This window comes from Schistocerca serialis, chromosome 3 (assembly GCF_023864345.2).
Source record: "Schistocerca serialis cubense isolate TAMUIC-IGC-003099 chromosome 3, iqSchSeri2.2, whole genome shotgun sequence".
In the NCBI taxonomy this organism is placed as follows: Eukaryota; Metazoa; Arthropoda; class Insecta; order Orthoptera; family Acrididae; genus Schistocerca; species Schistocerca serialis.
In genome coordinates, this window is record NC_064640.1 from 443,502,681 (window position 1) to 443,574,769 (window position 72,089).

The window sequence follows — 72,089 nt, forward strand, 5'->3', positions numbered from 1 at the left end:
GTGAAATATGGCCCACATTGACTGGGGGCACCATTGAAACGGGCGCCAGTCCGTCGGCCAACGCACCCGAGATACTGCGAAATTGATCGCGCCACTGTCGAGAAACCATACTGACAAATAAAGCCTGTGCCTTTTCATATACGTTCACCAGACCAAGTCCACCCTCTCCAGATGGTAGCGTAAGCGTTGTGTGTTGAATTTGAAACAGGTGTCCCACACTCACGTAAGTTCCGAAAGTTGCTTGTATCCGTGTTGCCATTGTGCACGTTAAAGGCAGGACATGTGCTGTGTGAGTGAGTCTCGGTGCTAGGTTCACGTTAACATATGCCACCCTCTGAATCATATCCAACGCTCTTAATTTCTGTAACGGCACCATTGTCAGCATCAACTTCAATATTCGTCGGTAGTTATTCGCTGCTGTCCGCTGCACATCTGAGTGGAACGTGACATCTAAACATTTTATGGTGTTAACTAACATGAGCGGGCCTTCCTCCATTGGTCGTAATCTTCGACCGACATTCATGCAGCGTGGTTTCTGTAGATGAATCACGCTTCCCGCCGCCATTCCGTATCGCTGTATCCATGCCAACGCCGTACGTACTTCGTCGCCTGTCCGTGCCAGCAGCATCACATCGTCAGCATAAGCGCGGCAATGAAAGATCATCTGTGGCACCGGCACTCCCTCCAGCCCTCTTCGGAGACCATATAGGCAGGGTTCCAACGCCATCACATACAAAAATATCGAAAGTGGGCAACCTTGACGAACTGACCGTGAAATGACAATGTAGTCAGTGCCCCGTCCATTCACCCAGACCTTGGATCGCACGCCGTGTGACAGGTGCATGATCACTAGAATTAGTGGTATTCCCAAACTGCCCATCACGGCGTACAAAAAGATATGATCCACCCTGTCGAACGCATGATCGAAGTCAATAGTGCCCCGCGCAGTCGGCACGCCGCTGCTAATGCGACGATATCTCGGTAATCACCAAGCGGCGTATGGACATTACTCTTACCGCCTAAGCATGTTTGATCTGTGAGGAGTCTATCAGAAATTTAAGACTTCAAGCGAGCCCCATATTGCGTGCGAAAATCTTGTAGTCGCAGTTCAGGAGGGTTAGTGGTCTATAATCCCCTGGCCTTCTGCCACCGCGTGGTTTGGGATGATGATACCCTCCGTGAATTCGACAGGTATCTCAGTCTGCGGTAATAGGAGTTCGTTATACATCTGAATCCACGTCTATCACATGAGGTATGCAAAGGCGCGGTAAAATTCAATTGGGAAGCCGTCCTGTCCTGGGGAATTGTTCGGAGTTCCCCTGGCAATTGCGTCTGTCACCTCGTCCTCCGATATCGCTGTGATGAAAGTCTCCACATCCAGTGATGGTCCCCTATCTGGCATTTAGGAGATGACATCATTTAGTGTCTTGTGGTTCACTTGCACACGCCCATATAACTGGCGGAAGTAGTCGGTAAGCACCTACGCAATGTCACGTTGGGTCACAACTTGCTGTTCAGTTTCAGAGATTATTTCCCTGATCAATGTCCTTCGTCGTCGTTGGCGTTCACGTACTACGTGGTGCATTGAGGGGCTTCGGCAGCAACTGTGTCCGTGAATCTCGCCCGGAACATTATCCCTTCCATTCTTAGTCTCATTAGCTGTAATAACTTGTCTTCTATCCTGCGCATGGCCGTGTGTCTTTCCGGCAATGGTTGCTGGGTCATCAGCTCCCTCAGAGCCGTAAAATAAAAATCCGCCGTCGCGCTGTTTCACTGCGATTTGTCCTGCCCGTATCAAATCAACGTTTTACGTAACGTTGGTTTTGCGCATTTGATCCACCGCTCGAGAAAAGAGATGTATGCCCGTTGGCGGCGAACGCAGGTCTCCCAGACATCCTCTATCGACCGGCGAGAAGCAGTGTCATGTAAAAGTGCTCTATTCATTTTCCAGTGACCATTACTCCACCATATCTTCTGCCGCGTTAGTGAAATCGTACAGACGTACGCCATATGATCCGTAAAAGCCGCTGGCCATATTTCGGCATGCAGTATCGCCGTCAGTAGAGCGCACTCTATCAAGCCTACTCGCCGAGTGTCCCGTTACATAAGTGTAACCCGTTCTACCGCTATGCTGCAATTCCCAAATATCCAGAAGCGCCATTTCGGTAGTCAAAGCGCGCAATTCTTTGCATGGCACATAATGAGGTACTTGTCCTTTTGAGCGACGACACAATTAAAGTCGCTGCCCACTACATAATTGTCATATTGGCCGGCGAACAACGGTGCTATTAAATAGTCTCCCTTTCTCTTCTTTTTGTGGAGCCAGACGGCGCGTATACATCGATGAAACGAACGCCATCGACAGTGATCGCTACTCCACGTGCCGAAGGGAGGGACATGACTTCCTCCACTCATATGCCTTCCCTGGTGAGGATCGACATACCCCAACCTTTCTCATCATGCACTCAGTAATGTGCGTCGTAGCCGTAGAACTCCGGTGGCGATGTGAAACGCACTTCTTGTAGGAGTACAATATCCACGTTTGCGGTGTGTAACATATCTTTCAGCATTTGAATTCTAAGTGGTGTCCGAATGCCATTAATGTTGATCGTCGCATTGCGGTACTCCTGGCTGTGTTCATCAGTTGGAGAGGGGGTGTCATCAAGCGATGGTGTTGAAAACCGAACTACTATCGGTTATCGGCGCCCCCGTAGCTCCTCACCACACCAAGTTGTTCATCATTCCCGGCCCCTCCCGCCTCTTGACCAGGACTGTCTTCAATCGCCGCGTCCGTATCTTCATCCTGCTCCTGTTGGTCCATTTCCTGCGCCCAGTCCCTCAGCATATTTCCAGAGCCGGCTGAAGGATGGTAGACAGCGGTGTCACCGTTCTAATGCTGGACAATCGTCATCTCCACTTCTGCCTTCCGGTCACCAAAAGGAGAATTCAGGTTATCATCGCTGTGCAACTCCTGCACCGTCATCTCGGTATCTGTTGAATCAACTGGCCGCCCTTCGATACTGTCGTTGTCGTCCACTGTCCCCTCGGGGCTATGACTATCGTCAGCAGAAGTCAGTCGTCACTTCTTTCTTCTCTTCGGCGAACGCTGTTTCCGTTGTCTTACTTCCGCTGCGGCTGTTTGGATACTGTATCCTCCGTCTTGGGCCTGGTCTATCACACTCCCGGTGAAAGCACTGGCAGCCACCACGGTTGAGCCTGGAGTGACCTTCAGTTGAATCTCTTTTATGGTGTCCTGTGTCTGCTACGTTGGAACCGGTGGTCGGAGTCCCAATCCGTTGGTGTCCATGTTCTCTATAGTGAGCAGCTGCTGGCACCCCTCACTTCTTCCCTCAGGGCCTCCACAAAGTTCATCGGTAATACAGTCATCTGTTGTGGCGCCTGAATGTCACCCCGCGGGGTTTGCACTAAACGACGCTGGAGGCATTCCGAGCAGACGTGGCCTTCTTTACCGCACCCTGAGCAAGTGCGAGGTTGTCCATCATATAATCACTCGACAACCCCCTATATACAAATAAGAGGGGACGTGCTTTCTCAGTTCTATCCGTATTTGACTCACCCCATTTAGGACGCGGAATGTGGTAAAACTCGTCCATTTTTCGGCCACATGCGATACAACTGTACCGTACGGTCGAAAGGTGTCAATCACAAGTTCAGACGGGACTTCAAACGGAAGCTCGAAGACCCGTATGGTGCTTATCCCCGTTCCCCCGTGGTCGACTGTAACCGCACCAACATTCCCGTCGGCACGGCAGAAACGATATCCGTTCGGTGGTCGTTGGAGAAGTCTTTCACAAGCCACCTAGTCAATAAGCTTAACACAGATGACGCTTGAAACGATCGATAAATGGATTCTCACCATTTCCCGTGAATCGATTTTAACCTCTTCTCTTTAAAAAAAAGTTTAGTCTCGTGTACCTTAGGTCGTGAATAGTTGTTCACAAAACTGAACTTCAAAGTCGTTTTTCTTTACGAGTGTACCATCTTGCCGGCCGCTCTAGCCGAGCGGTTCTAGGCGCTTCACTCCGGAACCGCGCTGCTGCTACTGTCGCAGGTTCGAATCCTGCCTCGGGCATGGATGTGCGTGATGTCCTTAGGTTAGTTAGGTTTAAGTAGTTCTAAGTCTAGGGGAATGATGACATCAGAGTCCCATAGTGCTTGGCGCCATATGATTTTTTTTTTTTGTGGCATCCTGTTCTAGACTCAAAACACCGCAAACGCGAAGCTGCTCCGGCGTAAACTAACAGACGTGCGCATCGCATCGCGGCCGGAAGGTAGCAAGGTCCGCACTGTGTCACTGCCGAAGGCAGACTGCCATCTGAGCTACCCAAGCATGACTCACGACCCGTCCTCAGAGCTTCAACTCTGCCGGTACCTCGTCTCCTACCTTCCAAATTTCACAGAAGCTCTTCTGTAAAGATCCCGAGTTCGAGTATCGGTCCGGCACAAAGTTGTAATCTGCCGTGAAGTTTCACATCAGCGCACAATCTGCTGCAGAGTGAAAATCTCATTCTGGAAACATCTCCCAGGCTGTGGCTAAGCCGTGTTTCCGCAATATCCTTTCTTTCAGGAGTGCTACTTCTGCAAGGTTCGCAAAAGAACTTATGTGAAGTTTGGATGGTAGGAGATGAAGTACTGACAGAATTGAAGCTGTGAGGAAGGGTCATAAGTCGTGCTTGGGTAGCTCAGATGGTAGAGCTCTTCCCCCTGAAAGGCAAAGGTCCCAAGTTCGAGTCTCGTTCCGGTACGCAGCTTTAATCTGCCGGGAAGTGAATTGCTACTTCTGATGCCGGGTTTAATATGTCCATTGTTCGTTATCTTTCTGAAGTGATTAATTTCACTGACTAAAAGTATCATGTCAGTTAATAGCTTGGTTTAGTAGTCTCGAATCTGCACGTTTATCAATCGCAGACATCTCTATGAGTCATGTTCTACAGGTGGACAGTTTACAATCTATGTCTTTGCAAATGCAGTTGGTCATAATGCCATAAACATTGATCTGAGTAACTAAAGTGTGATCGGCAGTATATTCATTAATGATGGACGATACCACAAGTAAATATCGTTCAAGGAAAAACTAGGGTTTGTTTCATAGTATGGTCAGCAGAGTAGTTTTGTATGTTTGGTGCTATGTCGTTCCGGGCGCAGTTTTGCCAGTGCTGCCACCCGAGTAGTGTCTGTGGTTATTATTATCATTATAGATGTTTTGCCTCCTTTATGAGACGGCAAAGTCTTGGCTCATGTTATGTGGCATATTTGCTGCATCGTCCTGTTGCCAGTCCTACATGATACGAGCGAGCTGTTTAACGAGTCTGACAGAGGGATGGACGAAGCCTGACCGATGACTTTATACTACATGCCTTTTCTTTTACACTTCAGAGCGATAATTTACTCCACGATTCTACTTTTTTTCTGTGGCCACCAGCTACATGATCGAGCTAACTTTACCTCACACCATGCTGATTTTGCACTGAATATTTCGATAAGTGTCCTCAAAAAGATAGTTATTCGTAACAGTTTCATGCGACAGTTACTTTACGGGTCATTCCTTACTCATGAATGAACAACTACGTTGACGGAACTTGAATCACGGATAGTGTTCTGTTACACCTTTGCATTGATTGTGTTCGATGGCGGTCCTTCCCCCTTTCCAGTTTTTAATGTCCAGCTGCTGCTACAAACAACCTCTTACCTGTACATAAATCCTCAATATTTTGTACTTTGTTTAAAGTTTCAGATTCACTCATCCTATTTTACAAATTGTATATTAACAATTATCATAATCTTTATGAAGCTCCTATTTTACAATCTGTTTGAATTTTAGTTTCATCATATATCATCTAAATAATCTTCGCCATTTCCTGGGTTTGCTGATTGCCTTGCTCTTCACGACTTTTTCATTAGCAATTCTGTTTGGATTTCAAGCATCTGTAATGGTTTCGCCTGTTAACAATGATAATGAAGCAGTTAGTTTTACAGCTTACTTATATTTTTCACTGCCATTTATACTTAATATCAATTTTACATCATACGCTATGTAGGATGATTCCCTTTCTACTTATTTTATGGCACTGCGTTCCCTAAAACTAATAGACATTTGGAACTGGATTTTGGATGAAAATTCTAACATCAAATCACTTACTTCTTCCCAGGCTTCATCGCATATCATTCTCCACATTTGGGAGTATGTAGTTTCTGTGAGCTGCTGAAATACACGCGGGTACATAAACATAGACGTCTAACCACTTAAAATGTCAGGTCTGTTATTCTGACTGGATTTTCTCCTCTGTCCGAAATTGGAAATTTTTTACATTTGTTTCTGGTTCTACTGGGTTTATTGACATTATGAAACAAGCATAGAATCTTCTCAGCAGAAACCAGTCGTAGGAAGTACCAGAATTTGCGTTCAGATCTGAAGATCACGTTTTATCCTAAATTATTTTCGATCGCCACAAGTACCTCCTTAATTTCCTGTTGATATTACCACTCACGTACACGCTCTATAGTATTTTAAAAAGCGTGTCTGCGTAACTGCGGTTATTTATACACTGAAGAGCCAAAGAAATTGGTACACCTGCCTAATATCGTGTAGGGACCCTTCCGAGCAACCAGGAGTGCTGCAACACAACATGACATGGACTCGACTAATGACTGAAGTAGTACTGGTGGGAACTGACATCATGAATCCTGCCGGACTATCCACAAATACGTAAGACGCAGTGGAGATCTCTTCTGACCAGCTCGTTGCAAGGCATCCCAGATATGCTCAGTAAGGTTCATGTTTGGGGAGTTTGGTGGCCAGAGGAAGTGTTTAAACATAGAAGAGTGTTCCTGGAACACACATTCATTATCATTATCACACATAGTGCCGGACGCCTGTCGTTCGTAATATTTGTTTGAGGGAATCTAGGCAGAACCTTCCAGAAGCGCTATAGATACTGAGATTCGTTCCAGAACCACAGCCGTCAAGAGGAGACATTACCTGTACATCGATCGGTGTCAGACTGCAGCAGCAATCGTAATATTTAATTGTAGCTACACTGGTAAATATGTTCCTGCCTCCCAATATTCTTGTAAGTCTTGTCTGTATCTGATGATCTGTAGACAACTTTTGTGGAGTTTAACTGTCAGTGCAATGTAGGGATCTCTGCAAAATAATTCTGCCGCTGAAAGTCTCATCTGCCGAAAACAATGACCGACGGTGCTCCCACACTGGCAGCAGCAACAGTTTGATGGGTAAATTCAGTGACGAACAGGCTGTCCCATTAGGATCGCTATGCTATTCTGGGAAGCATTATAACATCTCTCTTGGCGCTCGACCCGTGCCGCAGCTATGCGTCATCGCGCCAGCAATGGTGCCTAGGTGAACATGTACACTCCTGGAAATGGAAAAAAGAACACATTGACACCGGTGTGTCAGACCCACCATACTTGCTCCGGACACTGCGAGAGGGCTGTACAAGCAATGATCACACGCACGGCACAGCGGACACACCAGGAACCGCGGTGTTGGCCGTCGAATGGCGCTAGCTGCGCAGCATTTGTGCACCGCCGCCGTCAGTGTCAGCCAGTTTGCCGTGGCATACGGAGCTCCATCGCAGTCTTTAACACTGGTAGCATGCCGCGACAGCGTGGACGTGAACCGTATGTGCAGTTGACGGACTTTGAGCGAGGGCGTATAGTGGGCATGTGGGAGGCCGGGTGGACGTACCGCCGAATTGCTCAACACGTGGGGCGTGAGGTCTCCACAGTACATCGATGTTGTCGCCAGTGGTCGGCGGAAGGTGCACGTGCCCGTCGACCTGGGACCGGACCGCAGCGACGCACGGATGCACACCAAGACCGTAGGATCCTACGCAGTGCCGTAGGGGACCGCACCGTCACTTCCCAGCAAATTAGGGACACTGTTGCTCCTGGGGTATCGGCGAGGAACATTCGCAACCGTCTCCATGAAGCTGGGCTATGGTCCCGCACACCGTTAGGCCATCTTCCGCTCACGCCCCAACATCGTGCAGCCCGCCTCCAGTGGTGTCGTGACAGGCGTGAATGGAGGGACGAATGGAGACGTGTCGTCTTCAGCGATGAGAGTCGCTTCTGCCTTGGTGCCAATGACGGTCGTATGCGTGTTTGGCGCCGTGCAGGTGAGCGCCACAATCAGGACTGCATACGACCGAGGCACACAGGGCCAACACCCGGCATCATGGTGTGGGGAGCGATCTCCTACACTGGCCGTACGCCACTGGTGATCGTCGAGGGGACACTGAATAGTGCACGGTACATCCAAACCGTCATCGAACCCATCGTTCTACCATTCCTAGACCGGCAAGGGAACTTGCTGTTCCAACAGGACAATGCACGTCCGCATGTATCCCGTGGCACCCAACGTGCTCTAGAAGGTGTAAGTCAACTACCCTGGCCAGCAAGATCTCCGGATCTGTCCCCCATTGAGCATGTTTGGGACTGGATGAAGCGTCGTCTCACGCGGTCTGCACGTCCAGCACGAACGCTGGTCCAACTGAGGCGCCAGGTGGAAATGGCATGGCAAGCCGTTCCACAGGACTACATCCAGCATCTCTACGATCGTCTCCATGGGAGAATAGCAGCCTGCATTGCTGCGAAAGGTGGATATACACTGTACTAGTGCCGACATTGTGCATGCTCTGTTGCCTGTGTCTGTGTGCCTGTGGTTCTGTCAGAGTGATCATGTGATGTATCTGACCCCAGGAATGTGTCAATAAAGTTTCCCCTTCCTGGGACAATGAATTCACGGTGTTCTTATTTCAATTTCCAGGAGTGTATTTCGACAGGAAATTCTCAGATGTCAAGTATGAAAAAGATGCCACCGCCTCCTTCTTTGCAGGACCCGAACTGACACCAAAGTGTCGCTAGGCAGCTGAATACCGCGTCGTCACTTCTCAGGGACCACCGATGCATCCTGACTCATGGGGACGTGTGTGGAGTCGGCAGCGTCGGCGTCGGGTGTCGAGTGGCAGGATGTTGTTTTTAATAGCGATCTTTTGTTTAGACGATATTCCATCGATTTGACTGTCCAATAGGATGCTGCGAATTAAAAAATTACCCTATATATGTGAAGAATATCGAATTAATTAATTTGCATACATTTTTTATATCAACATGGTATTAGTGGTGCAATAGTTAAGGGGAGGGTGTGGTGAGTGGGTGACATGGAGCAGAACAGCAAGTTAAGTGCAGAACACAATGTTAATTTGCAAAATTTTAATGTAAAACGCAGTACAGTAGTTTAAAGGGGTGGGTGACAAAGAAGAATGCGCCAGAAATGGCGTTCAAAAGCATGTGAAATTCGAAAAGTGTACCAGAAAATGGTGGGAGTATATAACTAATTCCTTAATTTGGTATCAAATGTGGTACAATAGTTTAAGAAAATGGGGGTGACATGGAAAACCACTTAACAGAAAATAGGTTAAGTGCCGACAAAGGCCCAAACATTAGGCTAAGACACCCAGAGTACAGTGCGGAATATTAGGTTATGCAACATGTTTGCTCCATTTAATTACTTCTTAGAAGACCTACATGTTTCCAAACGGCAGAGAATGATGAGCAAGAGAAATCCAACCCCCTCAAACTGAATTTTTTATAGATAAATAATATACCCTTGAATTTCCTGTTATGATATGCTTCCACACCACTGCCAGACTGCCATTTTGGATTATGTCACAGAAGAGACGACAGCGCCCTACGGTGGCAGTACTGTGTATTAGGTCAGTTGGACTCCGGACATCGGAGTGAACACACTTGATGGTGGTACTGCATCTAATTGTTTAATTAAAGACTGAAAACAAAGACTTATGTCCATCCTATCCAGCACACGCTGTCTCCTTTTCCAGCCAGTTCCTAGGAAGAGGTGGCAGTTGGATGACTTAGGTTAGTGGAGGTAGTACAAGTGCCCTTTTTCCTGTCATTTTCTTAGGTTATTGGAAGTAGCTGTGGTATGTTGCATTGTCCTGATGCAATTTGAACTTATTGCCATTTTCTGGGGGAGGGGGAAGGGGATTTACCAAAGGGGGTGAGGTTAATTAATTGATCAATTTCATTAAGTAGTCAATCAAGTTGATAACAGTGAGAGGGGCCTATTCCAATAACTCAGACCTGAAAGTGTACCTGTAGCAGAGAGGGGCAGGTGGGGTGGAGGGTGGTTGAGGGAGGGGAAGGGGGCAGTGGAACAGTAGGTTAAGTGCTTGTCAATCAAAAGGAAGGATCCTTTTAGCAGAACAATAGCTTAAGTACCTGTCAGTCAAAGGAGAGCAATCGGTTAAGTACCTGTCAATCAAAGGAGAAAAATTGGTTTGCCCCTGTGTGCATATCTGCCACTGACGCAGGCAACCCGCAATAACAAAATGCACTGACGCTGCTCTTGTCCCCCTACTAATGGGAAACCATCAACTTTTTACACTTTTTCGTGCAGTACATAGCTACTTCAGCAGTACAGTTATTTCCGTGCCATACACAATGAACAGTAGGCTGGAAAGCAGAATCTTGGCGTGTCCTGGAGATGACTGAATTCACAAAGGATGTCATCCTCACAGTTGAGGCCCCATGTTGGTAAGGGCACTCCTTCTCATAGCTGATGAGTTTTTCCCCGTTCTTCCATGTCAGTGGGCTTATCCTCCTGAAATGGGTACCATATTGTCGGTTCAATGCTAAACCACGACAAGATAGTACTCACTGAGTTTAGTCACTGTTGTACACGGAACGTGTCTTCTATTCCAGAAATGACATGTCTTGCGTCTATCGTCTGCTTGATTTTATCGTCGTGTTCACGAACTGCTCGTCTCATTCTCGGAGTGGAATTGTCTGCTGTCGTGCTAGTTTGTGCAAAGATGTTGACTTCATTCAAGCAGTTATTATATGGCGTGTTTCACTGAGGATGATGTACATGTTATTCTCATGTACTGATCTATTGCAGACACGGCACTACCATTCGCCTCAGAGGAACACGAGCCATTGCGTGTCGCTTTGAGAACAGGACAGTTTTCTTAGGATATTATCTCTTCTTGCAACGTTTTTGGTGTTATTCTCACTCAGGATTTTATAGTTAAGAGACTTGTCCAACATAACCATCAGATACCTGGCTGTATTCGTATGCTTCAGAAGCTAACCGTCCGAAGACACATTAAATTACTCTCATACAGATCTTGAGATCTTGAGCACAAGCGTAAGACATACACTTCAACCTTTGATGGATGTCTTCTCACTGTAATATCCTTTCCCACAAATCTACCATTACTACATCAGTAACTAGGTTCTTCTGAAGATATTCCTCAAGGCATTCCGTGATGTTAAGAACTTGTTTTCTGCATTATTTTCCAGGTCAGAAACCATCTTGGTGCAGAATTATTTGGGAATCGACGTGCGGCTGAATTTTTTCTAATATTACACTTTCATATCGTTTGACAGATGATACAGGAGATATATAGTTATTTAATTCCAGGGAATGTTGGGATCCTTACCTGGCTCTAAAGAGACAACTACTTTTGATTTTGAGGGTATTACAGATGCTGATGCAGTTATTATAAAATACTAGTTCCTGCTGTTTGGCGGGAAGTCAAAACCGTTCAGTTTGGTCGGTAAACGTGTCGTCTATACTAACGGCTTTAAAGTTTCCCATTTTACTTAGACAGTTTTTCAGACATTTTAATGATAAAGGGGTAGCGAAAATCTCTCTTTTATTTTTTGGATCATGTTATGTATTTACCTTAACAGTTTCCAGTTAATCTTACATTAAGCAAAAGTGTGTGTGGAATTTTTTTGCAGTCATCATGCTGCTTTACTTCTTATCTTGCTGCTTCATTTAACTCCTTTGCTATATCCCAGTCGATGTTGCTGCTGCAATTAATGTATAGCTCTTCTTCGGCGGGTGTCCATTTCTCTTGCCTTGCTTCGCTCACCACGTTCATCGGTGCTTCTCCGCTTTCATTGAACTCAGTATTAAAATAACTGTTACTATGAACTTTCCAATATTTTTACACAAGTGTTTCAATGTTATTTGCCATTCGCAATAAGCACTGTCACATTCATCATATAGGAATCTATTTAAATCACACTTTTATCATTAATTCAATGAAAGTTTCATAATTTTGGGATTTAAAAGGTAGATTTTCCACGGTCGAGTAAAATACTTCAATGTACGGATTGTAGTCTGCCACTCGGAAATAGATCTTTTGAAGAAATTAATACTCGTTGTTTACAGAGCTGAAAATACCCACAAATGGATCTTCCAAGAAATTTTCAGAAAATTGTGTGCAGAGCGGAAGCTTCCAAGACGTACAGGCTATCAGTGTTGCACCTACGCCGTCATGCTCTGCTATTGAATGAATAAAGGAGCTTCACCTCGTGGATTAGGCTCACACCGTTTGCTTTTGTGAATTCCTCAACTTCCGGGCTTTCTGTGTTGTTAGTACCTTCGTATCCCCAAGATATGTTGTGTCTATCATAATCGCCAGTTACAAACATAATGCGGGAGACTATCCAAGTCTAATACAGCGCTGATTATATCTTCAGCATGTATTTAGTCATAGTTCAACCATAACTCACTTTGGGAGAAAAAAGACTTATTCTGTTCACCGTATTTACTTTGCACCCCTTCAGCTGCCAGTCTACACAGTATTTACATACTAAAAGAAATAACTGGAGTACAGTCTTCTGAGATTTTGTACTGAAAGAATTTGTCATCTAAATAATCTGTCCGGCCATTCCTGGACGACATATGATCTGATTCACCAAACGATACTTACATTTTTGGACAGTGGCTTCTGTCACACCAAAAAACTTTTTTGATTCTCAGTATCTTCATGTACAAAATTAATCATTTATATTTAGTGCTATACTTTCCTCTCATATACTCCAATTACTGTTATCTCTTCAGCAGAGTTTTTTAACTCCAACGTTTACAGGATTTAATGGTGTCTATAAGATTACCACCGTAACTGTCGATGTGATCCCAATCCTTCTTACTCTATAACGCTGACTTTTCCTAAGGTATCCGAAATAACATGCTTTGTGCCGTGGAATAGACTGTGCTTGTAACAGAAATATGAAGGTGCCCGTTCTGTTGACTTTTACATTGTGCTGCAGTCCATGCCGCTGAAATAAAAATGGTTGTTGTCTTCTCTGTTCCGAATCAGACTGTTTATTTCCTCTAATAGGCCCTACTCATAGGATAGTAATGCACCATTCGATCTGATGACATATTCGTAAACAACATATTCTAGCCTGATAATTCCTGTTTAAAAATCATTTTCACAAATAATACTGTAAATAGTAGACTGTACATGTAATTACTTTCTCTGTTTTCCCTTTGTCCTATTTTCTTTTGTTGATTTGTATTTCGATCTCTTTATTGGCTATGTAAAATAGGGTCACTACTTCTTAATATTCTTTTGCTTACTTCAAAATGAACTAAATGTCGTATAACGTACCTGGAGGCACATAATAAGAGTGACTTCGTTATGTGTTCTCATTAAATTTAAGAGTGACTTTTTATTTTCCCCAAATTTGTGAAACATGCATAACCCAGTTTCTGACACTTTTGAGTGGGTGTATTATGACAGACTATTTCTACTATTAGTACTACAAAAGTGGTTTATTAATGCATGCACACTATCTATTTATTACGCAACTTTGTGCTTTGTATTAATAATCGGCCTCTTTGCCTCTCTGGAATCTTGCCAGAGAGTTGCCCGTCCCTAGCCACGTGGAGGCGGGCCGCTACGACTAGAAGAAACCACTCCATTTATACCACTCTTTTATTCCTCCCACCACCATACTCGTCTAACTACAACTACTAGCTACTACAATTCAAAGACTCAAACAAACGTAGTATTTACATATATACAATTGCGCATTAGATCTGAAGCGCATTTATCCTCTCCCAAGGTAGGCTTGCTGGGCCTCCCTTGAGATTTTGTTCACTAATTTTGCAAAATTGCTAAACAATTCGCCATTTGTCAGTATATCACTTATCTCCCTTGTCTGCAGAAGCTGTCTCTCAACTGAGACAGCCTGTTCATATATTGGACACTCAAACACTGTGTGTTCTGGCGATCCTGTGTGAGCACCACAGTCACACTCCGGTGTTGGCCTTTTACCTATTTTATGCAGGTACGTGGGGTAGGGACCATGGCCTGTAAGAAAGTGGACTAGGCCCTGTGAGGGCTTCATTATCTTGTTCTTTAGTCTTTCCCTTACTGTGGGTAGAAACCCATGGACTCTGCGGCCTGTACTGGATCCATCCCATTCGTCCTGCCAAATGTCAAGCATTTTTTCTCGGATGGATTTGGCGCTTACAAGAGGAGTGCCCATTATAATTTGCACCATGTCGATGTTCTGTTTGCGCAGCCAGTAGAAGGCTGCGTGCTGCCTTATTATTAGGTCTAGTGGACATAGACCCATAATTACTAACAGTGCATCTGTTGGGCTTGTGTTGAATGCTCCAATGCATCTCCACAGAACGTTCCTCTGTATTCGCCTGACAGCAGCGGCAGGCCGAACCAGAGCTAACCTGTGGGCCACACACTGGATGCGTGCCCTACTATTGGTGCCAATATGCTGTTATGGTAGATATTTATTGCCTTTGACGGCAGATGGAACCTTCTTTGTCCACTTGATATTATCTTATTGAACAGAGCTAAGGACTTTGTCGTTATTTGCTCAATATGCGGAATGAAACTCCAATTCTCATCTAAATATACCCCAAGGTAACGGGCATATCTCTGTCGTGACACTGCTTGGCCATTAATTCTGACTGTTGGGTCCCTATTTAACTTGCCTTTCAGGAGCATATATAGCGATTTTTGTGGTGCAATAGACATTTTAGTCTTCTTACACCAGTTGGTTAACAGTTCAATAGCCAGTCGTGATCGGTCTCCGATCACATTGCGAGTGTCACCTTCTACTAGAATTGCGAGATCATCCGCATAAGCAACGACTCCCAGAACTGCAGTCTCTCCCTGCAGGACGTTCAACAAAGGTTCCATGTTAATATCCCAGAAAATGGGGCCACACACCGATCCCTGGGGACAACCACGGGCTACTCTTTTAGATACGATGGCTCCAGGAGCCGTTATCTTAGCAGTCCTTCCATCACAGTAGGCCTCCAGACAGCCATACAGCAGCTGCGGGCACCCAATCTCTCTTAGGCGAGAGAAGAGTGCCGGCCACCACAGGTTGTCGAAGGCCCCTGAGATGTCTATCATTATGCCAAGAACATACTTTGATGTCGCAGAGTGAACAATTCGGCAAACCTCATTGATCGCATCCTGGGTGGAGCGACCCTTTCGGAATCCGAACTGCCTATCACTCATACCATGCAGAGTTCGATGACTCTGGAGACGGTCAGCCAGCAACTTCTCAAATGCTTTGCCCATTACATCCAGCAGACAGATAGGCCGATAGGATTTCGGCACCGTTGGATCTTTATCAGGGCCTTTCCTGATAATTACAACTTCTGCAGTTTTCCACTTTAGTGGATAATAGCCCCTTTGTAAACAGATGTTGTAAATACGACTTAATGCTGGGGCGACCAAGTGTGCGAGTTCCTGTAAGATCTCCACAGGGATCCAGTCAGGACCAGGCGCCTTCTTCCTTGCAAAGGTGTAGATGGTTGCTTCTACCTCCTCTGCTGAGAAAGGGCACACGTTTGTATCGTTAAGATACGGAATCGAGAGCGCCAGACGTTATTTCCCGCTGCTCGTGCGAGTCCTGGTATTCGATGTCATCTGGCAGTAATGTGTCCAACAGCAGTCTTGCTGTTTCTTCCCAATTCTTGGTCGTGTCACCATCCCCAGCACGTAGCGTAGACAGCATCATGGGCGATCTAATTTTTTCTCGAACGATTTTGTAAGGAACTCCCCAAGGGTCTGTTCCCAGCTGATCGTTCACAAATCTTTCCCAGGATTGGCGCCTTGTAATGTCTAACTGATCCTTGTATCTCTGCTTCAGACGACGATAAATACGCAGGTGGTATTGTCGTTCGTCGTGGGCAACGCTCCTTTGATAGTTACTTCGCGCCCGTCTGACCGACCGTTTGAGCACAGTCAATTCAGGGGTCCATGGGGTGGACTCCCTGCAGATGTATCTCGCTATTCGAGGTACAGCCAGTGTGATAGCCGTGATTTGAGACTTTCTCGGCGTATTCCATTCGTGAAATCTTCTCGGGTGATCAGCCGAGTAAAAGCGTCGTCTTCTCGCAACGTTTCGAAGGGTTTCGTACCCATCATCTTCAAGCGAAGTGTCGAGATGCTGTGTTGCGCGGTCCTATAAAGGCTCCTGGACCAGTGACTGATTCCGGGCGCCGACCAATCAGGTACCTGCGGAATCGGCCGCCGCGCCAGTGGTGGAGGGTTCGCGGCGCGGATCGGGCGTCGAGTCCCTGCCGGTTCCTAATACGTCTGTGGCCGCTACCGTCTTCGTGCCGGAGCGTTCTCTTCTAATTTTAGTTATTGCGGGATTCCAAGCTGTACTAAGTTGGAAACCAGTGTCTCGATTGATCAGGTTGCTGTTCAACCGAATTTCTACAGCCTCTTTGAAAACTGAATCCCAAAATCCTTTAGCGTCACACAGCTTCTTCGTACCCTCAAAGAGGAAGGTGTGTCCTTCGTTAAGGCTATGTTCCGCTACCGCCGATTTTTCTGTCTGACCAAGGCGTACATTTCTAATGTGTTCCGAGCGCCTCTGCGTGATGCAGCGCTGCGTTTGTCCGATGTATTTCGTACCACATTCACATTCAATACTGTATACGCCCGGAGTCTGCAGTGCTAGGTGGTCTTTGACTGAGCCAAGTATGTCCTTAATTTTACTTGGGGCATGAAAAATTGTCTTGATGTTGTGTTTCTCCAGAATGCGGGCAATCTTGGCTGTTGGCGGTCCCGCGTATGGTAGAAATGCCAGGCATCTGGTCTCATCTTCTTCTTCTGGTGTGTCTACCTTCCTGCTCTTGTGTAGGGCGCGCGAGATTTGCGTCTCATTATAACCGTTGCTGCGGAAGGTCTTCCTTAGGTGTTGTAACTCTGCAGGTAGGCTGTCATCATCACAGATAGACTTGGCCCTGTGCACAAGTGTGTTAAGCACTGAGTTGCGTTGTGCTGGGTGGTGGCAACTCTGTGCATGAAGGTATAAATCCGTATGTGTCTTCTTCCTATACACAGCGTGACCCAAGGTGCCCTCAGGGTGCCTCTTGATTAGAATGTCAAGGAAGGGCAAGCTTCCGTTTTCTTCCACCTCCATGGTGAATTGTATGTTGCTGTGTATGCTGTTGAGATGTCGCAGGAAGTCTTGCAGGTTCTCTCTGCCATGTGGCCACACGACAAAAGTGTCATCCACATATCTGTAGAAGGCTTTAGGTTTCAATGGGGCGGTGTCCAGGGCTATGTCTTCAAAGTGCTCCATGTAAAGATTAGCGATGCCTGGAGCTAAGGGGGACCCCATGGCTACACCATCCACTTGTTCATAAAATTTGCCTCCACACTTGAAGTAGGTGTTTGTTAACACATGCCGGAACAGCTTTATTGTGTCCTCACTAAAGCGTGTTTCGAGCAGCGCTAGGGAGTCTTCCAGCGGTACTCGTGTGAAGAGTGAGGTGACGTCAAAGCTGACAAGAAGATCTTCTTTATCCAGGCGAAAGCCTTGTAGTACCTTCACAAACTCCGCCGAGTTCTTGACATGGTGCTCACAGTGACCCACGATCGGTTTGAGCAGTTGTGCTAGGTACTTGGCTAAACCATATGTCGGTGAGTTGATGGTGCTCACTATGGGTCGCAATGGAACTCCGTCTTTGTGGATCTTAGGGAGCCCATATAGCCGTGTTGGTGCCGGTGCTCTGGGGTACAGCTTCCTGATGACGTCCTTTTCCAGTCCAGAGTCAATGAGCAAGGCGATGGTCTTGCGAGTCACGGAAGCTGTCGTGTCCTTGTCCAGTTGCTTGTTAAGGACATACTTGGCTCAGTCAAAGACCACCTAGCACTGCAGACTCCGGGCGTATACAGTATTGAATGTGAATGTGGTACGAAATACATCGGACAAACGCAGCGCTGCATCACGCAGAGGCGCTCGGAACACATTAGAAATGTACGCCTTGGTCAGACAGAAAAATCGGCGGTAGCGGAACATAGCCTTAACGAAGGACACACCTTCCTCTTTGAGGGTACGAAGAAGCTGTGTGACGCTAAAGGATTTTGGGATTCAGTTTTCAAAGAGGCTGTAGAAATTCGGTTGAACAGCAACCTGATCAATCGAGACACTGGTTTCCAACTTAGTACAGCTTGGAATCCCGCAATAACTAAAATTAGAAGAGAACGCTCCGGCACGAAGACGGTAGCGGCCACAGACGTATTAGGAACCGGCAGGGACTCGACGCCCGATCCGCGCCGCGAACCCTCCACCACTGGCGCGGCGGCCGATTCCGCAGGTACCTGATTGGTCGGCGCCCGGAATCAGTCACTGGTCCAGGAGCCTTTATAGGACCGCGCAACACAGCATCTCGAGGAGATTCCCGCTCACGCCGCGGAGAGTACACGTTAGCTCGTTGTCGCTGTTGCTACTCGTGATGTCGGGACGCGGAAGTGGACGCAAAGCTGCTGCCTTGGCGGAGTTGCTGCTCACGTTAGCAGGACCAGCCGGGAAGAAGAAGAAGTCTACACCGCAGTGCTTTCGCTGCCAAAAGCTTGGCCACGTTGCCAAGCAATGCAGCGGAGCAGTCGCGTGCTTGAAGTGTGCGCAAGCACACGACACACGTGACTGCAAGAAGCCGAAGGACGCCCCCTGCACTTGCGCCAACTGCGGCGGCGCTCACGCGGCAAATGCCCGTTCCTGCGCCTACAGAAGGAACTGGCGGGGACCGGCGAAGAAGACCCAGAAGCAAGTGACCACCACACACGAAGAGGTGGTCACTTGCACAGAAGACGACGTGACCAGGCGCCTTAACGGCGCCGTGGAGGAAGCCATGTCCGCCTTCAAATCCGCCATGGCGGAAGAGAGGGCGGCCATGCTGGCGGAACTGGGCGAGGCTCGCCGTCAGATCACTGAGCTGACGCGGGAGCTTCGCTCAGCTAAAGCAGCTTCCGCCACAGCAGTCGACGCCGCCAGCCAGACGACTCCTCCACGAGAGAAGAAGTTCGCGACGGTGGCCACGCAAACCGACGTGCCTGCCGAAGGGGAGGCAACACTGCCCAAGACGGACGCAGAAGCAGAAGCGCAAGAAGAAGGGTGGGAAGAAGTCCCATTCCTCCCGCTTCCCGACATGTACAGCGCAAGCGCTGTGACGCAGAAGCTAGCTGCATCGCTTCGCGATGGTACATATCCCCACCACGACAACCCTTATCCTTTCGTTCCTCCTAACCTTTCTAAACCTTCACCCCCACACCAACCAGTTGCGTACCCAGAAGGCCTTGTTGGTCTTTCCAGGGAGGATTACGAACTGATCAATTCCTTCCCCATATTCACTGAGTGGCAAATGCGCTACGTCATCTTCGCTCTGGTCCACGGAGAGTACGAGAGAGCAGGATACACCATATCCACTATCCCAACCGAGGGAGAGCCCTCAAGTAAGAAGAAGAAGAAGAAAAGCCGTCATATCGACAAAGTCAAGAAATAGGACATCGGCATTCCTTGCCAGTTGAGAATAACCTATTAGCAAAGAAAGAAGATTCAAGAGTCCCAGGGGAGTAAAGGCCAACAGGCCACAAACTTCCACCTGAACCTCCTCGCAGAGAGGAAGTCAGAAAAGGAGCAGCAGGAGGACAGCATCTCGACACTTCGCTTGAAGATGATGGGTACGAAACCCTTCGAAACGTTGCGAGAAGACGACGCCTTTACTCGGCTGATCACCCGAGAAGATTTCACGAGTGTGATAGCCGTTTGCACGGAGCTTACCAGCTCCTCCACAGCGTCATCAATATTACCTATGTCCTCCCCGAACTCAGGAGGACTGAACACCTGCACGAGTCAGTCCCAGTCTGTCCGAGCATAATTGAACCGTTCCACCCACTAGCCTGGCACATCCGCGATGGTCGGCGCTATTTCAAATGTTATACAGTTATGATCACTGACAGTTAGATGTTCTCTTACTTGCCAGTTATGGACGTGGGGTGCTGCCCTCTCGCTTGCTAGTGTGACATCAATATTTGATGTTGCACCCGCCCTCCCTGAGTAGGTCGGGGGGTACCCAGGCAAGTTTAGCACTTACATGTGCGTTTGCATTATCAAATCAACAAGCTCCGCACCCCTACCGTCCTGTACATCACTGTGCCAGAGTGGGGACTTAGCATTAGCATCAAGAGCTACAATTATAGCCTGCCCGGCTAAAACTCTTAGAATCCAGTTCAGCTGATCAAGATAAATCTTGATGTCATGTCTGAACTGGCAGTAGACGTTTACAACGTACATACTGTAGGACAACAAATTAAGTTGTACAACTGTAATATGCTCAGTACAGAATTGATTTAATATCGTAGTTTTAATAGTTTTGTTCAATATTATGATCGCACTCATGGGGTTCCTACCCGAGGAAACCACCTGTGCTGTTGCGGGAAAGCCAGGGACACGACCCGCGCAGGAGTTCGGTTCTTGTATCAATAGAACATCTATTTGTTCTTGTTCCGCTACTTTCCTTAGCTCATGTGCAACCATCTGGCTGCGCATTGCATTGACTTCTACCATTTTAAATATCCCCGTAATCTGTTCTTTGTATAAGTCTATCCAAGAACATCCGGTGGGTTGGACAATCTTTAGGTCCACCTCACTTACGGCCTCGTCTTCTGCATGGTACACATACTCCTGCTTTGTCCTTATTAGGACAGCCTTTAAGAGTGACTGTGACTTGTGTGAAATATGATTGACAAAGCTGTCAAATAAGGCCCGCCGGAGTGGCCGAGCGGCTCTAGGCGCTACAATCTGGAGCCGAGCGACCGCTACGGTCGCAGGTTCGAATCCTGCCTCGGGCATAGATGTGTGTGATGTCCTTAGGTTAGTTATGTTTAAGTAGTTCTAAGTTCTAGGGGACTGATGACCTCAGAAGTTAAGTCGCATAGTGCTCAGAGCCATTTGAACCATTTTGTCAAATAGGTACTCATGTTGGCTTGACGGCTTCACTGGGCCGTGCTAGCCAGTCAACCTAAAAATGGAGTACGCTATTCTTAAGACGAAAAGTATATTATCGTCTATAAAATATTACCGTTTCAGTTTCAGTTATGTTTTTCCTCCAATATTTATGTCACAGCGCGTGTCGGAGAAGGTCCGTAACTGTTGTTTGTACAACGGTTGTTGTGTTACACATTTACGTACAAATAACTTTTATTTATACATCAATTGTTATATTACACATTCGCATACAAATAACATTTAGGTATGAAACTTCCTGGCAGATTAAAACTGTGTGGCGGACCGAGACTCGAACTCGGGACCTTTGCCTATCGCGGGCAAGTGCTCTACCAACTGAGCTGCTCAAGCAAGACTCACGCCCCATCCTGACAGCTTTACTATGCCAGTACCTCGTCTCCTAACTTCCAAACTTTACAGCCGGCCGGTGTGGCCGTGCGGTTCTAGGCGCTACAGTCTGGAACCGAGCGACCGCTACGGTCGCAGGTTCGAATCCTGCCTCGGGCATGGATGTGTATGATGTCCTTAGGTTAGTTAGGTTTAATTAGTTCTAAGTTATAGGCGACTGATGACCTCAGAAGTTAAGTCGCATAGTGCTCAGAACCAATCCAAACTTTACAGAAGCTCTCTTGCGTGAGTCTCGCTTGGGTAGCTCTGTTGGTAGAGCACTTGGCCGCGAAAGGCAAACGTCCCGAGTTCGAGTCTCGGTCCGCCACACAGTTTTAATCTGCCAGAAAGTTTCATATCAGCTCACACTCCGCTGCAGAGTGAAAATCTCATTCTGGGAACATTTAGGTACCTGATAACTCGTAGCGCAATAAAGGCTGGAATAAAAATGTGACTGGAGCTGAAAACGTGTTATTTTACAAATTTAATAATACAGTCGCATAGCTCATGCAATTACGTAAAACATGGAAAAATTTAACTTAAAATATATTAATTTTTGTTTTTATTTGAGTCGGGAATATTCCGTTGACACTGTTAATTGCAGTGCAGGATCAGTGCTGAAATTGACGTTTATTCAAACTTCTTTTTTTTTTCTTCTAGAGTAGTCACTGGATGTAAGGCAACAGATTTATGACGCGTTTCGAGTACAATCATAACCAGAAAATCTGAAAAGGTTACAGAGAACACAAAAGTGGAACAATGGAGTTGCTTAATATACAAGCAAAGACAAGTAATTAAAAATGCAAATTCAGTTTGGACAAGAAACATATACCACTGCGAGGGATAAAACATCATCCGACAGTATGGACTCATGTGAATGTTACACATTGCAAGAGGTTACTGACCAGTAAAAGGCTTCACAAGGCGTCGACGATAACAAAATGCTCACCATGTGGCACTGGTAATGACATGTCAAAGTGCTGAACACAAATAAAAATGTTGATTTGAAACTCACGTACACCTTAAAAGGTTATGAAAATAATTTTGCAACACTTACAAAATTATATAATTATAATTTGTAATTCAAAGAGCACTGCCAAGTTTTATTGCTTTTATTTTACAACAGGCCTGTTTCGGCTGACAAGCCTTCATCAGGTTATCTCTAAGTGAACGGTACATAATATGGCGGATTATTTCTATTTTTCATGGATGCTGGCTTTGACATCCACGCGGTACCGGTGATTCTGTCACTGTCGATTTGCTTTTTGTTTCCATTTATATTTGAATACAAACGAATACGTAGCACTAAACACAGCCTACAATGAAATTCGTCTACGAAAATAGATTACAATGACAGCATCCAACGGTGCCATATGGACATGCAAAGATGAATAACTATATAACAGCAATGATAAATAGTACTGCCTCTAACCATACAGTATCGCTGGATTATCTGCCAAACAAGTTATCACAAAAATACCGGTGTAATGAACATAATCTAAGAACTCCATAAAGTAATAAGTCATATAAGATGACAACCAACAATTATTACTACAATAACAACGTGTTGTTGTTACGGTCTTCAGTCCGAAGACTGATTTCATGCAGTTGTCCATAACTATTCTATTCTGTGGAAGCCTCTTCAAATGTTCAAACGTGTGTGAATTCCTAAGGGACCAAACTGCTTAGTCATCGGCCCCTAGACTTACACATTACTTAAACTAACGTATTCTAAGAACAACATCCACACCCATGCCCGAGGGAGGACTCGAACCTCCGGCGGGAGTCGCCGCGCAGTCCGTGACATGACGTCCCAAACCGCGCGGCCACTCCGCGCAGAAAAGCCTCTTCATCCTCGAATAACTACAGCAACCTACATCCTTCTGAATCGGCTTACTGCATTTATCTTTTGGTCTCTTTTTGTTGTCCATGTTTCATTCTATACATAGCTACACTCCACACAAATATTTTCAGAAAAGACTTACTGACACATAAAACTATATTCGATGTTAGCAAATTTTTCTTCTTCAAAAACGGTCTTCTTGCTACTGCCAGTCTACATTTTATATCCTCTCTACTTCGGCCGTCATCATTTATTTTACGTCTGAAATTGGAAATCTCATCTGCTACTTTAACTGTCTCGTCCCTAATCTAATTCCCTCAGCGTCACCTGAGATAAATCTTCAACATTCCGTTATCCGTGTTTTCCTTTTGATGATATTCATCTTATATCACCTTTTCAAGACAATGTCCATTCCGTTCAACCGTTCTTCCAAATCCTTTGCTGTCTCTGACAGAATTACAGTTATCGGCAAACCTGAAACCCCTGAATTTTAGTTCCGATTCCAACTTTTACTTTCGTTTCCTTCACTACTTGTTCATTGCACAGATTTAATAACATCAAGCTTGTCTCACTCCGTTCTCAACCATTGTTTCCCCTTCATGCCCTCGATTTTTAGTATACCTGCCACCTGGTTTCTGTACAAGTTGTAAATAGGCTGTCGTTCTCTGTATTTTACCTCTGCTATCTTCAGAATTTCAAAGAGATCATTCTAGTCAACATTGTCGAAAGGTTTTTCTAAGTCTACAAATGCTATAAACGTAGGTTTGCCTTTGCTTAACCTACTTTCTAAAATAAGCCGTACGGTGAGTATTGCATCGCGTGTTCCTGCATTTTTCCGGAATCCATACCGACTTTCACCGATGTCGGCTTCTAGCAGTTTTTCTATTCTTTTATAATGTATTCGTGTTAGTTTTTTCAACCCCATGACTTATTAAACTGATAGTTCGGTAATATTCACAGCTGTCGTCACCTACTTTCTTTGGAAATGGAAGTTCTTGAAGTTTGAGGGTATATCATCTGGTTCAAACATCTAGCAAATCAAATGGCAGAATTTTGTCATGGCTAGCTCTCCCAAGGCTATCAAGCTATCAGTAGTTCTGATGGAATGTCGTCTACTACCAGGGCCTTACTTCGGTTTAGATCTTTCAGTGCTCTTTCAAATTCTTCTCTGAGTATCACATCTCCCAGCTCATTTTCATTTAGGTCCACTTCTATTTATATGGTATTGACTTCAAGAACATCTCCCTTTTATAAACCACCAACGGAACGTAAATAACAAGGAAACAGACAATAACAGAATCAATGATATGTTAAAACCAGCCGGCCGAAGTGGCCGAGCGGTTCTAGGCGCTACAGTCTGGAGCCGCGCGACCGCTGCGGTCGCAGATTCGAATCCTGCCTCGGGGATGGATGTGAGTGATGTCCTTAGGTTAGTTAGATTTTAGTAGTTCTAAGTTCTAGGGGACTGATGACCTCAGAAGTTAAGTTCCATAGTGCTCAGAGCCATTTGAACCATTTTTTTTTTTTTGTTAAAACCATCTGACTCATGTGGAAATGTATAATATTGAAATCCATTAAATAGACACTTATACAATTGGAAATAATGTACCAAATTATTGAAAACCTGATGATGGTAGTTCAGCAAAAGTGGGACTATTGTCAAATAAAAGCAATCAAACTTAGCAGTGTACTTGGAATTGTAATTATGTAGTGTCCTTAAAAGACTAGTACTATGCAAGAATATAAATTGCAGAATTTTAATTTTTTAAAAATATATGTAGTAAAAGCAAAGAACGCAGGTACATAATGTTGCTAAATGAATGGTCATGTACGAAAGTGGTCGAAGGGAACGAGGTAGGAGGGGAGGGACATGAGCGTGGGAAAACCATGAGGTGAAAATGTCAATGTCTATGACAATAAACGCAACAGCAAGTATAGCATACATGGAAAATTAATATTAAACAGCACTTCTTGTAATACACCCTAATGTAGGCAAACCTACGACATCGTCACAAAGTTATGAAAGCACATTTCATTTAACGTAAATGCCTGTGCTGAACTAGCAGGCTACTGGTAACAGCATCGAAATAGAAGGCTATGTGGAGACACACGTCCACGTAAAACCCGGGGAACAGGCAAACAAATGAACCGTATATAGGTAAAATACACATTATAACACTGAGTGCAGAAATGAAAAAGGACAAAAGTCGTGGCGGATCATGACAATAACTACAACTGCTAAAATCATGACTAGCACACAGAAGAGTGAAGAAAACTAACTTTGGTCAAAATACAATTAATATACCCGCAAAAAAGTTCGCATAAAATGTGATAATAATTGAAACATAAATGTCTGTGGTAAATTATCTGGCTTAGACACACCTGCGGCAATTATCAACATTTGCTCCGGACTTACGTGGTAGATAGGAAGCAGGGGGTGGACTATGCAATAAACAGAATGTAACAAGCTTAAAGCTGCCCCACGCTTCCTATTCAGCATGTAGGTCTCCAGCAAATGTTGATAATTCTCACAAGAGTTTGTAAGCCGGATAATTTAGCACAGGCATTCATGTTTTTATTACTACTACATTTTAGGGTAACTTCGTAGTGGATATTATAATTGTATTTTTAAGTAAGTTAGTTTCCTTCACCAACTGTGCTTCAGGTCGTATTCCTTACTCCCCAGTCTCCTCCCTCAAAAATCCCATTAGATAAGTTCTTTCAGCAACACAGTTTAATTTCTAAGACTTGATACTGTGTATTCACATCTTCTGTACGAGATCTACACTGAAGTGCCAGAGAAACTGGTATAGACATGCGTATTGAAATACAGAGATATGTAAACAGGCAGAATACGGCGCTGCGGTCGGAAACGCCTATATAAGACAACAAGTGTCTGGTGCAATTGTTAGATCGGTTACTGCTACTGCAATGGCAGGTTATCAAGATTTAAGTGCGACTGAACGTGGTGCTATAGTCGGCGCACGAGTGGTGAGACACAGCATCTCCGAGAAAACGATGGAGTAATTTTCCCGTACCACCATTTCATGAGTGTGCCGTGAATATCAGGAATCCGATATCGGTGCGACCGGAAAAAAAAAAATCCTGCAACAACCGGACCAACGAAGACTGAAGAGAATCGTTCAACGTGACACAAGCGCAACCCTTCGGAAAAATTGGTGCGGATTTCAATGCTGGGCTATCAACAAGTGTCAGTGTGCGAGTCATTCAACGAAACATCATCGATATGGCCTTTCGGAGCCGAAGGCCACTTCTGTACCCTGCACAACTCAAAGCTTCACGTCCCGCCCGGGGCCTCTCAACACCGACTCTGGCTGTTGATGACTGGAAACATGTTGTCTGGTCGGACTAGTCTCGTTTCAAATTGCATCGAGCGGATGGACGTGTACTGGCATGGAGAAAATCTCATAAATCCATGGGAACTGCACGTCAGCAGAGAACTGTTCAAGCTGTTGGAGGCTCTGTAATTGTGTGGGGCGTGTGCAGTTGGAATGATATGGGACCCCTGATACGTCTAGATACGACTCTGACAGGTGACACGTACGTAAGCATCCTGTCTGACCACCTGCATCCATTCTTGTCCATTGTGCGTTACGACGGACTTGGGTAATTCCAGCAGGACAATGCGTCACCCCTCATGTCCAGAATTGCTACAGAGCGGCTCTAGGAACACTCTTCTGAGTTTAAAAACTTCCACTTCACAAAACTCCTGAGACACGAACATTATTGAGCATATCTGCGATGCTTTGCAACGTGCTGTGCTCCACCCCCTAGTACTCTTACGGATTTATGGACACCTCTGCAGGATTCATGGTGTCAGCATTACTTCAGACATCAGTCGAGTCGACTCTACGTCGTGTTGCGGCGCTTTTGCGTGCTCGCTGGGATATTAGGTAGGTGTACCAGTTTCTTTGGCTCTTCAGTGTATGTGCTAATCTAGCTTTTAGCAATTGTAGTTATTGTCATGATTCGTCACGACTTCTGTCCATTTCCATTTCTCCATGTAGTGTCATAATGTATATTTTACGTATATAGTCCTAAGTATGGTGGGTTGCGGTTCATTGGTTTGCCTGGTTTGCCTGGTTTGTTCCTCGAGATTTTAAATGGGCGTTTGTCTACACATAGCCTTCTAATTCAATGCTGTTGGCTGTAAGCCTGCTAGTTCAGCACAGGCATTCACGTTAAATACAATACGCATTCCTAACTCCGTGGTTAGGTCACACGTGTGGCTATATTAGGGCTTAATCTTAGATGCACATTTTTACATTAATTATCAATGTATGCCACACATTCTGTTCTGTCTGTTGTCATACACTTGGATATTTTCACCCAATGATTTCCTCTGCTCGTGTACCTCTCCTCCCCCTATACCATTCCCTTTCACAATTTCTGTGCTTATCCATTCTTTTAGCAACATTATGCACCAGCATTCTTTGCTTTTACTATGTATACCTTGAAAAATTTTAAGCGTCACAAAATTATTTTCATAACCTTTTATAAATTACCTCAGTTTCTAATCAACAGGTGTATCTGCATTCAGCGCTTTGGTATATCATTGCCAGTGCCACCTGGTGGAAATTTTGTTATCGTTTACGCATTGTAATGCCTTGTAATAGTCAGTAAACTCTTGAAATGTACAACATGCACACGATTCTATACTGGTCCTACGAAATTTTATCTCACGCAGTGTTAACTGGTTCTTTTCCACTTTGATTTTTCATTTCTACTCATTTGTCTTTGCTTGTATATAATCAACTCCCCGCTGTTACTGTTGTGTTTTCTGTAACCTTTTCAGATTTTCGGATGATGGTTGTTTTCGAAATGCGTCAATAAATCAGTTGCTTTATATTTAGTGACTACTTCACGAAGAAGGAAGAATGAATCAGTGCTCATTTCGGCACTGTTTCTTCATGATAATCTACAACATGGGTTCATACTTTTGCGTGACTACGTGTCACATCTTGTGACTATTAACTGTCACTGCATCGTTGTTTTAGTTATCGTCACGACCACCGACATCACTTCCGTTACAATGATCATCATCATTTCCTTTACACGCATTGTTTCACAGCAGTATACATCGATTCTATTTTCAGAGAGTGTCGTGAAAGACATCCCGCTTCTATCTGTCAATTGTCGTGTGTGAATATTTTCCTATTTCTAGACTTTTTAAATACGTTTATTATCCCTATTGCACGTTTCCCATTATTAAATCTGAGAACGGATGAAAGATCAGCAGCAAGTATTTTCATGCCAATACTAGTCAGTTTCGATGGCGTCGTCACCACCATCATCAACCACAATCAATGTTTACATACAGAGCGAAAAAAAAGGCCTATCTCCTCTATTTCTATCAACATCCAATCTGGGTGTAAGAACATTTTTGATATCGTGAACTGGTCTTTTTCAACTATGTTCATGTCATTAAACCCCTGAATGGTTAATGAAGTGGCAGCAATTATTTTAGTTAACATTTCTTTCGGATTTATTAATCCTAAATTGATTTCTCTATCAAGCCAATGCTTCGATCAACTTCTTTCCTTTTGTCTGAAACTGAATTTTCCCCTATGCAAATGGTTGCGTGTTACCTACCTATGTGCAAGACATAGCACAACAAATGTGTCAATGGCAGATTTGTTTATTTTCCTAAATTCTTTGCTATCCCTGTAAGACATTCCATTGGCATTTAAGGATATGTCGCTTCGTTATGTCTGTTTAGTGTTTCTTAATTCTTAGGACATTTAAGTAAGAGTCTCTGATATACATTGTTAGCCACTTCGTTAACATGAAGAACAGGCTTCTGGGAGTTAATACCCATTTCCTAAAAATTCATTCTTATAGGATACTAGAACATTTTTCATTCATTATATGGGCGCACATTCAAAGCAAGGCATTTTTATGCCTTACTCTATGAAACTTTTCACAGTTATACTCTGTATCAATAAGGAATTACCATTATAAGAATTTTCATTATGGTCTGAAACATAGACGATGGTCTCTATCAAATGCTAACAACAGTTATTAGATTTAAATCATTTCGATCCTTTCAGATGCTGTCTTCTTCTTTCTGTGACAATTCATTTTCTGTCCCATTCCTTTGTTTAGAATAGAATCTTCTGAGATCCAGCTTTTCAGCTGATATATTTTTTTCCTCCTGAAACCTGCATTTTTGGCGCGCAGAGTTTGTAAAAGCATCACGGTCGTCGGTGATTCATTTCCCTCGTTCGTTATTTCCCTCTTTATGTACATCCCGCTAACATTACAGAACATTACAACAGTTCTGTGTTGTTGATCTCTGCTTCTGTAAACGTCTCCATAAAACTGCAATCGTTTATTTCTTTCCAATTTTCGTCGATCGTCCTCTCTAAACTCCCGTTGCTCGTTTCCAGTACTACGAAGCTTTCCTATCCATACATCCCATTTACACTTTATGCAACTGCTTTCTTCACTTGAAGTCATTATTACAGTTTTTTTTAATTTAATTTTAAGGTCAGTTCTTCGTCTTTGACGAGTTATTGTCCTTTTGTTCAAAATGGCTCTGAGCACTATGGGACTAAACATCTGTGGTCATCAGTCCCCTAGAACTTAGAACTAATTAAATCTAACTAACCTAAGGACATCACACACATCCATGCCCGAGGCAGGATTCGAACCTGCGACCGTAGCAGTCGCGCGGTTCCGGACTGAGCGCCTAGAACCGCTAGACCACCGCGGCCGGCTATTGTCCTTTTGTTTGAGCATATATTTTCATACGTGAGTGTTCGTTAGAGATGAACTGCAAATATGCTATCGATCGATTACTTTCTTTTTGGTGGTTAATATAGCGCCAACGGTCAGTCTAAGCTTTACAATTCTTACAGCGTCCATTCTCCTGAGATAAGTCTTTGACTGTTTCATAGTTTGAAGTCGCACATATGATTAGCCATTTACTTCAAATGTTTCGTTTCCAGCACGATTCTAGTGACCCCTTTGTAGTTTTCTCTTTAATTTTCACAATGCAATTCTATACGTTACAAAATCTTGCTGTCGTCGTTTGATTTTGATTTAAAATAAAGCCGTCGTTCCAATGGTTTCACAGTATCGCTCTACATATTTGTAAATGGCTTTGCTAAAGTGTTTTAAGGGCGTAACCAGTGTCCCACATAGAATTTCTCTAGTCACCAGGATAACTTTCAGAGGAATTTCCTTTTTTCTGTATTTATTTAGACTTCATCTTTGGGTGCCTGAAGTTACTTCTTCTTTAATTCAATGAATTACTTACTTCGTATTATGTAAAGGCTCCGTCTGGGTCTAGTATTTGTGTCTCTACTCTTGTTCAGAAAGAAGTAATTTGCTTTACCTGACTTGTCAATAAGCTTCTTCATCAACGTACTCTTTTTCCAATGCCTAAACATTGCCTGAAAATGAAAGTAATATACTGCAGATTGGCATAACCGAAATAAAGATAAAGAAAGCTCCCACCGTTTTATTTATAATTCTCGTTCACAATGTACGTATTTTCTAGAAAACAGAGAATATTATTCTATCATCTGTTGCAAACGTTTCTCAGACGGTGTGTATTATACTCAGACTCTTAGTAAGCAGATTATATTGGCTCAGATTGTAAGAGTGTTTCATGAGTTTTCTGGATTGCAGTCGAATGACGTCTACATCTTGCCACGTTATTTCGACTGACAGCTATTGAGTCATCTTCAGGAATCACGTGTTAAGAGTCGATTCTTCTATTTGTTCTCTCTGTTTCACCTCCATGTTGTTTGAATTGATTATTGTGAAGTTATGAAACTGCTCAAATTTTAGAACCTCCATAATTTCTGTAATTCTGTTCTAATTTCTAACAAAAAATCTCGCAATTAGTGGCGGCTAGATCTTTTTAAACCGGAATTACTCAGCGCTGCTCCTAATAATGAAGCAAATCTTTCTTATATATTCCTTGAGTTCGGTTTTAAAAATATAGCTTCATTTGACTTTAGGATCTAATCAAATCTCGGAGAGAAAGTGTCATACTACACTGATTTCATTGGTTAGTTGTACTATACGTTCTCAGTGAATAATATCCATCTTAAAACGTCCATCTAGTTGAGGACACAACGAAGAAAGTTCAGGCACTATAGACTCTCCGTCGTGAATGGTTTAGCTTCAATTGGAATTGTGCTAGTCATGAGAGTGTGTTTCCTCGCTGATCATACGGAGTCTTTGCAGAAAACATTGCCTTTGAATATGGAATGAGGAAGAACTTGCACAATGTCGTGAAAGGCTTATCATTCCTAGGATTTCAGGATGGAGAGAAAGGTTCTGTCAAGTGATTCTGTGTACTGCCATCTCTTTGATAAATTTTAATATTTGTTCGTAATTGTAATGTAATTGCTTTAAAATATTTGGTTGGTGTTATGTTATACTGAATAGTATACAACATTAATACCAATAATAATAATAATAATAATAATAATAATAATAGTAATCTCCGAGCATCTGTAACCACTGTATTAAGATTCTTGGTTTATGGTGTGGGCAATGTGGATAATTGTAAACCTATTGTCAGTAGATACGAAGAGATAAGCAATAGTATCAATGTACTCCATAGTCTCCTTGGTGCCTGCTGCAACAAAAAGTGAGGCCAATATAAATCGTATAACATTACCTTTATATTTGATTTCGTAGGTTTGATACTTGCATTATTTCATCTCAGAGCTGTCTCGATTCGTGTACTCCTGAACTCTGCAAGTGCTGTGCCATGCAATACGTATCGACTGTGAAGACGTGGAAGCATTCCTCCAAGGTGGACTATTTCGGTATAGTTTCCAAGCGGTTTTTGACGTACTGCGTATAGAATGCTCAACAGTAAATATCTTTTATCTTCCTAGCATGTGTCTTGTATCCGCATCCGTAACTGAATGAGACTCCGCAAGCCACCTAACGGTTATGATTAACTGATCCCCCCTTTCCTATTCTTCTCGCGAATGACGCGTGGGAAAAATGATTGTCAGGAAGCCTTTGCATCAGCTCTAATTTCTTGAATTTTCTCATCGTGATCATTTTGCGAGATGTATGTTAGAGTAAGTAATATGTTGTCCGACTTCACGGGAAGTGCTCTCACGAAATTTCAATATTAAACCTCTCCACGCTTCTCTTGTAGCATCTGCCACTAGAATTTGTTGAGCATCTCCGTAACGTTCTTGCTCGGACTAAACGATCCTACGACGGAACGTGCCGCTATTCATTGGATCTTTTCTATCTCTTCTATCACTGTTACCTGGTAAGGGTCACAGATTGATGAACAATACTTAAGAATCAGTCGAACAAGCGCCTTGTAAGCCACTTCTTTCGTGGATGATTTACATTTCCTTAAACTTCTTCCTATGAATCTCAGTCTGGCATCTGCTTTTCCTACTTTTTGTTTTATGTGGTTATTCCAACCAAGGTCGCTCTGAATAATTACTCCTGCATATTTTACGGCACATAGTGTTTCCAGCAATTTGCCATCAATAGTGTAGTTGTACATAAGTAGATTTCTTTTCCCATATATGCGTGACATGTTACATTTGTTTACGGTCAGAGTCAACTGCCAGAGCCTGCAATATTCATCAAACATCTGCAGGTCATTCTTCATATCTATACTGTCTTCTGGCGTTGCTGCTTTGTTATAGAGAACCGTATCACCTGCGAGCAGTCTTGACAAGCTTCCGACGCTCTCTATTAGATCATTTATACGCATTGTAAACAGTAACAGTCCTATCACACTTCCTTGGGGTACTCCGGAAATTATCCTTTACATCTGTCGACTTTTTTCAATTATGAGTGAGGTGTTGAGGTCTATGTGTAAGGAAGTCCTGCACCCAGGCGCAAATCTGGTCTGATTTTCTTTGTTTGTTTGTTAAACGGCAGTGCGGAACGGTTTCAAATGACCTCCTCCTTAAATCAGTGAACACAGCATCAATTTTTCCCATTTGTACTCCAGATTTCCGTCCTCAGTATTATATCTTTGATGCTGCCTACTCAGATACTCTGCAATTTGTATCTTGTCACTCTTGCTAAGTATAATTATTTTCCTGCCTTTCTTTTCCTACCATTCTTTGTAAAACCCTTGGTTATAGTTGCTATCCCAGCCGTATGATTACCAGTACCTTCCTCTATGTTAACTGATTCGATAAGATTATGTCTGTTTGTTGCTAAGGGTCTAAGACGTTACCTTCACTAGTTGGTTTTCTAGTTATCTGCTCGAAGAATTTTCGGACAAGGTAATTACAATAATGTTACATGAATCCCTGTATCTGGCATCAATTATGATAGCATGACTCTTCGAATCTATACCTGGTAAACTGAAATTGCCACCTATTACAAAGGCATGATCAGGAAAATTACTAACGATATTCTGTAAGTTACCTCTTGAGAGAGGAAACACATACAATAATATTTAATGTTCGAAGTACCTTCACTGCCTTCGTAATGAAAATGAGCTCTCTGTTAACTGCCTTACTTTTAGTCTAACGTTCCTAGCGCCCGACTTTGCTAGTGAGACCACGTGAAGAACTATACGGTGGAGGAGGAGTCCTGCTAATAAGAACTGTATGGTCTGTAAACAAAGAGACAGATTTTCTATCAATATATTTTCTTTTTATAGAAGTTCATAGCTCTTTCCGGGATGGATAGCTATCATTTCACATAGCAGTCAGAAATTTCACTTCAGATAATTACAGGAGTACTCTGTATGGGTGTAACGCAAAGGTGGGCAACATATCAATTTAAATACACAGGAAACGTCAGCCTCAGGACAATCTTCTGAAAATTTTAGCGTACGTCGATGTCATTATTAACTTTTCTTTTTCGAGTAGACCGCACTGTTCTTGATGGATTAGACTATATCACTGTTTCATTTTTCCTCATGCTAAGCGGGATCTAAAGTGTCAAACAGCGGAAGAAATATAAATTTCTTCGTGAGTTTCATTCGTTACAAAATTAATACATGAAATTAGTGCATGCGTTTCTGAAACTTGAAAATGTCTCTTGCCATTGTGGGCCACCTGCAGCTGCCGAAAATTAAAAACGGTTTCTTCTTCATCTAATCTGGCATTTCCCATAATGTGCTCCGCACACATAATAAATAAATAAGACGACAATATGCAGCCTTGCCGTACTCCTTTCTGAATCTGGACCTAGTTAGTCGCTCCATAAACGGTTCTCACCGTGTCTTCTGGATCAGAGTAGAAATTATGTATGAGAAAAATGAAGTGATCTGGTGCTCCCATGTATCTGACTACTTCCCAAAACTTCTTGTGGTCGACAGAATAAAAGGTTTTGGCATAGCCAATACAGCACAGATACACCTCGTTTTGGGATTCTCTTGTCTTCACCATAATCCATCGATGTTGGAAATTTGATCTCTAGCCCCGCTTCCTTCAGGAGACCAAACTTGTTCTTAAGCTAGCTCTTGGTCGTAATGAACATCGTTCTTGAGTTGAATACAATCGGCACAATGAAGTTACCCAAATATTAGTTGAGTTATCTGACCTCTGCAGGGAACTGATGCTTATTCTTCTATTCTCTACTTGAACAAAAAAATCTCAAGCGCAATTAATGGTGTTCGTACTGATACAAAAAATCAAATTACTAAGCTACTGCGATAATATTTCTCCCCATTTCAGTAATCAGTATTACATTGCTTGATGAAAGCAGCTTGGCAGTCTCTGAGCTATTAAGCGACGAGGAACCCCTTCTATGTAGCTGCGTCCTCTCAAGATTATCTAGCCTTTCTTAACGCTCTCGTGCTCACAGTACGAACCAGTGACGAATTGTGAGGATCCCTTTTGAATATTCTCCACCATTAATCGGAACTGGCAAGGCTACCAACCTAGAAAATTCTCTTAGAATTCTTCCACTGAATCTCATTCCGATATTTCCAGCTTCGCAACAATTATTAAGTGATCGTTTCATTTTCAATGGACAAAGGTGGATACCATTAGCTATTTCATAATTGTGATAGATTTCAGTGAATGCTTGCGGATGGTGTGCTCAAACAACATCAGGTTCAGTTGTATATATCAATTTTGTGTTGGCTGTTAGCCTACATTATTCAAAGTTTTACACTGGAACAGATCTTCAAAAATCTTTTCTGATATAGTAACGTCTACCCTCACAAAAACTTTAAAATAGCTTTCACTTAAGACGAAGTTCTTCATCGCCAAATACACTAACGGACAAAAATTGCAACACCAAAAAGTAATTAATATAGAGTAATGAAACTCCGGCAGTACATTTGTCTAGGGTAATATATTTATGTGATTAACATCAAAAGATTATAGGCTAACGGAAGCGCGAGATAAGCGAAATCCTGGTGCATTGAAAACCGGTGTAGCCGCCAGAATGTTGAATGCAAACGTGAAAACGTACTGGTGCCGGATGTCAGTTGGTGGGATGGAGTTTCATACCTGTTGCACTTGGTAGGTCAATAGATAGACGGTTAATGGTACTTGTGGATGTCGCTGAAGCTGTCGTTCGATGATGTCCCATATGTGCTCGAGTACAGACAGATCTGGTGATTGAGCAGTCCAAGGCAACATGTCGACACTCTGTAGAGTACGATGTGTTACAACAGCAGTATGTGCGCGAGGGTTATCCTGATGGAAGGATGTTCATGAATGGCAGCAAACGGGTAGAATCACCAGATTGACGTAAAAATTTGGATTCAGGGTGCTTGGGATAACCGCGAGGGCTCTCCTACAGTCATACGAAATCGCATCCGAGACCATAATTCCATATGTAGGTCCAGTGTGTCTATGACATACACAGGTTGGTTGCAGGCACTCAACTGGCCTCCTCCGAACCAACACATGGCCATCGCTGGCACCGAGGCAGTACCAGCTTGACACCACTAAAGCAGCAAATGACGGCGGTTTGGGATAAATGGATAGCACAGTTCAGGGCCCTCGGAGCTGTCCTCGAAGTACCCACATTCGTAACAATTTGTTGTGGCACTGTGCTGCCAACTGCTGTTCGTATTGCTGCTGCACATGCAGTACGATACACCAGAGCCATACGCCAAGCACAGTGGTCTTACCTCTCGGTAGTGCCACGTGGCCGTGCGAAGCCCGGTCTTCTTGCGACCATACATTCCTGTGACCACAGCTACCAGCAATCATGTACAGTGGCTACATTCCTACCATGTCTTTCTTCAGTATCGCAGAAGAAACATCCAGCTTCTTGAAGCCCAATTGCAAGACCTCGTTCAAGTTCAGCGAGGTGTTGATGATGGCGTTTTGTGGCCTTAAATGCATTCTTGACTAAGATCAGCTCATCACGTCCAATCTTAGAGCAAACTAATGCTCACTATCGTTACAGCATCTATTTAAAGCAAATCTGATTTACGTCTTCATAGTGGCACTGCTTGCGGCACTCTCATCTGACAGTCATATTTCAGATTTAGGAACACGGCTACCAACTTTCGTTTATGTCGCACAAGTCCTTCTTGAAGCTGCGATTTTTTTTTCCTTCAGTGCAATTCGTGTTGCTGACACAAAAATTGCAACATACTTCTGTAATCCACTCAACACAATGGCTACTGTCGTTTTAATCCTTGAATCGCACAAAATTTGTGCTGTTGATTGTGTTAGACAGTGAAAACTGTTCAACTGCGTCTAACTGGGCAGTCCTGTTGTGTACGGAAACACTTGTAACTCCGATTACAGCAGACTGTTTATCAATTCTAAAAGTGTACTGTCCGTTTACGCAATTGCTCACTATAGTCATTCAGGGGTTTCTGCTACATGCAGAGCCATTGTCCACCAATATGGTTGAAGGTCCGAAGATGATTATGTAGTGATCGAAACCGGTCACCTCTTAATAACCATGCCTTGCGATCTAGACTGTTTTCTAATTAATTTCAAATATTACATTGTGATCGGTGGTTTCCTCCAACAATGTTTTAAAAATAATTAATGTATTTTCTTTCTGCATGATCCGATGTCATACGGTAGTGCTGGCGATGGTGATAAAACAAAACTATGATGAATCGGTTTACACTTAATGAGATCGCAAAATCATCTAGACTGAGGTGACAAAACTCAAGGAATATCTCCTAATGTCGTGTCGCACAACCTTTCTCTTGGCGTAGTGCAGCGACTCGATGTGTCATGGACTCAACAAACCATTGGAAGCCCCTGCAGAAATATTGAGCCATGCTCGCTCCATAGGCGTAAATAGCTGCGAAAGTGTAGCCAGTGCTGGATTTTGGGCACGAACTGACCCCTCGATTATGGCCTATAAATGTTAGATGGGATTCATGTCGGGCGATCTGGGTGGCGAACTTATTTGCTCGAATTGTTCAGAATGGGCTCTGAGCACTATGGGACTTAACGTCTGAGGTCATCAGTCCCCTATAACTTAGAACTACTTAAACCTAACTAACCTAAGGACATCACACACATACATGCCCGAGGCAGGATTCGAAACTGCGACCGTAGCGGTCGCGCGGTTCCAGACTGTAGCTCCTAGAACCGCTCGGCCACACCGGCCGGTTGTTCAGAATGTTCTACAAACCAATCACGAACAACTGTAGCTCGGTGAGATGCCTCGCTGTCATCCATAAAAATACCATTGTTGTTTGGGAACATGAAGTCCATGAATGGCTGAAAAATGTCTCCAACTAACCGAACATAACCATTTCCAGTCGGTGATTCCTGTAAACGCAGCACACCCCATTATGGTGCCGCCACTGGCTTGCACACTGCCCATTTGACAACGTGGATCCATAGCTTCGTGAAGTGTGTGCCACACTCGAACCCTATGACCAGCTCTTCCAACTGAAAGCGGAACTCATCCCACCTGACCACCGTTTTCCAGCAGTCTAGGGTCCTACCGATGTAATAACGAAGCCAGGAGGGGCGCTGCAGGCGATATCGAGCTGTTAGTAATACGTTCGTCGTACGTCCCACACTGATTTCTGCTGTTATTTCGCGTCGTGTTGCTTGTCTGTTAGCACTGACAACTGTATGCAAATTCCGCTGCTCTGAGTCGTTACGTGAGTCGGCCACTGCGTTATCCGTGGTGAGAGGAAGTGTCTTACATTTGACATTCTCGGCGCATTCTCCACACAGTGGGTCTCGGAATATTGATTTACCTAACGATTTCCGAAATTTAATGTCCCACGTTTCTACCACCAACTACCATCCAGCGTTCACAGTCTGTTAATTCCCGTCTTGCGGCCATTATCAAGTCGGAAGCTTTTTCAAATGAAGCACCTGAGTAGAAAAGATAGCTCCGTCAATGCACTGCTTTTTAACATCTTGTGTACGCGGCACTAGCGCCATTTGTCTAAGAGTATATTGCTATATCATGACTTTCGTCACCTCAGTGTATCTTACGGTGCTGCTGATTCCAATGCGCTTTCAGCAAGACGTATTTGTTTAGAACGTTTCCCACAGTGTATTTAACTTCTCACACACCGTTTGCTATTGTGGATCGTTGAAGGCGTGAAACAGTGAACTAACACATAAGTAAACACTGAATTAAAAAAAAAAAATTATATTGTTGCCGGTCCGGGTGGCCGAGCGGTTCTAGGCGCTACAGTCTGGAACCGCGCCAGCGCTGCGGTCGCAGGTTCGAATTCTGCCTCAGGCATGGATGTGTGTGATGTCCTTAGGATAGTTAGGTTCAAGAAGTTCTAGGGGACTGATGACCTCAGAAGTTAAGTTCCATAGTGCTCAGAGCCATTTTAACCATTTTGAACCCAAAAAATTTTTGCGGGAAGGTAACACAGTGACCACATATGCTGTGTTGTGAAATCAAGGTCAGATGAGATCCACATCTACACAGATACTCCGCAAGCCACTGTAAGGTGGCTAACGTATGAAATGATTTCTTCTTTGTTGCTATCTGCGAGCACTACCGTATCATTTTGGATAATACAATAATAAAAACAGTGTAGCCTATAGGAGCGATGTGTAGCGCTGCCCCCTACTGTCGATGCTAGTATCGAAGGGTCCAACCGCTGCGTATACGGCGAGATATGTCGTCTGATGATGTCACAATTTCAACGTTTGTCATTCTTTTCGGATATATTCCGACATTTGTGGCCCCATTTGCCTTTATTAAACTGTCTGTCTCAGTGTCGTCTACACTGCTTCTGGCGTTTTTAAACGTCAATAAGAATCACCCTGCACATGAAGAAAACTGAAGAATTACTAGACGCAAATCTTTAAAGAGGAAATTACTTTTACGCCTCTAGATAGCACAATGCTGCATGGAAAAAGTACAATAAACGTACATTCTGCCCACTGATTAGTGTGAGAAAAGAACCCAACGGTGCAAATATAGGTATCGAATACTAAATTACTACTCTCGCCATTGCGTGATTGAGGTTCAGAAACAATTCAGCATTTAAAATGGTTCAAATGGCTCTGAGCACTATGGGACTCAACATCTGAGGTAATCAGTCCCCTAGAACTTAGAACTACTTAAACCTAACTAACCTAAGGACATCACACATACCCATGCCCGAGGCAGGATTCGAACCTGCGACCGTAGGGAGTGCGCGGTTCCAGACTGAAGCGCCTAGAACAGCTCGGCCACAACGACCGGCAATTCAGCATTTAGTTTCAGGTAATACATACTTTATGCAAACGATTCTTATAGCGTATTGTCCGAAATTTATTAAGTGGTAAGCGCATGTACCAAAGGAGTTCTGTTAGTTGAGAAAGAAAACCTACTTCAGAGATGTAGCATCTAGTCGTGAATAATGTACAAATGAACTTGGAAATTAGCAATTCGGACACGATCACCGGAGAGTAGTGCAGACAGCTTTTAACGTATCACGTGCTACTGACGCGAGACTACTCGTAGCAGAGAAAAAGCGGGCTGTTAACTTGTTTGTCGTGCGGCGGTTCGTTGCGCCTCGCTCGTATTCTTCCGGCTCTGCCACAGGTCGAGCGGGATTCGTGAAAACTGCACCGCCGCGTGCCACAAGCCTTGATTCCTCGTGTTTCCGGCGGACTGCGTGGGTCTTCTTGGACTTCGTGCCTGGTCAATAACTTACCCCATGTAGGAACCTACGAACATTGCTGCTGTAATGGCTACCCGGCGGTGCTGTGGTCCGGGTGTTCAGGGACTATTAAGCGAAGCATCCACGTTTGCCGCGCTCGCAGTCACCGCTAGAGGCATTCCCGTGACACGTGGCTCCCGGAAGCATTGCTAACAAGGAAGTGTAGCGTCAGCGAACATCGGTACTTCTGTCATTTCGCATAGACGATGGTCGTACAGTGGCCATGTAGGTGGCGTTGAGCGCAGTGCCGTGTGATTATGCAGCGGTCGGGATAGTAGACTTCAGCAGTATTTTATTTATTTATTGCTGTTTCATCAAGACCAGCCCTCTTGCTTTCCTACTGCATGTCGTTTAATTCGCAATATTGTACTGCAGTACAGTCAACTGTTGCACAGATTTCGGTCATAAATTATTTACTCGCAAAAGATAATATTTCACACGACATATTGTGTATGATAAAATAAAACAAAATTAAATATAGGAGAAAGTACCGTAAACTATAGCCTCTATAAGTACGAAAAGTTTATTTCAATTCTATTGATTGATTGGTTGATTTGGGGAGGGGACCAAGCTGTAAGGTCATCGATTCTTCAATTCATATGGGTTGTCTCATAAGCTCCGTTCCTTTTGCTCGCGCGTTCCATCTACAGTGCATGCAAACCCTGCACACGCCGTGGCCCCCAGAATAACGTAGTTACTTTATCGTTCCTACGACGTAGAGTTCGACAACCTGAAGCGCCAGTGGACATGTTAGTGTATGTTTGTGTCTGGCGTTGTATGGAATAGCGTCAACCTATGTTTGGCTCAAATGGCTCTGAGCACTATGGGACTTAACATCTGTGGTCATCAGTCCCCTAGAACTAACCTAAGGACATCACACACATCCATGCCCGAGGCAGGATTCGAACCTGCGGCCGTAGCAGTCGCGCGGTTCCGGACTGCGCGCAACCTATGTTTGCAAGTCATAGAAAGCAAGAAGGAACATTTTCAACATCTTGCACTGTTTGCTATCGTAAGGAGTAAACCGCCTCACAGTGCCAGCAGAAGCTTTGTGGTGTATACGGGGTTGGTGCAGTAACGGCTCGAGCATGTCAAAAGTGGTTTAGTCGATTTAGAGCTGCGAATTTTGCCATAACAGACGACTCTCAATCTGGGCGGCCAACGGTTACGGACGTGGAACGGCTTAATGACATGATAGTCAACAGTCTACGAACGACAACGCGGGTGTTGGCATTGGAGTTCAATGCCACTCGTGCTACTGTAGCCAAGAACTTGAAGAAGATGGGTTACGTACGTATTCGCGATGCATGGGTTCCTCATGAACTGAGTGAAGCGAATTTGATTCATCACGTGTCCATCTGTGGCTTCTTATTGAAATACAACCAGAATGCCCCTTTTCTTGAATGGCCGGGAACTGGACGTGAAAAGTGGATCGTGTGCAACAACGCCAGCAAGAGTAAATCGTGGCGCAAGACAGGGCAGCCACCATTATCAGTTCTCAAACCAGGGCCGCATCCGAGAAAGGTTTTGCTATGCATCTACAGCTACATCTACGTCGACATAGATTATGCATCTGGTGGGATTACAAAGGCATCCTGTACTACGATATTTTTCCAAATGCGACTATCGCTTCCGAGGCGTACTGTTAGCGGTTACATCGTCTCAAGGTAGCCACTGATGATAAACGACCGGATTTGGGACAGGATGTCGTCTTTCACCACGACAAAGCCGCACCACATACCTCTATGGTGACCCGTCGAAAGCTACCTTCTTCTGAGTGGAATGTGTTACCCCAACTGCCGTATTCACCAGACATTGAACCTTCCGACTTTCATCTAGTCCGCTCCCTGTAGAATTTTCTGAATGCCAAACGCCACCACCTCCTTCGAGGACTGCAGACGTTCTCGAAGAGTTCATCAACCTGAAAAGCCCCACGTTTTGGAAGAATAGTATTTATAAGCATCCAGAGAAATGGCAATGTAGTTTGGACAGTAATGTAGTATAATGCTGGAAATAGATAGTTTGTTTACAAAACTCATCCACTTTATTTAGTTACATTTTGCACGACCTTGTGTGAGAAGTGTGTAAGCTGGCAGGCCGACAACCATACTGTCGTAGCTGTGCTGCGTGGAGCTGCGTTCCCAAGCGTTCTTTGTAATTGCGCTGTAACGAAAAGCGAATGACCTTACAAGACATCCAATATCTACGTTCATGGCTGCATAGCTTTCTATGAAGGACCATTCGGTTCTGGTGCAAACTAACGCAAGTGATTTATCTAATTTCGATTGTTACATGCCTTGGCAGTACTTGAGTTTCGGTGAGTCCATGTGGGTTCCTGTCACTCTAGTTCTAGTGCTAAATTCTACGTAGTTCTTATAATAACACTGTGCTAATGAACAAAAATGTACTGTTAATATATACAGTGGCAAAATAAATGTTGCGTATACTGGACATAATAGAAAACATAACTGTTTTGTTCTGTCAGATACAATCACAAGAAAACGAAAACAAAGAAGATAATCACACTTCCGCTTGATAAACAAGAAAACAAAAACAAAACATTACAAAAAGTTCCACTGCAGACAATATAGTTTCTTCTCACTGTCATCTTGCATAACACGTTGTTTATGAGCCAGTTGGCCCTCGTCGTAACTGGAAACACTTTTGAATGTAGGTAGCATACTCCTTAGCAAATTGTCCGGATTAATCTGTGGGATGTTGCTCCATTCTTCCGCAGGTCTCTAGTGGAACAGGACGATTGCCAACCGCTGGCTTTAGCATGGCCCATGCATTTTCAATGCAATTGGGATCTGGAGAACATGGCAGCCACTACAGCCGACTGCTTGTATGCTCCACTAGAAAGGTGTTCATAAGATTGTGACTATGGGGACATGCAATGACGTTCATCAGCGTGAATACCACTCCAATATGTTCACCGAGTGGAGGCACAATGCGTGCATGGATGTCGTCCCTACACATCACTCATTTTCCCATGGGGTGCCCTGCGGCCATACATGATAGCACCCCAAAGATAACTGCACCACCTTGATAAGGATGTCGGCCTACGATACAGTTGGGATGCAAACGTTGTCCTCGTTGCCTTCATACACAAATTGTCAGGGAAAGACTGATGCGGGTCCCATCGGAAAAGAGCATTGTGTACCACTGCTGCCTAGCCCACAAAGAGTGGTTTCGTGCCCATGCGACTCGAGACCTTCCCTGAACCTCAGCCTTGAGAGGTCTTCTGGCGCGTAATTCGTGCTAATGGAGCCTATTTCGTAACATTTGTGTTGACACCTGCCGGACGGGGTGGCCGAGCGTTTCTAGGCGCCACAGTCTGGCACCGCGCGACCGCTACGGTCGCAGGTTCGAATCCTGCCTCGGGCATGGAAGTGTGTGATGCCCTTAGGCTAGTTAGGTTTAAGTAGTTCTAGGTTCTAGGGGACTGATGACCTTAGAAGTTAAGTCCCATAGTGCTCAACGCAATGTGAACCATTTGTTGACACCTGCACTCCTGTAACTGTTTGGAACTGCCGCCGTAGACGTGTCGCATTGCGTTGACGGAGTATACTTGCTGTTATACGCAGATATCGGTCACGCACACCTGTTATTTTTTCTTCCACGGCCACTGCTGTGACGGTCCTCAACTGGTCCCGCCGCTAGAAACTTGTTCCAGATTCTAGCGACCTTCACTTGCAACTTTGTACTGTCTTATATCCTACCCCATTTCAGTGACTACACGGAGCCTCTGATCGTACCTTATTGTTGTCCAAACCATCCTCAAGCAGCACCTTTCTCGTGATGATACACAGAACTAGTATTGCAATGAGAATGAAATTTTCGCTCTGCAGCGGAGCGTGCGCTGATACGAAACTTCCTGGAAGATGAAAACTGTGTTCCGGACCGGGACTCAAACTCGGGACCTTTGCCTTTCGCGGGCAAGTGTTCTACCGACTGAGCTACCTAAGCTCGACTCCCGTCGTAACAGTACTGGCAGAACTGAAGCTGTGAGGACGGGTCGTGAGTCGTGCTTGGATAGCTCAAACGGTAGAGCACTTGCCAGCAAAAGGAAAAGGTCCAGACATCGATTCTCGGTCCGGCACACAGTTTTAATCTGCCAGAAAGTTTCAAGTACTGCAGTATTTACAGGTGACACAGCTGCCGCAGACAGCACATAGTGCGTCCTCACTGTAGAATAATGGATTGCTCTGTTAGAATTACATTACTGATGTCATAATTCGTTTCTGGACCACAAAGTTCAATTTTAAATTTTCGACTTTATGCAATATTTATTTTCACCACTGTAAATTTATATTAACATACAGTGCGTTAGGGGTCTAAGTGCAGATATTGTGATCACTGGTACCTTAATATAAATCCACTTTAATGTGTTAGTTGTTTCTTCATGCGTCTAACAGTTTTCCCGCAAACACGTTACATAATTTACTACCTGGTGTTTCCTGCACGGTCGTAACTGCACCACTAATAAGGAAACATTCGCGACTGTAAATGAACGATCTGCATGAAACTTGACGGGTGTGTAGAGGGGGCAAAATATGCAACAATAATTTTCGTGTTCTTGCCCAATTTCATTTTTAAGGAGTAAAACACACCCCAAAATGTAATTTCACATACTAAGTTTAGAGGGAATATCTTCCAAACGATGATGCACAAAAAATGTTTTTCATATAAAGCTGATATGTAATTAACATTCTTGAAAACCGTAAAATTAATTTTTGTAACATTCTGAAATATTTCAAAATACCTCGCCACCATTAAATCTTTTTGAAAAATGAAAACTTTTATTACAATATAAATTAAAGATGTTTTCAAGTCACACACACACAAATTCATGTGTAAAAAAGCTGGTTTCTGATGTACTAAATACTATTTTTGGAAAATAAGCTATAGGCCTACACAATGTACTGTCAGAGTATTTTTAACACACCTGATTAAAATATTTAACGTTCATTATTATTCTGCCTACTTATTTTATTTATGTTTTTTTCACGTTTTAAATTGTTATTCCGTGTTTTACATTTATGTATTTTGTTTCGTCTTTTAGTTTATTGTTTGACATACGTGTATTTTATTAATTGAAAATAGTAAGTAATTCGTTACTGTGATACAGAATCATTAAAATGAAGATAATCTGTAAAGTAATGCTTAATACGCGAAGCTTTTTTTCTACACCATCCAAATAAAATGAAAGAACTTTCTTCACATAGTATACACGATGTAGATCACAATGTAAAATCAAATTCAGCAGGATTTTATATTGTCACCGGTTATCCTCAAAATATCCTGATTAGTATCAAGCATATTTCAGCACATTGATAAGCCTTGGCGTAGAGAATTGATTACGTAATGGTGACTGCAGCTTGATGTATTGTTTCCCAAGTAGATACTGACAGTATAATAATTCAACATATCTACGAGTGGATCTGAAAAGCTTCCCACAAAGCTCTTCCAACATCGAAAGCCGTATATGTTCCAAGTCTGCACCTGTGCTGTCTGGCCCTTTGGATCACCAAACGAATAAGTTTCTTGTCCTCGGGCACGACGCTCAAAACGGTTTTTTCCCACTGACTACCCACCTTTTCATAGTTTTGAAGGAAAATAGTAGTGAGTCTGGACCGAGAATACGAGAATCTCTTTTTGGAACCGCGAATTTTCTTGTAACAGCTTGGAGATCTGATAACCAAACGTCTGATTAGATCAAAAGATATCTAAAATATGTCTTTTATTCAGTGAAGGAGAAAAATCTTTAATATTGTTAGATTCCTGAGGTGGTCAATGGGAAAGAACCGTTTAGAGAATCGTACCTAAGGGCTAGGAACTTGCTCATCTAGTGATCCCAAAGGGTTCAGACGTGGGACGTATACGGTATTCGATGTCGGAAGAACATTGTGGGAAGATTTTCGGATCTAGTTCTGTTGAATGTTTACGGTGTCAGTCTCCAACTGAGAAACGTTACAATCAAACTGAAGTCCGTAATACGTAAATATCTTCGCCAAAGCTTAACAGTGTACTGAGATATGACTGATACTAATCAGGATCTTCAGAGGATAACCAGTGGCAATTTGAAATTCTGCTGAATTTTGTTTTAATTGTGTTATGCGTCGTGTATATTATGTGAAGAAGTTTCGTTCATTTTATGTGTACAGTGTAAAAAAACTTTGTTTTAAGCATCTCTTTACAGATCATTATTATTCTAATGATTTTATATCATAATAATGCATTACCTATTATTTTTAGTTAACAAAACACACGTATGGGGAACGGCATATTAAAAAAACATTAATGTAAAATCTATAACAACAATTTAAAACATAAAACAAAAAAGTAAAATAAATAATTAGCATAATGATACATGTTTAGGTATTTTAAGTAGGTGTGCTGAAAATACTTCAACAGCGCATTGTGTAGACCTACAGTTCATTTTCCAAAACTGGTATTTCAGAAATCAGCTTTATTACATAGGTATGTACGTGGATGAAAGCTTCTTTAAGTTCTAACAAAGGTTTTCTTTTTTTAAAATTTATTAATGGTGGTGAGGTATTTTGCAAAAGTTCCAACTTTTGTATGAAAACCAATTCTCCTATATCATAGTTTCGAAGATATTTCCTCCAAACCAAATATTCCAAATTACCTTTTGGGAGGCGTTTTACCCCTCAAAAAGTTAAATTGGGTAGAAACAAAGAAAATACTTATTGCATTATTTTGCCCCTCTACATACCTGCCACCTTCATCAAGATTCTTTGTTTTCATTTGGGAACGTTCCCTTGTAAGTGGACATGTATGTCAGCACAGACAACCGTTTTGCGTCCACGTGTCCATGCTTCAACATCTGACCTGCTTTCCAGGGAGAAGAAATCATTAATGGCTTACTCTTGCCGCAGCTACTTGGAGGTACTACCCAAACTAAAGACGTACTACTCCTGATAACTATAATTATTAGTCTGTAAATGAAGTGAATACTTACGTAATGCTGTTCAGTACACTGTCTTCAGTCACCAATAAGAATATTTGCACTTATACCACTAACACCCCATATAGTCTAATATGCGCCAATTACACCAAGGAAATGCCATTTACTTAGGAACTGCTGCTAGCCAGTAGTTGTGTTTAAGACAGATGCCTTCCCCAGATACATCGGATTGTTGTGTGTGAGATACCTGTCTACGTGTTACACTCGCTGTTGCTTCTCCGTCACGTGCAGTACTCAAACCCTTTGCACCATCACTTTGGTCTGTATTTCTGGGAAGTGATTGCACATAGAAGCTATGGATCTAAATATTTGAGACTCTACGTCCAGCTCTTTTACAGATGAGGACCATAGTTCTGGATCTTTTACAAGGTTATACGTATTGTGAAAAGACATGCTCCATAGAGTGGACAAGGTAATTCCATGTGCTTGGGAGTCTCGGCCACACTACAGTCACACATTCCTAAGTTTCCTTCTTCAACATTGCAAAAAAATATTGTAACCTTGCCCTGACTCGTGTGAACGTGAATGGGTTGTAGTCTTTTCCTGATATGTGAGAATAAAGTCTTCCCTATTTCTTAAGTTCGTCCCACGCAAGTTGCATGTCGTTTATTTTTCGAAGTTTTATGTCGTCTTTATCTGTGATTCTGGAACATGTGATTCCACAGACCCTTGTTACACCTTCGCCGTTACCACTATGGCATACACGTGTATTTCACAGTTATTTCAATTCCAAGAATCACGAACAGTTCAAAAATGGTTCAAATGGCTCTGAGCACTATGGGACTTAACATCTGTGGTCATCAGTCTCCTAGAACTTAGAACTACTTAAACCTACCTAACCTAAGGACATCACACACATCCATGCCCGAGGCAGGATTCGAACCTGCGACCGTAGCGGTCACGCGGCTCCAGACTGAAGCACCTAGAACCGAACGGCCACTCCGGCCGGCAATCACGGACAGTGCTTCAGCTGGTGTTGTTCTGATGGTTCAACAGAATCTTAGCAAACTCCGTTGCGCACTCATCCGAACGCTCCGGTAGTCGCAATCGATACTTAAATACACTCATTCTAAAGCTGACTACACTGAGATGACAAAAATCGTGGTATAGCGATATGCACATATACAGATGGTGGTAGTATCGCGTACACAAGGCATAAAAGGGCAGTGCATTTGCGGAGCTGTCATTTGTACTCAGGTGATTCCCGACGTGATTACGGCCGCACGACAGTATTTAGAGATACGCAGTGTCAAGAGCCTGCCAAGACTACCAAATTTCAGGCATTACCTCTCACCACGGACAACGCAGTGGCCTGCAGCCTTCACTTAATGAGCGAGAGCAGCAGCTTTTGCATAGAGTTCTCAGTGCTAATCGATCGTTGACTGGAAACGGTTATGTTCGGCTACTTGGAGATCATTTGCAGCCATTCATGGACTTCACGTTTTCAGACAGCTATGTCATTTCACCGAGCCACAATTTTTCGTAGTAGGTTTGAAGAACATTCTGAAAAATTCGAGCGAATGATTTGGCCATCCAGATCGCCCGACAGGAACCCCATCGGACATTTATGGAACATAATCGAGCGGTGAGTTCGTGCACAAAATCTCGCACTGCCAACACTTTCTGAATTATAGACGGCTATAGAGGCAGTATGGCTCAATATTTCTGCACGGGACTTCTAGCGACTTGTTGAGTTCATCCCACGTCGAGCTGCTGCAATACGCCGGGAAAAAGGAGGTCCGGCACGATATTAGGAGGTAGCCCATGACAGTGTGTTGCGTTGGAGATGACGATATAATACACATAAGTAGTGGGCAATAACATCTTGTACTCTAGTTAGCGGTCATATATTAAATTTTCACTGTGTGTATGTAAAAGTTATTTTCTGATGCACATCGAGATACCGGCAGGCAATATATCATTTTATTAAAATATCATGCCAACCAGCAGTAGGATTCCTGTTTGCAAAGATCACTAGGTACGTCGTTCTTTGTGCAATTTTTGCCCGTACACCACTGCTCCTTCTGCGTGAATATCTGACTTACTCACTCCTCTAGTTTCGCACTAGAATTAGCAGATACCACAGTCAGGACGTCATCAACGAAAGCAACTGCTCCTTCCACCCTGTTCACTCGATATAGTAATAAAGAGAGGGGTTCTCTCGTCAGATCCCAGAAAAAAGGTCCGCGTATTGATCACCGAAGACAGAATTCGCTGATTTGATTGATCATATTACATCAATAAGGGAGTCATTCACTGATCTACTACTACCACCACCACACTCTTCTAAGATACCACAGATCGATTTATTGATTTCTACATCTGGATATCCTTTAAGGCGCGATCGTCACAGGCCTTTCTAGATTATACATGGTACCTCCGATTCCTGCCTTACCTGCCATTACATATCTCTCAGTTTTCTGATCTACAGCTTCTGAGGCTCATTTGGTTGCTTCATTCTTTGAGTTACTCGTACCTTTCCCAAGTCCTTATGGACTCTAAGTTCTACGGGTGAAAGGATTACGTTCTTGTGTTATATTAGACGTTGCATCTGGATGCGCACTCATCCATATACACTGAAGGGCCAAAGAAACTGTTATAGGCATGCGTATTCAAATACAGAGATATGTAAACAGTCAGAATACGACGCTGCGGTCGGCAACGGCTATGTAAGAGAAGAAGTGTCTTTCGAAGTTGTTAGATCGGCTAATGCTGCTTCGGTGGCAGGTTATCAAGATTTAAGTGAGAGTGAACGTGGTGTTATAGTCGGCGCACGAGAGATGGGACTTAGCATCTCCGAGGTAGCTATGACCCGGGGATTTTCCAGCACGACCATTTCACGAATGTACTGTGAATATCAGGAATCCTGTAAAATATTAATTCTCCGATGTCGCTGCGGCCGGAAAAAGATCCTGCAAGAACTAGACCAACGACGACTGAAGAGAATCGTTCAACGTGACAGAAGTGCAACCCTTCCTCAAATTGCTACAGGTTTCACTGCTGGGCGATCAACAAGTCTCAGTGTGCGGACCATTCAACGAAACATCATCGATATGGCCTTTCTAAGCCGAAGGCCCACTTGTGTACGCTTGACGACTGCACGACACAAGTCTTTACGCCTCGTCTGGGCCCGTCAACACCGATGGACTGTTGATGACTGGAAACATGTTGCCTGGTCGGACGAGTCTCGTCACAAATTGTATCAAGCAGATGGACGTGTACGGCTATGGAGACAACCTCTGAATCCATGGACCCTGCATGTCGCCAGGGGACTGTTCAAGCTGTTGGAGGCTCTGTAATTATGTGTAGGGTGTGCAGTTTGAGTGATATTGGACCTCTGATACGTCTAGATACGGCTCTGACAGGTGACACGTGTGTAAGCATCCTGTCTGATCACCTGCATCCATTCATGTGCATTGAGCATTCCGACGGACTTGGGCAATTTCAGCAGGACAATGCGACACCCCACACGTCCAGAATTGCTACAGAGTGGCTCCTTGAACACTCTTCCAAGTTTAAACACCTCTGCTGGCCACCAGACTCCCCAGACATGAACATTATTGCGCATACCTGGAATGCCTTTGCAACGAGCTGTTCAGAAAAGATCTCGACTCCCTCATACTCTTACGGGCTTATGGACTGCCCTGTAGGATTCATGGCGTCATCTTCCTCCAGCACAGCTTAAGACATTAGTCGAGTACATCCCACGTCGTGTTGCTCCACTTCTGATTGGTCGTGGGGGCCCTAACTGATATTAGGCAGGTGCTCCAGTTCCTTTGGCTCTTCAATGTATATACATAGGGTAATTCAGCTGTCCCTACAGATGTCGTTTCAAGCAATACATAGTGTTATATCTATTCTTCAAAAACCATTTGGGAGAGTTTCGTATTCTCTCTTTCGCTACGCAGAAACTGTTATTCCTATAGAAAAAGTGAACATGACCTTTTTGTAGGAAATTTAATGTAGTTACACTTTGTACTGGGATACGTTTTCGCCGTTGTTTTTTAGTTACTCGAGAAAAACTTACGACAGTGACCTTCAAGTACACCCTACTCCCACACTCAGTCCCCACCGGTCAGGATTTTTATTGTGTTGTTCTTGACATTGCCTCCTACCACTGTACTAAACTTTGCGATTGCAAGAGCTATTTTCCACATTCGACCTTTTTTGGTCTTCATTGACTGCCCTAATAACGCCACCAGCTTAGTCGAGCGCTTACAAACTGCAAAAGTGACGTTCGTGAAAATTCTACTTAAGAGTTTGTGAATTGTAATAGCATAAAATATACAATTATATCGTTGCATTAGTCAGGGCTTGTGACTACGAAACTAGTGTGCCTGTAGGGGCCAAGTTTGGATCGAATTGCAACGTAATTAGTTTTAGCGTTGAGAGTTTTTTTTTCATTATCCTCACGGGCGTGTTTAAATCAGTAATATTAACGAGATAACCGACTATGCTGGTGGCGAAGTAGCGCAATCAGTAGAGATAATAAAAAGGTTGAATATCGGGAATAGTTCGTGTAGTCGAAACTTTTTTTTGTGCAGTGGTAGGAGCGAGTACCATGAACATAATACCTGAAATGATGACTGGTGAAGGATGAGTGTGCGGGTGGAGGTGCGTTTGAAGCTCACTTTTGTATGTTTTGGGTGAATAACTCGAAAACCGTGACCTCCAGCAAAAACGAATGCCAGTAACAAAATTTAAAAACATTAAATTTCCTACAAGAACGTCCTGTTAATTTTCTCTTTACGACTAACACTTTGCACATAGTGAGAATATGAAAATCTCGCGCGTGGTTTTGAAGGCCAGATATAACATTGCGGGTTGGATAGAAGGACATCTGCAGGGACAGCTGAACCACCCTATGTAATCAGCGCTGAGCGGCTCCTGTTCATTTCAGTCTGATCAACGTCAGTCATGAAGCAATCTACGCGAGCTGATGGTGAGGGCACTGGTAAGTGCCGTCGTTTGTCGGATGTTGACAACTTCCTTCCGAGCGTAACGTCATTGCTCGTCGCTGATCGAATCATGACTTTCCTCATAGATGATTTAACGGAAGGTGGTTGTGATCTAGATTCTATAATATCCGATTGGGATTCGCATTTCTCAAGATAAGGTTTCTGAGGTTTCGCTCTGATTGTGGAGACTCGTATACGTAAGTAGTATTATCTCTACTTCTTCTACAGATAAATTCTTTGTTTTGTGTTTTAGGCTTGCTTTTAACAATTATGATATGTTTTTGTTCTAGATGATGAAGTGGAGCAAAGAATAGCAGAATACGCACTTAGTAGGCCAAACGATGAACATGATAAGTGGATAGAAACACTTATCTTCGGTGAACCACACCGTAAGTTCAAGAACTTATTATTATTGTTAGTAATGACGAATGTATATGTGTCTTGCGTGTGTGTGTGTGTGTGTGTGTGTGTGTGTGTGTGTGTGTGTGTGTGTGTGTCTATACGTGTACCATAATTATCAGTCCTGATTCTCTTTGTAGGAGTATTGACGCCTTATGGAGACGGGATTGCCACTACAATGCCACTGGACTTATCAGTGAGGAAACCATTGAAGTGTGAGTCATCTCATCCAGGCGAGGCACAGTTTTTTAGTAAGTACCTCTCTAAATACACTTGTGTGTGTGTGTGTGTGTGTGTGTGAGAGAGAGAGAGAGAGAGAGACAGAGAGAGAGAGAGAGAAAGAGTACGTAGTTTGACGTGATACTTATAGACTGTTGTGATATGTGTGTTTCAGAGTTACTAGACCAATTAGAACTGCCGCCTTTGGAAGATATTGCCAGTGACAGGCTTGCTGCGCTGGAAGAATTAAACACACCTCCGCCAGATCCGTCGTTGATGCGGCCATCAACGCCTGCGTAACGCGGTCAGCACCGGTCTGGCTACCGCCCCCGACCTAGTAGTAGCAGGGCGGTACCATCGACATCCGCATCTAGTGTGGGTTCATCTGGTTACCATCTCCGGTCTAGCTGTAGCAGAGTGGACCCGTTGACACCTTGTCCCCAGTCTAGCAGGAGCAGCTGGTGTTCTCCAACACCAGGTAAATCACGCAGCCACATTAGACTACCGTGTGGCTGCTGATGCTTTCAGGGATAAGAGCTTGCAGTCCTGCACTGGTAACATCAATGCTGGATTTCGATGTCCAGCTACCTTCCTTCATGCATGCCAAGCAGTGTTGGAAAGGGAACTGCTGAAATCAACACTCAGCGGTATCCCACTGTAACCTCCCCCCTCTTAATCGGCCTACTGGACTGCGATATAATTGACCGTGATTGCGTATGCATAACGAAATTTTACAGTGACTAAGACTATCGTTACCGAAGAAAAGTGTAAACAGACCCTTCTGAAAGAAGAATCTATTCTAAACACTGATAATAATTTTGAAATGGGCGGAATTTAGTGCAATCGCTCACGAACTGATTAGCTAAAAAGGGGATAATTAAACGGTCGCCGGCCTACTAGGGCAATGAATCTCCAGATTCTTAAGAAAGGTAATGGCAAATAAATTTAAGCAAATAATCACTGGCGTGGTTATAAAAGGTTGTCACATTTTTCCACAACACAACAGTTCACGACAGGTCACAAGAAAATAAATGAATCAGAAAGCACTGAGTTTGGAGTTACTTGTTCTGAAATACTAAATTTGTAAAGTCAAATGAAGTTACTGGCAACATAAATGACTGGCTTTAACTAAAATTTTGTTGTGTAAAAAATGACTTTTAGTAATCCCAGTGTAACGCAATGTAAAAAAAGGGAAAAGGCAAACAATTTATTTTTGATTATTGAAAGACTGAATTGAATTTACTTTAAGAAAATGAGCGACTGATTTTAATTTTCATATCATAGCAGTGAAACACGTACCAAGCCAGCAGAAGTTACTCGACAGGCTAAATACTGAATAAATGAAAGCCGGCTGGGGTGGCCGAGCGGTTCTAGGCGCTTCAGTCTGGAACCGCGTGACCACTACGATCGCAGGTTCGAATCCTGCCTGGGGTATGGGTGTGAGTGATGTCCTTAGGTTAGGTAGGTTTAAGTAGTTCTAAGTTCTAGGGGACTGATGACCTCAGAAGTTAAGTCCCATAGTGCTCAGAGCCATTTGAACCATTTTGAATAAATGAAACTGCACACTCTTAATTTGTGCTGCGTCTCTAGTTATTAGCTTTCCCAGTGAAATTTTACGTTATTTTAAGTGAATGAAGTTATTACTCAGAACTGCAAATTAGTTAAGCCTCTGTTAATCAACACAAGAAAGAACAGTTGTTGGGGGAGAAAATTTAGACTGAAACTGGTCATTAGCAAACAAACCCAACTGGCAGTAAATAGTTAATCAATTTTCATGTTTTTACAACACTCGGTGATTGCAGCTAAGGGAAAGGAACCTTGCTTGGTAATAATATCTGAGGACAGTGACAACACAGATGTTCTACAACAGGCTCATCCAAGAACGGCTCCCGGCGGGCGCGCCCGCGCCCCGTGGGCGCAAGTCAGTGTAGTTCAGCGCCCCGTCCGCGACCGTGTGTCGCTAGTGTCGGCATAGGAGCGAGAGAGCTGCGGAACGAGTGAGACCGCACAGCACTGCTCTGCGCTGGACTGTCCCGCGGTCAGATCTAACGTAAACAAAATATTCTATTTTAGAATTAATTTTATGTAAGGGATATAGAATCTCATTCTTACTGTTAGTAGTTACAAGTAAGTATTTTTTGTTATACTTCGTGCTACAATTTTTTGTATCCCTTTTCAGAGTTTAGAAATCCGATCCTTAATTTGCTGTTTTGTACGTAATAATTTTAACATACCAAGTCTGAAAACTTATTAAAATAGAATTAAGGTTATAAAGCTCTTTAACTCTTACAGTCAACATTGTTAAAGAAGACAATTAACATTTTACACGTTTTTCTTTTTCGAGGAAACGATTTTGTCTAGGCTTGGTACAATATTCCGTGAGACTGCTAACCTCAAAGAATTGGTCAAATTTTTATCGCCGAGGAATGAACGGTTCATAGTTTTAGCAAGCTTTAAAAGAGAGAAAAAGCGCTCACAAATATACATGGAACCAAACATTGAGAGAACTTTGGCCGCGTGCTTGTGCAAAAGAGGATATTTCTCTCGTGGAAGACAGCTGTAAAAGTCATCCAAAGTTTTAGACATAAGAAAGCGGTCCTTCAGGCGGATATCGCACTGTAGGTCAATCAGCTCTAGTTGAAGCACTTGTGAGACGTCCTCTGCCCGAAGGGAAAACGGGCGAACAAATATATCTATCGGCTGGTATTCGGGCGGCCCGCACGGCCAGCTAAGCGGCACGGCTCGGCCACTGCAGCAACATACGAATTCGCCCGGGGCGCTGGCCGCGGGCGATCGCGGGCGCTAGAGCCCCAGGGGCACAGTTTGGACGAGCCTGTTCTACAAGTTTTAACTATTGCAGGTTATTTTTCAAGTTATTCATGCTTTATGAAAGAAATGCCACTGGGTAATGCCTCTACAAGGTTAGTCATACTTTGACACTTAACACTCTCACAATGTTGTAGATTTGCGGACGACAAAGAATGTAGCCGACGGCAATGGTGAGTTGCCGGTGTTGCTGCTGCTGGTTGAGCACCCCGAGTCGTCTCGAGAGCCACGGATAATTATAGTAATAGTTAGAACTGCAGCTTCCTCCGCCTGTCCACTCCTACCGCGCTCTCAGTACTCACGGGTCAACGAATGATGTACGCGTACACTGGGGCGATCATAGCTACACACCGCGACTGCACAAACACTTCTGCAATGTACCATGACTCAAACTGCTCTCCTTCCTGTCTGCTCGCAGGGCGACAGGGACTCTCCATACGCAAAGATAAACAACGGCACTGCTACTTCCTTTTGCTCGTTGTTATCCATACACTAAAATAAAGTTCCCTTGGCTATTGCCTACCAATTTACAATATTTACATTATAATTATAACCGATTATACACAGTAAGAAATAAACACACTAGTACATCCATTACATATTAACTATAGTTTCTGTAATAAAGTTTATATATTTACACTACTGGCCATTAAAATTGCTACACCAAGAAGAAATGCAGATGTTAAAAGGGTATTCATTGGACAAATATATTATACTAGAAATGACAAGTGATTACATTTTCACGCAATTTTGGTGCATAGATCCTGAGAAATCACTACCCAGAACAACCACCTCTGGCCGCAGTAACGGCCTTCATATGCCTGGGCATTGAGTCAAACAGAGCTTGGATGGCGTGTACAGGTACAGCTGCCCATGCAGCTTCAACACGATACCACAGTTAATCAACAGTAGTGACTGGCGTATTGTGACGAGCCAGTTGCTCGGCCACCACTGACCAGCCGTTTTCAATTGGTCCCGCTAAAAGGTTCTATCTCCAAGCTGATGACAATGCTGAGAATAAGCAAAAATACATTCCAGACTATACAAACCTCTAGCAGCATCTCAGGTTGTGGATGCGACTTCTTACAATCACCAGCATTATTTGCCTCGACCAGCGTCCATGGTTGAAGGAATACGTTGATGTTAATACCAAAATTAGGGCTCTTCTGATGTATGATTGTCCAAAACGTCTTTATAAATTAATGAATAATTCAGTTTTCGGCAAAACCATGGAGAATGTTAAAAATCATCGCCGAAATTCATTTAGTTTACCATTGGGCTGGGTGTTATGGCGCAAGAGTTTACATCGTCAGGTTAAATTTTATACAGGCCACAATCTTCAATGAAGATTGTAGATGGCATTATTTCAGTGGAGTTTACAAAAACTCTCTGTATCGGCATGTGTGTTCTGGATCTCTCCAAACTCCACATTTACTAATTACACTACAAGTTTGCAAAAACAAACTTTGTTTATGTCAAGCTACTTTATATGAGTACAGGTAGTTTCATCTACTTAGAGAAAGGCTGAAATCCATATGAAGTAATTAGGTGCAATTCCAAGGAATTTGACATGTCTGGATATGCAGACGATAATCCTTATGGCATAACACTTCAGAACAAGAAGAATATCAGCTTAATGAAAGACGAGGTGAACGGCTCGGAGACTATAGAGTTTGTATGTCTCATTTCGAACATGTATCCACATCACGTGGATGCAGGTGCCACCCAGACATGGGCTAGGGGTATGCATCGTGCATCGTCACAGGTTCTCATTCTCGAAGACTACAAGGAATGTCGGCTAGGTAACGATGAATTCCCTCGTATGGTGCAACAAGTACCATGAGTGAGGTACAAGCTTCTTCTCTTTACCTACTAAACTGGAACACACCACATCTACACGAAACAAGAACAGCAGGAAGAGAGTTCACTTTCCAGACACTGTATGTACATTAGTTCACGTACTGAATGATTGGGATTTTACCATATACAGGGAGGCTCGCAAAGGCCCCTGTCTGCAAATAGCAGTTGACCGCTGCTGCTTCAATCGTTGTATAGATGTTGTCTTCAAAAGTATCTTTCCTGTTCTTTAAGAGGAACACAGAGTGTATATTAAATACCTACTTGAAACTTGTAAGTGAGAAACCAGAAAGTAAGAAGTAAACAAATAAATACAAAGTTTTCATTAAAAGAGATATAATTTATTTATTAGTAAACCAATTCGGTAGTAGCCATACATTTTCTGAAGTGTCCATAACTTAATGTTGTCCTTATATCTTCTTCAGCTACCTGAGGGCAGGACATCCTGTGTTTCCACATTCTGAACAGATGGATTTCTATAAATGTCTTGACACCTGGATGTCTTCTCATGACCTTTGAGATAAGTTATATTGTCTCTATGATCATACATTCAGAGCAATGACAACCATATCTTCATACGCCACTCCATCGTCATCCCAGGGATTTGTGAGGTACAATCGTGTCAACCACACACCTGGTTTTCGAGTTTTAGTACATCGCACTGAGATAAGCGGTTTAGGTGAAACAACGATTGTAGAATACCTCGTTAGTACTTGCCTATCACCAGAGAACGTGAAGAATGCAGCGTCTTTAAATACAAATTGTCCACACTCATCATAAAACCCTTGTGCATCTGGTGATGATCTTCAGATGTCGAGGTATCATTGTAAAATTCTCCACATGTTGTGAAACACCTCTACATTTATACTACACGTTGTACAATTCCTGTTAGCAGCGACAAATTTAAAAGACAATTGTGCAGTATTAATGCATAGGCTGCAGTGCAAGTTTTGCGATGATTCGAATTCAACATAAGCGGCCAAAGTTCTGGTCTTCACTGCGTCATGTTCGTTTGAACAATCTATCACCACTATGGCTTACAGTTCCTTAAACTATTTTGGGCTAAGTGAGAATCCGAAACAACCGTCAGTCCCATAGTATTAGGAGCAAAACCTTGTGTACACGTCATATGATAAGCCTACATCCGTTTTTCTCCCAATCAAGTTGTAAAACATGTTATGGAAAGAACTGGGCGTTCTGGTAAGCTTTAACATTGGTTAGTTTACGGCTTGAAAACGTTTTTGAGATTTCTGCTTCCTGTCTGTTTGCAGTGCTAGAATAATAAGGTGAGATGCTTCTAGCTGCACCGAGGTCTTAATTGTCCATGCTTGGTTAGACGACTGTGGAAGGGTGGTGTATTCAAACAGCTCCCATAAACGGATTGTTAATGTCAGCTGAACTCCTGAATTCAGTTCACATTAATGTTTAAGATTCTCTTCGTCTGCGCTACGGTCGTAGGTTCGAATCCCGCCTCGGGCGTGGGTGTGTGATGTCCTTAGGTTAGTTAGGTTTAAGTAGTTCTAAGTTCTAGGGGACTGATGACCACAGATGTTAAGTCCCATTGTGCTCAGAGCCATTTGAATCTCTTCGTCTAACATAGTAATATGAGGTACTTTTCATATCAATTTATCCAACGCAAACTTACGCTCTTCTCTCCAGCTCCTAGAATGTACAAACTATTATCAGTATCACTTAAAATTAAAATCTGCTCCTGTTTAGAGTATGAAATCTGCATTGGCACATCGCATGTCACCAGATCACAGCTTCTCTGCTGCATTGCATGCGATTGGCTGCCGAGTGGATGCTCATGGCGGGTGGACAGGGGCTCGCCGGATTCCGAGTACTCAGCAGTACTTGTAAGTGCACTTCAGCTTGCTCGTATGTGCGAACTACAATCTACTCTCGCTCTAAAAAAAATCGCGTACATAGCGATATCTGCAGACGTGGGATGCACATGCGAACTACAGTCGACTCTTGCTTCCATGAAAGTACGAATGCAGCGCGTGCTGGACAGCGTATGACAACACGCATGTAAATTAAAAATTGCTCAGCTGAAATTGCATTTCATTGCTGAGTAGTGGGACCGTGGGGCTCAGGGATCATGGGGTTCTCGTGTCTGTATTGCCGGATTCCCAGATGTGGTTCCTGAAATGACATTGGAATAAGAAAGTGCTGATGCTGATTTCAGCGAAACATGACAAGCGCAATTATGTCAGCTGTAATGCGACACCACAGGTAAGAAAGATCTGATGCTTACGTCAGCATATTTTCCACCCATACAGGGAGTGGCTCACTACTTACGCTTATTTTAGTGGATACATAGGCAGTTGCATTTGGAATACAGTGTGTTCAATAGTTACTATATGTAGTTACAGAGCAGTTATCCATGACCTATTATAGTAACTATCTTTATAGCAGCATATATAGTCCGCCTCCGGTAGCTGTATGGTCAGCTCGACAGAATGTCAATCCGAAGGTCCCAGTTTCGATTCCCAGCTGGGTCGGAGATTTTCTCCACTCAGGGACTGGGTGTTGTGTTGTTCTCATCATCATCATCATTTCATCCCATCGACACGCAAGTCGCCGAAGTGGCGTTAAATCGAAAGACTTGCACCCGGCGAACAGTCTATTCGACAGGAGGCCCTAGTCACACGACATTTTATTTTTAGTATATAGCACAGGTATGACACTGAATACATTTTGCTTTGTCATTTGGTTTTTTCGCTCTCTCAAAAAAATGTGTGTGAAATATTATGGGACTTAACTGCTAAGGTCGTCAGTCCCTAAGCTTACACACTACTAAACCTAAAGTATCCTAAGGAGAAACACACACACCCATGCCCGAGGGAGGACTCGAACCTCCGCCGGGACCTTTTCACTCTCTTTTCCGTTGTCTCATTTACCCAGAATGCAAGCAGATTTAATTATTCAGCTTCACGGAATTTTGATGTTTGTCTCAGATTTTAAAATTTATAGCATCTCTGAACAATGAGATAATCTTTAATGTTCAGATTTCTAAAGCCAACACATAAGCTTCTTTCCCTGAAATACAGGATCCCACATTCTCCATGACACTTCCAGAATATGATGTACTATCGGTTTGTGCCTTTGGCCACCCCTGAAACGTAGTTTGTCTTCTACGATAATTTATTTTCTTTCCATGTTGTTTTCCAAGATTTTTACAAATATGGAGTACAGCCAATCTTCATGGTCGTTTCCGATGGTGCGTTGTGTACTACGCTGATGTGCTAAACTTAAGGACGGGACAGATAAATCAACATAACATATCAACCACTCAGTGATCATGAATGATATTGCTGGAGCGTGTCGCCAGTTGTCTCCAAGTCGTCCACAGAAAACTAAACGTCACATGGAGTGAGGACAGCACGACTATAGTCCCAAATGTGGCTGGCCCCACAACACTAAACGGTTGAGGAATAGGAAAACAAGGTGTGTTTCATAAAATGAGCATTTACGGTGCACTGTAATGGTGTTCTTCCGTACAACATGGCTAGGAGGCATCTGGATGACTTCACATGGGAAAGAATCACCGAGTAACTGGAAGAATGTCGTAGTGCGACGACTGTAGCCCAGGAGTTTGGTACTGCTCACAGCATCGTTTCACGCGCATAGGGAGCGTTTTAACCATAGGCACTGCTGCCTCAGGGGGAGAAGATGGTCGACCATGGTCAGCTACAGCAGGAGATGGCCGCTACATAGTGCAACAGGCGAGAAGGAACCCACGTCAAACAGTGGGTATAGTAGCAACCACACATAACCGGACTGCAAGGCACGCAGCCTCACGCTCCGAAGTGTCACGGCGACTGTATGGGGGTCTTCTCCCTGTCCGATGATCAGTATCTCCAGTTATATTGACACCCAGACATCGGTGGCGCCATTTTCAGTGGTGCGAAGAGCATAGAGACTGGACCAACTAGGGGAGGGGAGAGGTTGCGTGCTTTTCTAAAATAAGAACAGATTTTGTGTGAGTAGTGATTCTTCACGTACTCTCATATGGTGAGAGTTGAGAACATGTAAAACGCCCATGAAGACTGCCAGAAATTATCGTTTCGTGATCCAGGTGTTACGGTGTGGAGACGCAAAATGTTGCTTAGGCGTACTGACGACTAAATCTTTGAATACAGAACTCTCTGTGGCCAACGGTAGTGTGACGCTGTACTCCTTTCACGTGTGCGTGTTTTGCATACGGTCCTCACTTCATTTTTATGGATACCAATCCTCCAGAGCATCACACAGTGCATGTACTGGCCGTTCCCCCGACTTACATCCTACGAAGCACGTGTGGGATGCTTTGGGGAGATGTATTACAGCATGTGTCCAGAATGGGAGTACGTTGCAGAGTATGCACTGTCATCCATGGTGCTATTAACAACCGTGTCCCCCACATTGTAATGTCCAGGGAACCATAATGGCCGGACGGGGTGGCCGAGCGGTTCTAGGCGCTACAGTCTGGAACCGCGCGACCGCTACGGTCGCAGGTTCGAATCCTGCCTCGGGCATGGATGTGTGTGATGTCCTTAGGTTAGTTAGGTTTAAGTAGTTCTAAGTTCTAGGGGACTGATGACCTCAGAAGTTAAGTCCCATAGTGCTCAGAGCCATTTGAACCATTTTTGAACCATAATGAATCGCACCGACTTCAGTGCAATTATTATCCTGGAATAAAAGTGTTTCTTGTTCGTCTCAATGTGTATTTGTTTCAGTTACCCTCTTAGCATACTACAGCAGTTCTTTATATGTATGGTCCATGTTTCATCGAGCTATATCACTTGGCAGTGACGCATCATGCGAAAGTTACTTTAAAAAAAAAAATGGCTCTGAGTACTATGGGACTTAACGTCTGAGGTAATCAGTCCCCTTGAAAGTAGAACCAAAGGACATCACACACAGCCATGCCCAAGGCAGGATTCGAACCTGCGACCGTAGCGGTCGCGCGGTTGCAGACTGTTGCGCCTAGAGCCGCTCGGCCACATCGGTCGGCGAAAGTTACTTTCGTCCTTAAATTTTGCACACCAGTGTATTAATCTGGCCAGCGGCCTTGAGCCAGTGGTAACACCGGTTCCCGTCAGACCTCCACTCTTTTTGTGGCATCCGATATTTTGGATACTTCTTTTGACTTATCAATGAAAAACTAAAACTCTTAATTGATAAATATAAAATTATTCTACCACGCTGTGAACGAAGAATCAGTTAACATTCTCATAACTAAAATTGCAAGCAATCTTGCTGCGGTTTAGTGGCCATGAGGAAGACTTCATTTGTTGTTCTGCTGGACATTATTTCCAAACTCTCTACTCTAGGACTGGTGACATTAGTTATTTACTTTCAGAACTTTATTTGCGTCTCTGTTGTCAGTTCTTTGATGAAGAGAGCATTGGACTACTTGAAGATTGTAAACACAATGAACTTTTTCATCCAGCGCATTTTACATCACCTTTTACTAAGTGATCAGTGCTTCCACATCAGTTAAATAAATTTGATTGTAATTTTTTCTCTGAATATAAGACCTTGCTAACATCAAATGGGAGAAACTGTTGGAAAATTTATCGCTGTCAACTAGCAACCTAAATTAGGTCTGAGTGAACCACAAGTTTATGGTGTAAGGCCATCTTGGCCGTTTACAAGGGGGACACCATCTCGTCACGTATGTTATGCAGCCCCGAGGGAGGAAATTGGAAATTGTTTCCCGATAAACCGTTTTTTCTTACGTCAGGCAGACTACGTGAGAAGCAGTCTGTTGTGGCTCACCTGCGAGGGAGGCTACGGAAAAGCAATTGTATCGCAACAGATACGTCGATTTTTCAAGGATGATTTTAGTTGAAGCACTAGCTCCATAGACGAAAAGGTATTCGGTACTGCCAGGGAATAGAAACAGCTAGAAATATTAGCAATAATTGAAGATTAGTGAAAATGGTATGGACTGACAAATCAGCAAGTTCTTAGGTATAAAAGTAAACAGAAGAAATAATTAAACCTATGAAAACCACCAAAAAGGGAGTTCATGTCAATACAAAATCAACGGTATGCATACGAAAAACAGGAAACCTATAATGACTATTACTTAGGAAGCAAAATTAAGGAATTCTAATGAAGCAGATGTCCAGTCTACACGAAGATTGATTATATGAATGTTGTTCGAGTACTGATAATCTACAGTTCCACAGTATTTTAGGCTCACAGCAAATCACTGCTTGTCGATAACTAACTGTGAAACCTTGAATTATATGTGTTAATAAACTTTTACAGTGGACTCCTTAGGCTGCCGTCACGAAAGAGTAGTTGATATGTCAGCAAAAATAGTAACAGAACTGGTGAGGGTATTAGAATTTAATTAAATATTTTTCTTATAACAGTACATACTTTTATGTATTGTAGATAACGTCCATCATTACCTTAAGTCAGTACGCTGGCCGGTGTGACTGAGCGGTTCTAGGCGCTTCAGTCTGGAACCGCGCGACCGCTACGGTCGCAGGTTCGAATTCTGCCTCGGGTATGGATGTGTGTGATGTCCTTAGGTTAGTTAGGTTTATGTATTTCTAAGTTCTAGGGAACAGATGACCTCAGATGTTAAGTCCCATAGTGCTCTGAGCCATTTGAACCGTAAGTCAGTAGAATGTCAGTTAGTAGCAGAAATCTTCCTTTTCTTAGTGTCATCCAGTGAATGGATTTCGTGGGCTAAAATCACGGCTTTGTCGAGAATTCTAAAATAGACTATGAGATCACCAGAATAATACAGAGAGCGAAGAAACATAGTATCGCTTGTGTACAGGGTCATATAACATAACATAGAAACTACTGCAATCTCTTTAGTTATCAATATCTGTATTCAGCAGCTTAATATTAACGAATCAGAGGAAATGTTTACCTTGAAGCATAAAAGTAAGTGTCCAGTGCCGAGTAGCGTCGCTCTTTGCTATTTATTACTGTCTGGTAGGACAAGGAAACCATCAAATTTATCCTTAACGCATTCCTGACGTTATGCAGGAATACCTTTCTTTCTGAAACGTTTCATGGTGAAGCACACGTCATCTTTTTAGATATGAAATTTGTTAGACGACTGATCGGGTGATTTTCGCCGACTAAAATTACGCCAGGCATCTTCGTTGGTGTAACCATATTGGGCATTGGTATTACAGTAGTATTGGTTGCAGGGCAACAATAAGCAGTAACGTTGGACACGTTAATTATTGGGGAAAAACGCACAAATATATATCCTGAGCAAGAAGATTCCGGCCGCTGCTACAAAGTGAATAGTGCTTCAGCAGAAGGTTTCCCAACGTTGTGACACAGGTATCTGCTAATGGGTTTGGGTTCACCTCTTGGACACGTGAGGCGCACGTGAGAGAAAAGGGAAAAGCAGAACTTACAAAATACAGTATATATGTGTGTTCAATAGACGGTTTCTATTTAATGGCGTCGTCAATAAGAAGTTATTGGACGCAGTTTTGCGGTGACAAAGAGAGAGTTTTGTTTCAGAGTGACGTTCTCAAAACTAACAAGGAACCTCTTGAGTGTGAGGTCAAAAAGGCAATGATGTTTCCGGCTTTCGACGCTCCAGATATTAATTACGATGCAACAGCAACACTGGCACCTAATGACTACAGGGGGTGGGACTGCTGTTATCCAGGGGTGAGCACAGCATGAGACTACGGAGTAGAGTTGAACTGCGTAGTCGACGAGTAACTCACAACAGTGCTACAGTGTTAGTAGAGTTGATACAAAGCACAGCAATGGCAACGATAATCAAAGTAAACAATGCGTAATATCTACAACAATAATTGCCGAAGTTGACATTTAGTCAGAAAAGGACCCAAGGAATTTAGCAGAGTGAGGAAGAAGTGGCAGATGAAATGTTAGTTTTTCTGCAAGCTGAGTCAGAGGAATGTGTGGTGCCCTATACGCTCGAATGTGCTGTCAATTTACCTGAGGAGTACAGTGGTGACGATACGTGCTTAACAAGTGAAAGTGATATCAAAATAGTGTGTCAATCCATGTAGTTCATCATTCTTGTCGGACAGGGAGCCATAAATCACGTCTCCAGTAAAATGTGTTAAGGAACAATCGTTGTCTAAGGTGCGGGTACTAAACACAATTACATGCATGGAAGATCATCCACAGCATAGTAAAAACACAATAATGAACAGATTTTTGAAAAGTCCGTAGTAATATGGCCGTGTAGTGCATAAGAAAAACTATGGATATTCAAGGGATGATAAGACGCACTTGTTACAAAAATGATGTTCGCGCGTTTCAAGGATGCTCGATACAATTTCGAGGATGTGCAACTACTACGTTCTGGACATCAAATTGCGCGTGACATAGGTTACAGTGATTTCAAGGGGACAGTGGATAGTTGCATAACTTCAAACAGAGCTACAAAAATAGCAGACGTAAGATAACGAAATTGCAAACAAAGCATCAACTTCACGATGAACAGCGACTATTGAATCGACCCAAAAATTTGGGGAGCAGATAAAACTTATCCCATCCTTCAGTTATGAATTCGTTTTCAACTCCGACCAATTCTGATCTGAAGATGACATGCCTATGAAAGGAGCCCTGGAAAATGGATGCACTAAGAGAGTTGTATCGGGATTAGCTAACATCTACGTCTTAACGCATTCATATACAAATATGACGATTGTTAATCTGGGTGGTAAATTGGTTGGATAGTTATTTATTGTGATGCAAGTGAGTGGCAACGTTCTGTATAAATACATAAATTGTACCTTTTTTTCACGTGGTGGAATGCTAATGCTTCCTAATACATTATCCGATACGAAGGGGAGCCACACATTTCGAAGGTCGTCTTGAATTAATCTTAAATATTTAACTATCTGTCTGGGATTCACGATAAGTTTGGCCGTAGCTTTTTGTAACACCTTATATATATATATATATTCTCACACAGTTTGTAGACGGTCCACTGCTTCCGCTTTCTATGTGAATCTACTAAGACACTTGTCGCATATGCGAACAAAGCCATCGAAATGAGGTAACACCCAACAGGTATGGAACACACCTACCATATACGCAATGCGGTTACGATCTTCACTGACCAAGGGTACTAGGTTGGTTGATTGGCTGATTCAGTGGAGGGAACCAAACAGCGAGGTCACCGGTCCCATCGGATTATGAATGGACGGGAAAGGAAGTCGACCGTGCCCTTTGAAAGGAAATATCCCGACATTTACCAGAACCAATTTAGAGAAATCACGGAGAACCTAAATCAGGATGGCCGAACTTGGGTTTGGACCGTTGTCCTACCGAGTGGGAGTCCATTGTGCTAACCACTGCGCCACCTCGCTCGGTGAGGCTACTAGGAAAACTACAGTAGACTACGCTTACTTGTGATAGTCTTCGGTAGCCTACAGTAGTTTTACAACTCTAGTGTCTCATCAATGAACAGCTGCCAACTGACTTGACAATTTGAAAGCAAGTGTTAAATTATGTCCACTCGATACCTCTTTCCTTGTGCTCAATCGCTGATGCACGGGAACAAAAGAGCATGCACAAAAATTAGTAGAAAGGGCGCACATATACATGAGTATCCTCGTGTCCACATGTGGTCCCACTGTTTAAACAGTCTGCTATGCATCCATTTATTTGCTCGGCAATTTGAGCTGCGTTTATTGTGATGAAAGGCGACAGGAAAACAAAACATAAGCTGACCATAAGTAAAACAGTATCTCAGTAACAGGGATACGAGAGATACAAGGCAACGGAGAAGATTTGTTTGCGATTTTAGAAGGAGTTTTTCTGCTTGGGAAACTACAGCGATAGCACTGGTAACAATGTCTCGTTACGAGGCAAACGGCGAGTTTGAGAAATTTATTTCGCATTTCAAATCAAAGCGTTTCACTGATTATTCCCCGAACTGAAAAATACTTCAGGGAGGTTCTCAGTCGCTCTGTGAAGGGTAAATGACCTTCAATGAGTCATTGTTATGTTATTTCATAAAAAGTTGTCTACACAACTTCACTCAAAAGACGTTATATACAAATTAACATCCTCGTACTCTACACATTCGGTAATGCCACAGGCTCCAGTATCCACAAGATTTGTACATTTTTCAATACATACTTTCCTGCATTCAAAATACCATTTCGATTTTGCCGGTCACCTTAAGCACATGTGATTATAGATGAAACTTTTGAATGTCAGGGTATCTGTCATGATACCCTATTGAAACCAGTATTGCCAGAGTGCAGATTTGTTAGTATGCTGTTTAGTCTAATTTAACATCTAAATATTTGCCCTAAATGGTGCTGAATATTGATACCCAACATATCAATCTGTGTGTATATTGGTAGTTATCGAATTTTGAACGCCATTTCAGTAATATTGGGGATCGATAATTCTGCTAGTACGTTTACGTGTGCTGACATCGTTTTCCATAATATTTGTTTAAATGCTGCTCATTTCATGTTATGTGTATAATGTTGTTATTTAACGTTGTTTTTGTGTTGATTTTTTCTTTAAGTCAGCGTCTGCAGTATGTTTATTTTATCCTTTTTCGGGGTTTATTTTTAAAAAATGAGTCCAACTGAAGCCCAAGTAGATGAAGGTAAAATTCATGAGTTATTTGAAAATGTTAGTAATAGAGTGTTTTAATGAAAGTAGTAGCAGTTCAGGAACTAAAAATGACGTTCTTGATGATATTTTAAATGAGCCAAGGTTTCTTTAAGCACAAATGTTGTATAACAGAGAAGTACGCACTTGGGACAGTGTAAACGTACTTTCCGGATATTATGTTTATTGCCTCTCTAAAAAGTAATAATAATTACATTTCTCTAATGTCTTTTTGTTAGGAAATTTATATAGATTTTGTGGCTATTAGTGATCCTTCTTGAAATTAATTATAGTGTTAGATATAGGAAAAAAACTCAAATTTATATTATTTAAGAGAAACATTTCATTTGGTACGTCATAAACAATTTAAAGCGAAGAAGTATAAATATCTGCGTATATCATAATAAACTACATACTTTTGTGTGTAAGGTGTATTTCTTCAGATTTTCAAACTGAATATAGCGTGATATATGGCAGTTTAAAGAGAATGCTGCTTGACAGTAAAAAGATGTATGACTTTTTAGCATTCACCGCTATAAAATGATAGTCAGAAAAAGGGCTAAGAAAGTAGCCTTGTTCACTCAAAAAAATTTAGATACGTCTCTATAATACAATATTTTTATGACTTCAGCCACCTCTCTAGACCAAAATCCTGGGTTCGTTCTTATTCCGAGTTAATGCCAAACCGTTCCCATTCTTATGCCTTAGTTGAGACCTGTCACGTTCTGTGTCGATTATTAAGCTTTGCAAAATGAAAAAAATTATACTATATTTTTTTATATCATTATTGTTACTACTAAGCTACTTCACTGGTTTGAGAGAAACTGAAACGCCACCATTCCCATTACGTGATTTCCATTTAGTCGAATTGCGACTGGTTGTCATCAAAAGTGGTATTCGATTTCAGTGAGTGCGCTTTGTGCCTGCAGCACTGGTATCTCGCGATAGTTGGACCTTCACCCCCTCGCGGGACATGCTGTTGACTAGACACCTGTTGCCCTAAGTTAGCAGGCAATTTCCAGAGCACCCCCATCCCCCTCCGCACTTCCATCCGATCTGCCACAGGTGGCTGTGTAAGCGCCGGCACATGACAGCCAACTTGTGGCTCGATTCTGTTTGCGCGACATCCGGTAAAGCGCGTTTCATAACGTGGTACATAGCGCTGCTGTAAGAACCACATCTACTGTATTATCGGAAGCAGAAACAAATTCAGACCGCTGGTGCGCAATGTCACAAGTGAAATTGTTCTAATACATTAAAATTGAAATTCTTGTGTAGAGTGACTTCTTGTTCTTAGTCATAGTTTCAGCTTTAAAAGTCTGCGACTTTTAAAGCTCCGTTCCCTCACAATGATTTCTATTATGCTGCTGTTACGGCCCTTTATGGCTTACGTTTGTCTTTTCTTTGACAGAATAGAACGTATATATCTACATTTACACTCCGCAAGCTACCTTGCGATTATGGCGGAGGGTGTTTTGTGTACCAGTGTGACTTACCCCACTTCCTGTTCCAATCACGTGTGGTTCGCGGGAGGACGATTGCTCTTAAGCATTCGCGTGGGCTCGAATCTCTGTAATTTAATCTTGATTTTCTTTTCGCGAGATATACGTCAGAGGAAGCAATATATTGGTTGACTCTTCTAGGAACGCACGCTCTCGGAAATTTAACACAAGACCATGCCATGATGCAGAACGCCTCCTGCAGCGTCCGCCACTGGAGTTTTCGAGCTTCCTTCATGAATCTGTAACGAAACGTGCTACTCTTCTTTGGATATTTTCTATTTTCTCCATCAATCGAATGTTTTGTCAGCTACTTCCTTTGTTGAGAGACTTCATTTCCTGAGGACTCTTCCAATGAATCTCAGTGTGGCATCTGCCTACTCGCGATTAATTTTATGTGGTCTTTCACCTTCAAAGCGCTCATTACGCATACTCACAGATATTTTAGGCAAGCAACTTCTTCCAGCGACTCTTCTGCAGCATACCATGAAGGGTCTCCCTGCCTAAATATTCGTAATTCATTACATTTCTTTCTGTTGACAGTCAGTTGCCCCTCCCTGCACAAAGCGGCGATCTCCTACAGGTCTTCCTGCATTTCGCTACACTTTTCTAGCGCCGTGACTGCTCTGCATACAACAGCATCACCCGCGAAAAGCCTCATGGAGCTTCCGACGTTATCTAATGTGTTATTTACATATGTCTATATTGTGAAAAGCAATGGTTCTATGACACAACTCTGGGACACGACGGAAGTTACTTTGATGTCTGAAGACCTCTCTGCGTTGGGAATGACAGCCTTGTCCTGTCTGCTAGAAACTCATCAGTACAGTCACACAGTTGGTCTCATATTCCATACGCTGATATTTTTGTACATCAGGTTGCGGTACGGAATTGTATCGAATACTTTCCGGAAGTCAAAGAAAACGGCATCTACCAGGGTGCCTGTATCTACTGCTTACTGGGCCTATTGGACGAACAGAGCGAGATGGCTTTCGTACGTCTTTGTTAGTGATTTTCTCCGTTGCTATCTGGTGGAACAAATTTATATCATTCAATCAAAACAACGTAGACATTCCAAGATATTAATGGTTCAAATGGCTCTGAGCACTATGGGACTTAACATCTACGGTCATCAGTCTCCTAGAACTTAGAACTACTTAAACCTAACTAACCGAAGGACATCACACACATCCATGCCCGAGGCAGGATTCGAACCTGCGATCGTAGTGGTCACGCGGTTCGAGACTGAAGCGACTAGAACCGCACAGCCACACCGGCCGGCTCCAAGATATTAATTTATTTCATTAACCATTTCTCAGCTTAAAAGGCTAACGTAATTTGTTTCTTCATTTACTACGAGGATCACTCCAAAAGAAATGCACACAATTTTTTTCTAAATCCACCTTTTATTCTACATGTTTGAAAGTTTTGCAGTGCGTAGATACATCCTTTAGGAACAATATTTTCATTTCTCCACATAAAATGCTGGACCAACCTATTGGAGCCACTGTGTGGCAGCGTGCACAAGGGAGTCGTCATCCTCAAACGTTGTTGCACCAAGAGAGTCTTTCAGTTTCCCAAACAGATGATAGTCACATGGAGCCAGGTCAGGACTGTAAGGCGGGTGTTTCAGTGCTGTCCATCCGAGTTTTGTGATCGCGTCCATGGTTTTTTTAACTAACATGTGGCCGTGCATTGTCGTGCAACAGCAAAACATCCTGCTTTTGCCGATGTGGCCGAACACGACTCAGTCGAGCTTGAAGTTTCATCAGTGTCGTCACATATGCATCAGAATTTATGGTGGTTCCACTTGGCATGATGTCCACAAGCAAGAGTCCTTCGGAATCGAAAAACACCATAGCCATAACTTTTCCAGCAGAAAGTGTGGTTTTGAATCAACTTGACGATGCACAGCAACTGGGGAATCGACCCAAAAATTTGGGGAGCAGATAAAACTTATCCCATCCTTCAGTTATGAATTCGTTTTCAACTCCGACCAATTCTGATCTGAAGATGACATGCCTATGAAAGGAGCCCTGGAAAATGGATGCACTAAGAGAGTTGTACCAGGATTAGCTAACATCTACGCCTTAACGCATTCGTATACAAATATGACTATTGTTAATCTGGGTGGTAAATTGGTCGGATAGTTATTTATTGTGATGCAAGTGAGTGGCAACGTTCTATATAAATAAATAAATTGTACCATTTTTTGCACGTGGTGGAATGCTAATGCTTCCTAATACATTATCCGATACGAAGGGGAGCCACACAGTTCGAAGGTCGTCTTGAATTAATCTTAAATATTTAACTATCTGTCTGG